This window comes from Pistacia vera, unplaced genomic scaffold, assembly GCF_008641045.1.
Source record: "Pistacia vera cultivar Batoury unplaced genomic scaffold, PisVer_v2 Contig653, whole genome shotgun sequence".
NCBI classification, from domain to species: Eukaryota; Viridiplantae; Streptophyta; class Magnoliopsida; order Sapindales; family Anacardiaceae; genus Pistacia; species Pistacia vera.
The window spans coordinates 345,438-417,172 of NW_022196505.1; the positions used below are offsets into that span (position 1 = coordinate 345,438).

A 71,735-nucleotide genomic window follows, 5' to 3' on the forward strand; every position below is an offset into this window, starting at 1 on the left:
CTTTATTCTTAGGAGGCGTTTGGATCATATAATGTTTTATTATAGGAGGATATTATATTAAAGGAAAGAAAGATCACCTTAAAGATTACTCGGAATGTTTAGAAAATGTGTTTGGTTGGTTCGAATAAATTGGTGAATAATATGTTTGGTTGGGAGGATAAATGAGTGGGTATGTTATATAAATTACTAAATTGCCCTCCTTTTTAAATATTAATATAATAATATTTTTTATTATTATTTTTTGAATCATTTCTTTTAACCCCCTACATTTGAAATTTTGCTAAAACACCTGAGCCATATAAAATTTTAATTTATAGCAAAATCTCCCCCACCCACTCCAAGCCACTGCCGGTTACTGCCGACAGTCGACGGAATAGTGCATGATTGGCCATATATGGCCGGTCATGCTCTGACAAAGCTGAAAATGGCCATGGATCACAAATCCATGGCCGAAAAACAGCTAGATCTATGGCCATTTCACGGCCAAAGATGTGGCCGTGAAGCGGCCATAAATCTGGCTGTAAAAAGGCCAGATCTGGTCGTGCCATTTCACGGCCACATCTTTGGCCGTGAAACGGCCATAGAAACGCCACATCATGGCCGGTGGTGGTCTTGGGTGACTGTGGATATTTTGTTAACTTTTAAACTTTTAAACTTTTTTGTGGGAAGGGTGTTTTAGCTAATTTCTCAAATGTAGAGGGGTTGGGTAATTGTTATTTGGTAGACATTTGAGAGCAATTGTGTCTGAAATAGTTTTTAATTAAGAGCAAAATGGGTAGAAAATTCAGATTACCTTAGTAATGTTTTAATAACACCCTCTAACAAGGTAATCGGATTACCTCCCACATTACTAACAGTAAACACTATTTGCAATAAAAGATTCTTGTAATATTTTATTACTTGCAAACCAAACACCAGAATCTTACAAAATAAATGAAGATTACCCCCATTATCTTATATACCCCCGATCCAAACGCCCCTTTATTGTTACTTTGTTATACATATTATTGATTTCTTTAATTGCTACTTAATAAAAGTCTAAAAGATGTTTTTGTGTTTGTAGAAGTTATGTGATTGAATTATTTTATTATTAGTGACAATTAATTCTTGCATGCATGTTTTTCTTAGATAATATTACATGAGATTAATCATTAAATTTTTTCAAATATTTAATTTGATTTATACTAAAATATTCTAAACATCTTGTTTGCCACATGGGACATGGAGTCAAGGACAATTGGACATGGACACTTGAAGAATGTTTAATTTTATAAAAATTAGATATTTATTTTTATAATACTTTCTAATATTTGTATTAAATATATAGAAAAAATAATTTTAAGGAAGGAGTCAAATAATAAAATCAATCTATTATTATTTTGTTAATTTCACAAAATTCTCTAGAAGATTGATGTCCCAACTTATTATTCAAGGACCACTTGCCCCCTAAAATAAATTTGATTAGATTATCAAAAAACCAATACAAGAATATACACAAATTACACAAATAAAAATATCAAATTATACAAATTCAATTATGAAAATTCAAATTAGTTGGAGTGGTGATAGTGATTTATGAATCAATTAATTAATTTACTAAATAAATTATGTTAAAATTGAATATAGTTTTATTAATTTTATGAAATATCAAATTTTTTTCTAAATACTCTATAATATTTAATTTTATATTAAATTTTTAATTTTTATTCAATGGTTTATAAAATTACAAATTACAAAGGCTTGATGTATGATGTATCTCTGATTATAGTTTTATTAATAGGCTTTGATTATGACAAAATAGTGTTATCAATCTTACATGTATTTTTAATTTTCATAGACAGTAATTCACATAATAAAGTTTTGTAACCATTAAAAAAAAAAAAAAAAAACAATTATCAAAATTTAGTCAGTTAATTTAATTTGTTTTAAGCATTTGCAAATTGCAGGGAAAAAACCAAACAATTTATGTTACTGTCTATAGATTATATACAAATAATTAATAAATAAGAAAAATCATACGGGGAATGACCCCCGGGGGGGAGGGTGAATTTGTGTGGGTAGGGAATTTTTCTCGCAAATTCCCCGCATATAGGGTGGGTGGGGACCGGGTTAGAGAATGGAGTCCCCAGCCTCGACCTACCTCACGCCCATCCCCCTAGTTTACATCTTAAGGGGTCGTTTGGATCATATAATATTTTATTATAAGGGGATATTATATTAACGAAATAAAAGATCACCTTAAGGGGCTATTTGGATCGGGGCTAAATAAGATAATGAGGGTAATATTTGTTTATTTTGCAAGATTCCTATGTTTGGGTTGCAAGTAATAAAATATTACGATAATATTTTATTGCAAATAGTGGTTATTGTTGGTAATATGGTGGGTAATCTTATTATCTTACTATGGGGTGTTATTAAAACATTACCAAGGTAATATGATTTTTCTTCCTATTTTGCCCTTAATTAAAAACCATTTCTGACACAATTGCCTTCAAATGTCTATCAAATAACAATTAGCCCAGCTCCGCTATATTTGAGAAATTAGCTAAAACACCACAGCGACAAAAAAGTTTAAAGGTTAACAAAATATCCCCAGCCACCCAAGACCACCGTCGGCTGTCGACGTAATGGTGCACGACCGGCAGGATCTGGCTGGTCATGATCTAGCGTTTCTATGGCCGTTTCATGGCCAAAGATATGGCCATGAAAAGGCTAGATCTTTGGCTGTGAAACGACCATAGATCTGACCGTGAAAAGGCCAGATCTTTGGCTGTGAAACAACCATAGATCTGGCCGTGAAAATGCCAGATCTTTGGTTGTGACATTTCATAACCAAAGATCTGGCCTTTTCACGACTAGATCTGTGGCCGTGAAATAACCATAGATTTCACTAGTTTTTGACATTTTCGGCTTTGTTGACGCATGACCGGCCATATACGGCCAGTCGTGCGCCATTTCATTGGTTGTCGGCGGTGGTGGCTGGCTGCCGGCAATGGCTTAGGGTGGGTAGGGGGTTATTTTGCTACAAATTAAAGTTTTATATGGCTAGGGTGTTTTAGCAAAATTTCAAATGCAGGGGGTTAAAAAAAATTCAAAAAATAAATAATAAAAAATACTAATATACTATTATATTAATATTTAAAAAGGAGGGCAATTTATTAATCTATATAACATACCCATCCATTTATCCTCCCAACCAAGCATATGATTCACCAATTTATTCAAACCAACCAAACACATTTTTTAAACATCCTAGTTATCTTCAAGGTGATGTTTCTTTCTGTTAATATAATATATCCCTATAATAAAACATTATATGATTCAAAAGCCCCTCGAAGATTATTGGAAATGTTTAGAAAATATGTTTGGTTGATTCGAATAAATTGGTAAATAATATGTTTGGTTGGGAGGATAAATGGGTGAATATGTTATATAGATTACTAAATTGCCCTCCTTTTTAAATATTAATATAATAGTATTTTTTATTATTATTTTTTTAATAGTTTCTTTTAATCCCCTACTTTTTAGATTTAGCAAAAACACCCTAGCAACCAAAAACATTTTAAACTTAACAAAAACACCCTTACCCACCCGAAGCCACTGCCGGCAGCCAGCAAGCCACCACAACTGGTGACAACTGGCGGTGCCACATCTTTGGCCGTGAAACGGCCATAGATCTTGCAGTGAAAAGCCTCACCGGCGCACGACTGATCATATGCCATTATGGCGACTTTTGGCAGCCTCTGGCGGCGGTCGACGGTGGCTGGCAGTGGTGGCTAGTTCTGGGTATAATGACATTTCTGTAAATAATGACAATAACAAGGGCAATGTCGTTCGAAAAATTTAAAAAGCGAGGACAAAAGTGTCTGCATCAATGAATTGAGTGTTTTGTAAATGTTAATAAATATAAGGTTAATCTGGACCAAAGGCTCAACTGTTTAGGGGCAGCATGGGAAACAAAACCAAACATCGTCATCTGCTCAATTTAAAAAATTTACCCCAGTTATCTAATATTAACCCCATCCAAACGGCCCCTAAAGGCCATAAAATTTTACTTTTGTAATCCTTTTATAAAATCATATCATATCATTCCATAATCTGTTTTATGGGTGCGTTTGGTTCGGGGTGAAATAAGATAAATCCTGTAATCTTTGTTTAATTTTCAAGATTCCCTCGTTTGGTTGTCCAGTAATATAATATTATAGTAATATTTTATTGCAAATAGTGGTTACTAATGGTAATATTGGGGGTAATCAGATTACCTTCCCAGGGGGTGTTAATGTTAGGTTACTGGGGTAATAATAATTTTTACCCTATTTTGCCCTTAATATTTTATCATTCCGAACACATTTGCCCTCATATGTCTACCAAATAACAATTACCCAGACCCCCTACATTTGAGAACTTAGCTAAAACACCCCCGCCACAAAAAAGTTTAAAAGTTAACAAAATACCCCCAATCATCCAAGACCACCGCCGGCCGCTAGCCGCCACCGCTGGCCACCGGCGAAAGTTGTCATATCGGCACAAGACAGGCAGGATCTTGCTGGTCGTGTGCCGATAAGGATATTTTCGACCATGGATTTGTGATCCATTGTCGGAAACAACCAGATCTGGCCGTTTCACGCCATAAGGCCAGATCTTTGGCCGTGAAACGGCGACCGTTTCACGGCCAAAGATCTAGCCTTTTCACAGCCAGATCTATGGCCGTTTCACGACCACATCTTTGGCCGTGAAATGGCCATATTAACTGCCAGATCTAGCTGCCAAACGACCATATTCACAGCCAGATCTGACCGGATTAGGCCTGATCGATGTACGACCAGCCAGATCCGGCTGGTCGTGCACCATTACAGCGGCTTCCGGTGATGGTAGTGGATGCCGGCAGTGGTTTGGCGTGAGTGGGGGTGACTTTGCTACAAATTAAAGTTGTATATGGTTGGGATGTTTTGGTAAAATTTCAAATATAGGGGGGGTTAAAAGAAATAATTTAAAAAATAATAGAATAAAAATATTATTATATTATTATTTTAAAATGAGGGCAATTTAGTAATCTATATAACATACCCACTCATTTATCCTCCCAACCAAACATATTGTTATAACATACCCATCAATTTATTCCAACCGACCAAACACATTTCTCTAAAGATTCCATAGTAATCTATCTTTCCAGTAATACAATATTCCTCAATAATATAACATTCCCTGAACCAAATGCTACCTATATATAATCACTTTTCAAATTAACTTATCGAAGTAAATTATTTTTACGAGTCAATGATAATCCCATTACCGCATCCATTATCATATGTCAACTTCGCAAAAGTATATAAAGATAAATTATATTATTACGTTAGAAAATAGACTTGCTTTTATAAGGATTAATTTCATTCACTCAAAAATATAATTAAGTCTTAAACGTTCAAATGATTTTAGAAAGTATGCAGTTTTGATATTTGTTATGTCTTAGAAGATTTAGAGATAAAAGAAGTATTTAATATTTTTCCAAATGAAATTAACTCATTTTAAAATAAAGAATCAAAATTTGTAATTTTACAAGTTTTTATTAATATGTAGCATATATTTAACAAATCTCTAGTTGATTGGTTTTTTTGACAATTATAATTATAATTATAATGTTTTTGAATCACAACTCTTATCCTAAAGGAGGTGCGTGGAAGCTGATTCAGATATTTGGTTAAAAAGGAAAAAAATTGTTAACTCTTGTCCCAAAGGAGGTGCGCGCAAATTGGTTTGACAAGGGTTAACAATTAACCTTGATTAAATAATAATATCACGGTAAAAAAAAAAAAAAAAGTGAAAGTGTGAAACGTTGAAATTAAATAACAAAATACACAAGCCGCTCAAGGGGCAAATGATTAAAAGGCCATGTAGTTTTTTAGTCTTTACTAAATGGCTTTATTTTTTATTAAGACAAACTAACAACAATCAAACACTAATCATGACTTAATTAGGATTAATGAAGTATTGTGTAATCTTTTAAAAATTATAATACGTCCCCAAAAACCTGAAATTCTTGCAAACAAACCCAAACATAACATCTTCTTCTCTTCCTCCCGCCATTAACGCATCCATCCCCTGGTTGCTGTTTATTCTAAGTTTTGTCTACATCTTCTTCTTCCTCCTTCTTGTACATCTTCTTCTTCCTCCTTCCTGCACATCTTATTCTTCCTGCCATTAACACTATCTTTTTCCTTTGCCATTAACATCTTCTCCACCACAGATCCTCCTCCTCTTCCTCCTGACATTTCATCCAGGTATGTTTATCTCCCTTTCTATTTTATATTTCGATTTACAAAGATTTAAAGATGGATTGGGTATGGGTTATGATTTTGATTTAATTGTTTAGGTTATTGGGTTGTGTTTGATGTAATGCAAGTTGAAATGAGTGAAATTTGTTGAATATTTTCTTACAGTGTGGGTAGCTAGGGGTGGTAGCACTGATTGTAGGTGGAGATGACTGAAAATATGTTCTGGATATGATGGATCGCTTAAGCGATCTAGTATGTCTGGTATAATGCAACAGATTGTAAATCGCTTAAGCAATCAAGTATATGGTAGAAGATCGCTTAAGCGATCTGCTATAAGTCTAGTATATGGCAGCATATCGCTTAAGCAATCAGGTAAATGGCAGAAGATGGCTTAAGTGATTTGCTATAAGTTTGGTATATGGCAGCAAATCGCTTAAGCGATCAAGTAAATGGCAGAAGATCACTTAAGCGATCTAGTAAGTGATATACTAGATTGCTTAAATGATACACCAAATCGCTCAAGCGACTTTGGAGATACTTTTTAAAATCTTTCAACCTTTAATACATCAGTTAATAATTTTTTTTTCTTGCATTATAGGTACTTGGCTATTATTAGACATAGGACAAGTTGTTTTGGGTGTTGAATATTTTGGTGAGTGGGTGGAGGAAGAAAGTTACTGGAAGTGGATTGGGAAGAGCAAAGAAGTTATACCAATTGCTGTGAACATAGAGGTTAGTTTTGATGAGTTGATTGATGAAATAATTAAAAGAGGTGATTTAAGTTGCTCACGTAGTGATATAGTTGTGAAGTATGTTTTAAGCAGAGTTCCTGAATATTATAAGATATCTCCTGCTATATTAAAGTCGGATGAAGGTGTGAAGTTATATATGATTGATGTGGGCGATAATGGTTCGAGGCCGATTTTAAGGGCTTCTTTTGTAGATAAACCATTGGAAGTTGGTTCAAAGGAAGGGGATAACAAGGAAGTTGGTGGAGAGAATGCTGGTTTTAATTTGAACTATGAGGGCATTGATTTCTTAGTTGAAAAATCAAGAGTAGGCAGTGATTTGGGTGGTGAGGAGGACACTATAGAAGAGGTTAGTCATTTGCGGCAGAATGAAAATGTTGACGAGGAGGACCCCGTACATGTTCCTGCAGATGTAGAGATTCCTTTAAATACAGATTATGTAGAAGGTGTAGTTTATGAGGAAGAGAATAATATGGTTCTTGATGCAAGTTTAGAGGTGGCAATTGCAGGTAGTATTGAATCAACTCATGTTTTTATTGATGGATCGGACTTGCTCGTAAGGTATTTATTTGACAACAAAGAGGAAGTGGTGAGGAAGTTAAAACTTGTTGCCGTGAGAGGTAATTTTGAGTTCATCACCAAAAAGTTTAATTCATCGGTAATGACGATTGCATGTCGTGACCGAAAGTGCAAGTGGCGGGTTTATTGTAGAAGGTTGGCGGAGTCCAAAAAATTTATTGTTAGCACACATACATGTGAGCACACATGTAAGTTGGGACATATTTCAAGTGAGCATCGACAAGCCTCCGCTGATGTTATTGGACAATTTGTCAAAAGTCAGTTTGTTGAAGGGAAATGTCCATCTCCTAAGGACATTCAGAGACTTGTGCGCTCAGAGTTGAGATGTGCTATTAGTTACTGGAAATGTTGGAAACAGAAACAAAATGCACAAGATTTTATGAGGGGCACGCTGGAGCACGGGTACGCAGTTTAGAAGCGTACCATTATATGCTTGAGTTGACAAACCAAGGTAGCAAGACGACTTTGAAGTGGGACAAGAATATGAGGTTTAAATATATTTTTTGTTGCTTACGGTGCTGCTATAAGGGGTTTTGTAAATATGAGAAAGGTATTGGCTGTTGATGGTTTCTTTTTGACGGGAAAGTATGGAGGTACATTGTTGGTGGCCACTATACAGGACAATGAGAATCACACATATCTCGTTGCATGGTGTGTGGTTAACTCTAAGGACGACAAGTTATGGACTTGGTTTTTTCAGCAATTACTTACAATAGTGCCTGACAGTGACGAGTTATGCATAATATCTGATAGCCACCACTCTATAAATAAGGGGATTGCCACTATTTACCCTCAAGCACATCACGGATTTTGTTGGCACCTTGGTGAGAACATAAAACAAAAGTTTAAGTGTGTTGGCCTCTTTCAGACATATTACATGGTAGCAAAAGCTTATCAAGTTGATGAGTTCGAGGAGCATTTCTGGCAAATCCGAATCAAGGATGATAGAATTGCTAAGTATCTTGAGTATGATGTTGGTTTCAAAGGATGGAGTAGAGCTTACTTTCTTGGAAGAATGTTTGATGCCATGACCACGAACATAGCCAAGTCAATAAATTCGAAGTTTTTAATAGAAAGAGAGTTTCCAATAGTTGCTCTTTTTTATGCAATTCAGAGGACATTGTCACGGTGGTTCCATGAGCGTCGTACGGAGTCAGATAATTTTACCGCAACCCTTGTTCCGTTAGCTGAAAAGTTATTGTGAGAACGTATGGAACTATCAAATGCACTATTTGCCAATCCTTTTAATGCTCAAGAGTTCACTGTGCGTGGCTATGGTTCGGATGCCTTAGTTAACCTTCTTAGTAAAACTTGCAGCTGTAAAGTGCTTGACATTCAACATTTACCTTGTCTTCATGCATTAGCAGCACTGAAACACCAACGAAAGCCAGATTTTGATTCAAGAATTTACATGGAACTTTGCTCCCCTTTTTTTATGGCAAATCACTACATGCTGGCTTATTTGGAAACGATATATCCAGTTCCTCCAGATGAGCAGTGGGTGGTGCTGCCAGAGTTGGTTGACATTATCATCCATCCGCCATTCAAGAAGACAGAAAAGGGGAGAGAAAAAGTTAAGGGTATTCCATCAGCCTGTGAGATTCCCCAGAGGATGAATAAGTGCTCAATTTGCAAGCAACCTGGCCACAAGAGAAGCAGTTGCCAGAATTGATCACATACAGATCCAGAAAATTAGGTTTGAACTGATCAGTAACAAGAGAGTAAGCAATCTGCAAATAAGATCGGATTGCTTAAGCGACATAAGATTGCTTAAGCGATCGGTTGTTATCTGCAGATCGTTTAAACGACCTAAGATCTACTCTTATCTGCATATTTGAACATTAGATCGTTTAAATGATTTGCTGCTCAGATCAGATCTGAACTCTAGATCGCTTAAGCGATTTGCTGCTCATATCAGATCTGGTGACCACCAGATCGCTTAAGCGATCTTTTTTTATATGTAGATCTGACAAGCAGATCGCTTAAGCGATCTGATGAAGTTATTATGTTTCTCTTTTGTGGTGAATTAAACTGATTTTATGTCCCTGTATTTCCAGTTATGTCATCAAGAAGAATGTTGAAATCGAGAGAGTTGCCAAGGCCAACCGTTGAAGAGTTGTTGTTTTCAATTTTTTATGTTTTAAATTTAATTATTACCTTGAATAAATCATCCTTTATAACGTATTAAATCAAATTAATTATTTTTCGTTTCTTCCATTTTAAAAAGGGTTTAAGTAAGTAAAATTTTGCATATTACCTCTGTACGACAATGATTGCTGCCCAAAGAAGTAAGATAGGCAAAATAAATATTATCAACATAATTGTCGTATCAAGTCAATCAATCAATCAATTTACTGAATTAGTCACGAGTCTAGCATATTAGTAGAAACGTATCTCATTTCACAAATATGGATGGTTATGATTGAATATAGAGCTCACCCACAATACGGAATATAATTTCTTACTCAAACGTGCACAATATCAAAAGATCGGTGAGATAAGAAGCAAAATGGCCTTGGTTGCTTAAGCGATCATGAATCGCTTAAGTGACCAAGGCCAAAAGTGAAGAATCGCTTAAGTGATCTTGATTCTACCTTGATCTACGATCGCTTAAGCGACCAAGGGTAAAAATGAAAAATAACTTAAGCGAGACCTTAAATCGCTTAAGCGATCATGCACCTAGGGTGACTTGATTCTGCCTTGGACATGATCGCTTAAGCAATCAAGGGTAAAAGTGAAGCATCGCTTAAGTGATCTTGATCTTGGCTTGTACGTAATTGCTTAAACGACTGGACATGATCGCTTAAGCGACTAAAGCTAAATATACTGGATCGCTTAAGAGAGACCTAAAATCGCTTAAGCCATCCAGTATAGTCGGATGACCTATATTCTGTCTTGACAAGATCGCGTAAGCGATTTATTATCGCATAAGCGACTAAGGCTAAATAGACAGGATCGCTTAAGCGAAATCATATATCGCTTAAGCGATTGAGGGTAATTTACTTTGGTACTTTATAAACATTAAAATTTGTATTATATAGAATCATTTTATACTTTAATATTTCTTTTCCATGTTGTATGTACAGATGTAAAAAAATTAGTTTAATTAAAATATAACTTTGAAAAAAAATCGATTAAGTGATATAAATAATCAAATCAATTGACACAAGACAGATCATGATCCACTGAACTAATCGTACAGTCAAAATTGAAGCTTATTTCAATCAATCATTCTCAAATACATTATCCATATTTATGAAATGAGGTACGTTTCTATTAACGTGTCACGCCAATGCGCTATGACATTCATTCATATATCATACGGTTGTAACCTTAATATGTGTTGATGGAATTAGGTTGCAAATAATCCTTCTTAATTGGCCTTAATAAGTGTTAATAACCGATGTCGCTAAACATTAACGTTAATAATCATGTGATGTTGTGAACGTCCGAAGTTCACATTAACGTCACTTTATATGGGATTGACAACCTACTCCAAAAAAAAAAAAAAAAAAGGAATCGAATCGCTTAAGCGATCTAGTGTTTATAAGCTTTCATCGCTTAAGCGATAATGTAAATCGCTTAAGCAATCTTGTGAAAGGCATAATAAAAATAATCTAAATACACTGGATTGCTTAAGAGATTTCATGTCTCGCTTAAGTGATCCTGTATATTTATCCTTAGTCGCTTAAGCGATCACGTACAAGCCAGAATCAAGATCATTTAAGCGATGCTTCACTTTTACCCTTGGTCGCTTAAGCAATCACGTGCAAGGTAGAATCAAGATCTACCCAGATGCACGATTGCTTAAGCAATTTACTGTCTTGCTTAAGCGATTCTTTGCTTTTACACTTGGTTGCTTGAGCGATTTGGGATCGCTTAAGCAATCATGTGCAAGGCAGAATCAATATCTGCCCAGATGCACGATCGCTTAAGTGATTTATGGTCTCGTTTAAGCGATTTTTCACTTTTACCCTTAGTCGCTTAAGCGATTTGGGATCTCTTAAGCGATCAAGTCCAAGGCAGAATCAAGATCTGCCTAGATGCAAGATTGCTTAAGCGATTTATGCTCTCGCTTAAGTGATTTTTCACTTTTACCACTGGTTGCTTAAGCGATCAAGTCTAAGGCAGAATCAAGATCTGTCCAGATGCATGATCACTTAAGCGATTTATGGTCTCGCTTAAGCGTTTCTTCACTTTTACCCTTGGTCGCTTAAGCGATCAAGTGCAAAGCAAAATCAAGATCTATCTAGATGCACGATCACTTAAGCAATTTATTGTCTTGCTTAAGTGATTCTTCACTTTTACCCTTGGTCGCTTAAGTGATTTAAGATCGGTTAAGCGATCAAGTCCAAGGTAGAATCAAGATATGTCCAGATGCACGATCGCTTAAGTGATTTATTGTCTCACTTAAGCAATTCTTCACCTTTACCCTTGGTCGCTTAAATGATCATGAATCGCTTAAGCGATCATGTCCATGGCAGAATCTAGATGTTCCTAGATGCACAATAGCTTAAGCGATTTATTTTCTCGCTTAAGCGATCCTGTATAGAAAGCCCTTGGTCGCTTAAGCGATTTATGTAGTTGTTTACATATCGCTTAAGCGATCATGGACAATACATATTTTTTCCAACTTTTCTCTTGAATTTTGACAAACTAAAATCACCAACACATATTAATTCCATATTTTCTCTTGAATTTGACAACCTAATTGCATCAACATATCAATGCCATGTAACAAGAATACTAAATAAATTCAAACTCAAAAGAGGGAAAGAAATACTGAATTGCTTTTGTACAAATAAGAAACATGTCAATTACATTAAAATACAACATTATATACAACAAATAAATGTCCTACATACACCCAAAACAAAAGCAGGGCTGGAAGCCTCCATCCCCCCTCTTCATCATTCTCTCCAGCCACTTCCCTATCCTCTAAAATTATCCAACTCACCTTCAGCATCAGTAGCAACAACAACAATCTCTCCGTCGTCTTCTACAACACCCTTTCCAACATTATCCAATCTTGGCCTTGGCCATAAAGCATACATAACACCATAACCCAAGTATCAACAACCTGACGCCTAACAACACTAGCTGATTCAATTCAAGACAATCTAATTATTCAAGATAACCCAATAAGACAACATCACATAAATTACAAAGTTCTAAGTCCAACTTTCATACTTTTTGATGACAACATCAACAATGACTTGGATTATGTTCTGGTCAGTCAAAAGGGATCCATATGCCCAATGTTGTGGCAGGTTCCATGAGGTTTAAGGGTTGAGGATGGCAGGAGTTGGCAGAATAAGGGGGTTGTGCATGGCCAGCCTTGCAATATGCAGGGCAGCCCTCCAGGCCCCCTATTTTGCCACCTCCTGCCATCCCCAGCCCTCCAACCTCCCACAAACAACCTCCATACGGCCTCTCTTGCCTTCCCCCATCCTTTGGAACCCAAACAAAGCCACTCTCTCGATGCCGGCCAACTGCTCGATAAAACGCCACAACCACTGTAACAATAAAACCAACTACATATCCTCCAAATTCGTACAAATCAATCAAATTTCTCATCAAATTCAAAATCACAAGTAAAAAAACGTACCCTTTCTTCACCAGTGTCCTCCTCCTCGCCTGAATTCTCGCCGACGTCCTCCTCTTCAGAACCATTTTTCGATTCTTCTCTCTATTCTTGTGCTGTCGTTGTCTCCTCTGCCTGTAGACCACCTTGACTTATCGAATGATCCACTGGAGCATCTTCTTTGATAACCTTTGAATAGCCGCCGCCGCCATCGGAGTCTAGGATTTGGATTGGGGTTGGGTTTTCCTCCTCTTTGTGAATACCAGCCATGATTTTGTGTAAGGAAGCTTTATGATCAAATATTGGCCAGAAATAGGACACTTTTATCGTCGGAAATCGTAGAGAAATCAAAGGTGTTCTCAATCATTCTTTAGGTATATGACTCGATTAAGCGATTTTGACAGGTGGGGGTCGTTTTTAATTTTTAAAATTTAAATAAATTTCCATTAATTATAATATTATCTACATATATTTAAATTTTTTCAGTTTAATCCGTTTTACATGTTTAATAAACATAGTAAATGCGCCAGGTCAGTTTTTTTAACTTAAAAAAAACCTGTAAAATATTTGCAAGGTTATTTTTTTAAATGCAAACGTAGGAGGTCTGCCAGTTAAATTTCCTCGCCGCTCAATCAAACCACTCTTCACTGTCGCCACCTTCCTCGCTCACCAAAATCGTTCGCCTCCGCCGCACGCCGCGTACGGGCCACCACGTGACCACGACGAACCGTTTAGAGTTTATAATCCAAATTTGATTCATTTAGGGTTCCCTATTCAATTCTTCACTTAAACTCTTTGTTAAACAATGAATTCACTAAAGAGGAAGTCAATTGAAGAGCCGTCGGGCTCAACACCGCCACAGAAGCACCAAAGTGAGAACTCAAACGGCGCCGTTTTGGTCGAAAAAACTGTTACTTGCTTACACGACGTGTCGTATCCGCCAGGTTATGAGCCGACTTCAACTACAACAACTGCCACCGGAGCTCAAGATGAGTCCAAACCAGCAAAGGAGTTCCCTTTCACTCTCGACCCCTTCCAATCCGAAGCTATTAAGTGTCTCGATAATGGCGAGTCGGTTATGGTTAGTTCGTTTTTAATTTGTTTATTTATTTGCTTTTATGGTTTTGATTGATTATTCGTTTGGTTATTGCTTGGTTTTGTATATATGTATGAGCTTTTGTGTTGAAAACTATAATTTTTTAAAGAGTGGGACTATTTACGATGAAGAAACCGACTCTCAATACTTATTTTTCTAAGGAAACTCTGTACTAAGAATTTAAATAGATTTTAGTTTGTATACTTTCGTAATTCTACCACTAAATTGACAGATTAGTGCTTAATTGGATATAATACTCAATGAAAACGAATTTTTTTGTTGGAAGTTGATTAAAGAAATCATATCTATAGTTGTAGTAATAGTGTTACCGTGTGTGGTTAGCAAAATGGGTGTGTAGGGTTTTTTTTTTGGATGCAAGTAGCCCCACCCTTATGAAATTTAATTTGGGTTTGGGAGTTCTTTTGTAGAATGGTGAAAACTGCTTTCTGTGAAATTACGTAGAGCGTTGTTTCGAAAGCAGTTATCAATTGCTTCTCCAAAGAAAAATTCAAGTGTTTTTACTAATTTAGGTATTGTTTTACTTGAAAATTACTAGTACTCAATTGAAGTGCACCTTCAAGTGCTTCTCCATGCTTTACTTTTTACTGCGGTTTTGACTTTTTGGAAGTGCTTTTGTTGATGTTAGAAGTGAGCTTGAATTTGAAATTAATGAGGTATTCTTTTTTCATAATATAAATTGCTTGGTATCCTTGTTTTGACAGGTATCAGCCCATACTTCAGCTGGGAAAACAGTAGTAGCATTGTATGCAATTGCTATGTCGTTGCGGAATAAGCAACGGGTCATATATACTTCACCAATTAAGGCACTTAGCAACCAAAAGTATAGGGAGTTTAAAGAAGAGTTTTCAGATGTTGGTTTGATGACTGGGGATGTAACAATTGATCCAAATGCTTCTTGTTTGGTAGGTCATATTGGTAATATCAGTTTTTGTCTTTTAAAGCAATTTAATCTATGGACTGCTTATATGTAGTTTACTTTCAGGTGATGACTACTGAAATCTGGCGTAGCATGCAATATAAAGGTTCGGAAGTTACGCGAGAGGTGGCTTGGGTCATATTTGATGAGGTACACTACATGCGTGATCGGGAGCGAGGTGTGGTATGGGAAGAGAGCATTGTTATGGCCCCTAAGAACTCTCAATTTGTATTCCTCTCGGCAACTGTGCCAAATGCAAAGGAATTTGCTGATTGGGTTGCAAAGGTGATTTACTCAAGCCATTCCTGAATTTGTTTACCATATTTCTTATTGAAACCTGTAAAAAGAAGTCTTTATCATCTGTTTTACTTAAAACTATCTACGATGCTTGTTAGTGCTCACATCGTCCTTGTCTTCAGAAGAGTAGAGTATATTGAGCAACATATGGGTTGTTTCCTGTTAACAGTGATGACTTTGCCTTTATCTAATCTAGAAGAGAAACTTGAAATATTTTCTCTAAAACCTGGAATGGGAAGACCATAGGAATTGTCAATTTATATCATCTCTGTGCAATTATTGATCCCTGTTCTCTTATTTCAGATCACTCATTTGATCAAATTAGTTTATTTGAGCTGTTAATGGAAATATTGCTTGCTTGTTGTGGTGTTTTTGATGCAGGTCCACCAACAACCATGTCACATTGTTTATACCGACTATCGACCAACACCCCTTCAGCACTACATTTTCCCTGCTGGAGGTCATGGTCTATACTTAGTGGTGGATGAAAAGGGGAAATTTCGCGAGGACAGCTTTCATAAAGCGTTAAATGCACTAGTCCCCACTGGTGAGGGTGACAAGAAAAGAGAGAATGGGAAGCGACATAAAGGTTCAGTATCAGGCAAAGTTGGTGATGAAAGTGACATCTTCAAGATGGTCAAAATGATTATTCAGCGTCAGTATGACCCTGTCATAATTTTCAGTTTTAGCAAAAGGGATTGTGAATTTCTCGCAATGCAGGTTAGTTGCTTCCTTTTCTAATATTTCCTTTTTTTCCCCTTCTCTCTCTTTTTGGTGGTGAAGATTGCATATGCATGCTCCTATCTATACATCATCTTCAGACCTAAACAGTTTATCTTGGTCAATGTTTTTAGCTATTGATGTCATTTCTGGTTGAGTCAGACTTTAAAGCATGCGACCTATATCCTCAAGCTCTGATTTATTTGTAAGTCAAGATGCTTATTTAGCGTAATCTACGATATAGTGTGTGAAATCTTTTTAAATTTGCCTCAACCTAACATTGGAGTCATTTACCTGCTCACTGTACCTTCTCCTCCTTTTGTCTCGTACTGAAATTTGATGCAGAATCCAATGCTTTTCCTTTTTCACGTATCTATTGGAAGATGAAGAAGGCCCTTAACCTTTAGCTAATACAGAAAAAGGGCTTAATTGATTGCTCAAAAGCCCTCTTTTCTCTAATAAAATACATTGTTGTCACTTTTATTTTGTTTGTATTTGCATTAAAGATCCATGACATGTCTGTACTTTTCTGGATATGAGAATTCTTGATTATCATTCTTTTTTTTGTTTCCTATCATAGATGGCAAAAATGGATCTAACTGAAGATGATGAGAAAGTGAACATAGAAACAATATATTGGAGTGCCATGGACATGCTTTCAGACGACGATAAGAAGCTACCTCAGGCAAGTCGTCATTCCTCTTATTCCAAATTGCATGCCTTCTTGTGTTTCTGTCTGCTGGCGTTGAATGTGAGTGTGTGTCAATAAAATATCTGGTTAAGGGTATTTATTCTGGGACATTTTTGGTGGTTGAATTGAGTGGTTAATGGTTATGTGATTGAAGGAGAGATTCTTGAGCAAATTATTATAGAAGGGAGTCCTGCATTATTTGGATTTGGATCCTCCTATTAGACATGAGAAAATTTTGATTATTAGTATAAGTTTATCAAGTGTCATACCATTTGTTGTTTAGTGAATGAGAATTTAATTCTATCTGATTTCTGAAGCCAAATTTAGGTATTCCTCTTTAATTCCACATCCCATCTTTGATGGATTTTAGTGTTCTATTTAACAGTATCATGTGTATAGAACAGGTGATCCTGTTATTCTTTTACAAGGGAGGATGATGTTTAATAGTTACCCTGTGTTTTCTCAATGTTTAAAGTTGTTATTGCTAAAAACAATTGCTTTTAGTGGCTGTACCAATACCACCTTATTGTATTTTAGTTTAGTGTGTAGACATGTCTACTTTGTTTTTAGCAAAGATTTTAATTATCATGTTGCTGTATATTGTTTGTACACAGGTTTCAAATATGTTACCCCTTTTGAAACGTGGAATTGGTGTGCATCATTCTGGCTTACTTCCCATACTGAAAGAAGTGATTGAGATATTATTTCAAGAAGGACTAATCAAGGTTAGGAGAAAATTATTTGTTTATTCATTCTTATAGTGAAAAGTACACATGCATTCATGCAGATGGTTATGCATGTCTCAAGAGTTAATGATTTGCTATAGTTTACTGAATCGTTCTCTTGGGTGGTTACATTCACAGATGCCCTCTGACCATAAATATAATTACCAATTTGGACAGGCCATTAGCCCGCTCCATATGAGTTTCTTAGTTGATGCATCAGTCTATTGTATGAAAGTTGGTCTTTCTGAATCTTGTGCCTGTTTACTTTCATCTTGTTTTCAGTGATATGTCTCTCCAAACATAAATAAGAAATTATCCCTATGTTTAACTAATGGGGATACATGTTATATCTCCGTCTCTTCCTTGATGAGGAAGGTTGTAGGTTCTTTCTGCATGGTCATTTCTGGACTTCTTTGAATACTGTAATTACTCATGTGAAGATCTATGATATTCATGTCATGTCATAGGAATACTATTTCTATTCAGATTAAATAGTTTGTCTCTTTTATCTCATTCTATTACAAAATTTCCCTTTTATTAGTAGTGCTGTAAAGACTGAAAATTTTATCTTTAGTGTTTGTTTGCCACAGAGACCTTCAGCATAGGTCTGAACATGCCTGCAAAAACTGTAGTGTTTACAAATGTGCGTAAATTTGATGGGGACAAGTTTAGATGGATATCCAGTGGAGAATACATACAGATGAGTGGCCGTGCTGGTCGTCGAGGCATTGATGAACGTGGGATTTGTATCCTTATGGTTGACGATAAGATGGAACCTTCTACTGCCAAAATGATGCTTAAAGGAAGTGCTGATAGTTTGAACAGGTACATGTTCTGCTACCTGTGTTTTCATGTTTTTTTCCTCCTATTGCTCTGAGTTTAGAAACTGGTCCATGATATAAGTAGCAAATCTTACATTTACTAGAATTCTGGCAACACCTTTCTTGGTGTCATCAAAGAGTTGAATCTTTTGTGATAGAGTTGCGATAAGTATAGCATATCCCATCTCAAAGACTACTAATTGGGGTAGCCATGTGAGTCCTTTTGTGCTATTTTGCAAGAATGTAAGGTGCAAAAAGAGATTCTTGTGTGGATTCTTCTCTAATTTTTACATAAGTCTATTTATTTCTCATAAAGAAAAGGAATTAAATATGTCTTTCAAATGTTCACCTTGTTAATATTAATGCTGATTGGGAGCTATAAATTTGAATTTTAAACTAGGGAGTTCTTTTCCTTTCCTTATTTTTGGTTGGATTTCAAAAACAATTATTCAACTCTTATCAGCAAGCTTTTGGGTCAAATAACTTAATCTGTATCAAAATCAATCAATCTTGTATTAAATTGTGTTTTCTGTTTGTGGTTCTGGTTGTATTTGTGTTGTATTTATTTTTTATCCATATGCCTTGCACTTGACGTTGTGTATGAAAGCTTAATGACAATTGTTCCAAATCTTACTACCAACTTAAATTTTTGAGTTATGTGTTGTAATTATTTTTGATATATGCCTTGCACTTGGCGGGGTGTGTGAAAGCTTAATGACACTTTTTCCAAATCTTACTACAAACTTATATTTTTGAGTTAAGTAGTAACTGATATAATAACCGACTTGACTGAGTGGACATGTTCAAATTCTCTTGATATATGAAACAAGCTTTAGTAAGTTGTAGTTTGTGTTTGTGGTTATGGTTATGGTTATGGTTATATTTGTGGTTGTATTTGTGTACATCCATGTGCCTTGCATTTGAGAGGGTGGGTGAGAACTTAGAGATAAATGTTTGATTCTTACCTATCAGCTTAAACTTTTGGCTTCAGTTGTAATTTACATTCTTATCAACTTCTGATTGTTGGTTTTTATCGTATAAATATTAATTTTTGAACCTAATAAGGCATATTCCTTTTGGAGGGTGGGTAAACATTGGTATCGAGCATTTTTTGTTTCATTTCAGTAGGTCAGTGTAGTAATTGAGTGATAGCCTCGAATATTTCTAATGATGTGGGCCGAATATATTATTGTGTATTCCGTTTGTGACTGCAAGTGAATGATATTTAGATATACTTTTGTCTTTCCATAAGTGCTTTCTATTGACTTACCTTCCCATTGCTTTCCAGTGCCTTCCATCTAAGCTACAACATGCTTTTGAATCAAATCCGCTGTGAAGAGGGCAATCCTGAAAATTTGCTCCGTAACTCATTCTATCAGTTTCAAGTTGACCATGCCATCCCTGATCTTGAGGTCAGTTTATATTGACAAAGGCCTGAAATTGTGTGATCTTCTTTATTTTTTTTTCATTTGCTTCTAGAAATGCTGACTACTTGTGGTTAACTTTCCTCAACTATCAATATTGGTTTATTTTCTTTTCTTTCTGGGGCAAATATTGATTGGGTTTCTGTAACTGATTATAAATTCCACAATTCTATATCTACTGGATGACCGACTGTTTTCCCCAAAGAAATCTACTTTCCGGTTGGTAGTTTTACTGAGTGCGGAGTCCAATTAGGGATTATATAAGAATGTGCACACTTAATTTTATGGTTTTCATATACATGAATATAACAGCCATAGGCAACCATGATGGTATTCCCAGCATTCCTTCTGTGGTTGTAAATGTGCGTGGACTGAGTCATATTGTGGATCTTGGAACAATAATCTTTTAGAATAGTGAAGTGAAGATTAATGAAAATCCTTTAACCTCGAACATGTTAAGAGGTAGCTAAAGAAGATGGGGGTGCAAGTGGAATTCTAATTCCAATTCATATCTGGACTTGATGGTGAGATACAAGGAGAGGATCGTACTGACCTTAGCAAGCATATATTATGTAAAGCATCAGAAGTTGATCTGCAACTGGAGCAAGAGAGCACATATTATGAGTAATACGAACTAGCCCTTTTTTCTTTTAACAGGAATACTTGAAAGAAAACCATTACATAAATCGTCTTCTGTTGCTGTTCCGGCTGAGAATAAAAAATAAGAGTTAATTCAGTTTAGGGATATGTGTTCCAATTTATATCCTTTGGCTGATTATGTTGCGTCTTATTTACTGTAATTTAGTGTGAATTTATCTTATATCTGGGTTAATTGATACGTACTTTTGGAGATAAACATTGCTGATTACATTATAAAATAAACTGTTACTATGTAGAAACAAGCAAAGGTTCTTGAAGAGGAGAGGAATTCAATGATTATTGAAGAGGAAGATAGTTTGAACAGTTATTACAATCTGCTACTGCAATACAAAAGTTTGAAGAAGGATATTCGTGAGATTGTGTTCTCTGCAAAGTACTGTTTACCCTTTCTGCAACCAGGCAGGTTTGTGTGTATTGAATGCACCAGGACTGATGAAAAATCTCCATCTTTCTCTACTGAGGACCAGGTTACATGGGGAGTAGTAATTGAATTTGAGAGGGTGAAAAGTGCTAATGAAGGTGAGAACTCATCTTCATTTTTTGTTTATTTATATGCTAATTTTTTTAAGCACTGCCATGGCAATTTAAGTTGGTTAACACTTGATGGTGACTGCATGGTTCAGATGATGAAAGTAGAAAACCAGAAGATGCAAACTACACGGTGAACATCCTTACAAGATGTTTGGTAGGCAAAGATGGAGTTGGGAAAAAGACTTTTAAGATTATCCCGTTGAAAGAACCTGGAGAACCCATTGTTGTATCAGTTCCCATCTCTCAGGCAATCTACCTTATATTTTTCTTCTGTTTATATGTATTTGCTGCCTTGTTTATTTTTGCTAAGTTCCCAATATCAGTATTTCTTTTATGACTCACAACTTTATATCTTATAGGGGAATTGCACAAGTCACCAGGAGGTTAGGTCAAATTTCAGGCAGGAATTGAAGTTTTATTTTTTATCACAAACACCTGATTTTTATTTATTTAAAAAAGCCTTTGAAAATAAAGCTCAAACGAGTGGTTTGTGACAAAAAATAAAAACCTGGAATTTAGGCAAATCTAGGGGGTTTTGTAAAATTCTCCCCATCTTATATTTGTATTTTATGTATCTGTATTAATGCTTCCTAAGTAGATTTTCTTGAGTTTTATACATTGTGTTATTATATAATAGGCAACCACAACTATCCAAAGTGCTTGATCTAATGGTATGAAATGATTTGATAAATGTGGTGTCATTGGTATTTGTATACATAAATGTGTGTGTGAGTGTTACTTGAATTTTTTGTGAAACGAAATGAAGGTTGGTGCTGACATTCTATGATTAGTACAAATAAATTTAAATCAAGCTCACCAATCATTAGTGTGGGAGAGATTCGACCAATACCATTTGTTCTCCTACCAGAGGTCTTACTAGTTAATCTAGCTACTATCCACTAAGATTATCTGATGGAAATGTTTTGCAGATAAATCAAAGAGTAGTTGATTTCAGTTTCACTTAATATCTACTTTCATAGTGAAATAAATAATTACACTTTCAGGTTTCAGATCTGTTTTGCCTTGATCTAGATTTTCAAGGACTCGAGCATCTAAACTGGTGATAATGTTTTTCAGGAATAAGCTTGTGCTGAGAAGTGTTTTTGTTTTTAGGAAGAAGAGATTTTATATTGTAATGCTTTTAACTTCTTTCATTGAGTTTTGATCTAGAGAAGGAGAATTTATCTTTTCCCTTGTTTTTTTACAGATTGTTAGTTTAAGCAGTGCTCGCTTGCCTATGCCAAAGGATCTTTTGCCATTGCAAACTCGAGAGAACATGCTGAAGTCAACATCCGAATTTCTTGCTAGAAATTCTAGTGGACTGCCCCTGGATCCTGAAGCAAACATGGGGGTACGTTGCTGTATTCTTTTTGCAGATTCTTCCTTCTCCTCTTCTTTAGAAATCATTATCACAAATATTCTGTCATTCTTCAGATTCGAAGCAGTTCATATCAGAAAGCAATCCGGAGGATAGAGGCTTTGGAAAGCCTGTTTGACAAGCATGATATTGCAAAGTCTCCACTTATTGAGCAAAAGCTCAAAGTATTACACATGAAGCATGAATTGACTGCTAAGATCAAGTCAATTAAGAAGCAAATGCGTTCTTCCACTGAATTGGCGTTTAAAGACGAACTTAAGGCCAGAAAACGGGTTCTCCGGAGGCTAGGGTAATTGAAATTCTTATATAGTTTCTCCTCATTTTGTTTCTTTTTTCCTCTGTTATTTTCCTTTGCTAGCTGCATGGTATGCGCTTTAACTTAATGGTGCGTTAGGCTAGGGAACAGTAATCTCGTTTTTAGTTGTTGCTTCACAAATCTAGACCATGAACTAGCAGAGGGAAAACTTTTTCCTTTGACTTGTGCTCATATTTTACTGCAGCACCGTGTTCAGTTCTCTTTTGACTTTTGATAGGGGTTCACTCTTGGAGTGCCATGAAAGCACTCCAAACTGTCTTAATTTGATTAGTTCTTCATATGCAATTATTAAATATGGTAAATTTTATTTACCTTTGCTGAGGTTTGACCTAATTACATGTGGGTCCATGTAGCTAAGAAAACAGTTGGAGATCTCTGAATTTTCAGAATTTCAAAGGATGCTTCTGGCAACTTTTGATACCAATGAATCTGTTTGTAGTTTAGCTAACCAGAGGGGAGGTCAATAAATTCTCCTATTAAATGTGAGGTGTAATTTGGCATTATGAAAAGTGATAGAATTTGAGGTGGGTTTGACACCTCACCTAATAAGGCCTTGTTGAATGGGAGGATTCTCCCCTCTTATAAACCAGTAGGCTTGAGCGTGTTTAGTCGGTGTGAGATTCTAACACTCCCTCTCACGATCAAGCTCCATATGTTGACTCATTCCTGTTGATGGAGGTAGTTGCTTGACTCACCTACTGGTTAAGCACCTAATCAATGTGGGACTCCAACAAAAAGAATGTTTTAGGTTTGCTTTGCTCTGATGGTTTTAGAAGGTCAAAACTGATGCTTCATCTGCAATTATGTATTATTTTTCTTATTTGTGTGTAATGCCATTTTCTTAGTTTCATCTGCAATTTTGTCTTAGCATCTTTTTTTTTTTTTTGTTTTTTTAATAAGGTTTTGAGGAGATTTTTTGATGTAAGATTACCAGGATTTTACATTTCTATCAAGATTTTTAGATAACCTGTTGATATTTTAAATTTTTATGAAATTGACCAAATAAAATGATCTTTTAAATCAAATGTGACTTATTGTAGATGTAGACTTAAAAGCTAATTATTTTAAAGGCAATTAGTAGCACAATCTTCTTACTCATGGAGTATTGTAGGAACCGTATTCCATTGTATCAGTTATCAACAAGTGGAAATTTACAATAAGTATAAAGATGTGTTGCACTAAGTACTGAAGACAATAAGCAGCGAGTAGTATCTATATAGCATCCAAATTTATGCACATCAACTTTCAATAATTGAAAATTTTGCTGTAAATTTAACATACTACATTTTGACCTGATTCTGATTTTTTCATCAAAATATCATTCATTTGCCATGAATGTAATAATAATGATATTATTATCTCGAATTGTTATGTGATGGTGTTGTGGATGTTGCAGATACGTCACAAGTGATGATGTTGTAGAATTGAAGGGAAAGGTTGCTTGTGAAATCAGTAGTGCTGATGAGCTTACCCTGACAGAGCTTATGTTCAATGGAGTGCTAAAAGACATAAAGGTGGAAGAAATGGTGTCTCTTCTCTCTTGTTTTGTATGGCAAGAGAAGCTCCCAGATGCTGCAAAACCCAGAGAAGAACTGGAGTTGCTGTTTACACAATTACAAGATACAGCTCGGAGAGTTGCTAAAGTTCAGTTGGAGTGCAAGGTACTTTTGAAACTTAATATTGGTACTTGTTTTCTTTCTTTCTTTTTTCTTTTTTCTTTTTTTTTTTAACCTAAACAGTTTCTTGTATTGGTATTAAGCATATTATTGTACTCATGATACTCACTTTAGGTTTGGATCTCTAATTCAATTTAGATGTGTAAATCTCAGTACGATGTGGAGCATGCTAGTGTATAAAACTCTGTTTAAAATACTGATGACTTATATGTAAATTCTAATCTTCTGTTTGAATTGCTTGTTTTAATTAAGTTTGTTTATTACTTTCTTTTATATTTCAGGTCCAAATCGATGTGGAGAGTTTTGTGAGTTCATTTCGGCCTGATATCATGGAGGCTGTTTATGCTTGGGCTAAAGGATCCAAATTCTACGAGATAATGGAAATTACACAGGTTTTTGAAGGTAGTTTGATCAGGGCAATTAGGAGACTGGAAGAAGTACTCCAGCAGCTTATACTAGCAGCAAAATCTATTGGGGAAGCAGAGCTTGAAGCGAAATTTGAAGATGCTGTTTCCAAGATTAAGAGAGACATTGTGTTTGCAGCATCGTTGTACTTGTAATTCACCTCAAGCCTTTCTCGTATCTCTGCAAAAGGTAAGTATTACCTGGAGTTGCTTTTCCATTGGATGATACAAATGGATTGAACAAAACATGAAGAGTGAATATACCCCGCTCTAATGATAGCAAGTCCTCCATATGGGGACTGGATATGGAAATGGAATCAGAAATGGGAAAGGAGAGGTAAAGTCTTGGTGAGAACCCGGAAAACAGCTCCTTGAGGATGAGCTTGACTTCATGGCACTCACTAATTTATCGGAAAGATGAAGAGTATTGTATTCTGTAATATAGCGAAGGCTTTTAGTGGCATTATTAAACATATGATTTATTTGGAAAGTAGAATGCTACAAAATAGAATTATTAAACAAGGCAAAGGAAGCAGTGTAACCTTTGCCTTACAATTTTGTTTTGATAATGTTGTAATTGAACAACTAATGGTTATGAATTATTGAAATTTTTGTTGAAATCATATCAAGATGTTGGGATTTATCAATATTCATGTTGAATTTAGATGTGCTGAAATGGTTTGCCTTGGTTAAACTTAAAAACTTAAAAGTGTACATGTAGAGAATTTGTGAGATCTCATTTATCAATTCCTTGGGGGATTTATTCATTTTGAATTAATTTTTAGATACCTCCATAAGATGGCATAGCACTAAATTAATGTTATTGAAAAGTATTTTATATCTCCCTAGAATTATTTTTTATTTTTTAATATTACGAAAATTCCTTTTACAAGTATCAAAATCTCTATACAAAGGTATTTAATCTTTGGTTTTGTTTAAAGGACAAAAATCAGGGACTTGCATATTATACCTTTGATGAAACATAAAATAATATGTTTTTTTTTTTAATTTTACAATGTTAGACTATGTTAAATTATACAAGACTTGATAGTCTTAACTTTTAATAATATGGTTTATCAATCTCATTACAAAATGTTACACCATACTAGATGGCGCTATTGCTAAACTTAGTTGTCACTTGTCAGTAGTCTAGGGTATTCCAATTACTTTTATCATTTTATTTTTCATTAAGGGCAATTAGATTAAATCATGTAATTTTATGGTTAAAGACTTAAAGTTACCCTTTAGGCCTTTAAAGAAAACCATAACATTCCGAAAATTAAAATTAGTGTTGATAGCTATACAGGGAATTTCTCTTAATCTAACAGCTATGGATTTATTTAATTTTAATTAATCTTTCTAACAACTATGGTGTCGTAACTTCAATTGAAAATTTTAATAGAAGTTGAAACATTTATTAAATGTTAAGATATCTCTTTGTTATTAATATTAATTGTTTTAAGGGTTTTCAATAGTAAAACCCAGTGGGTATGGCCTTTTTGTGCTAGTAGAAATACAACTCTAGCCCTATTTTGTACGGACGGTTTGATTATTCTATTTAAGTTTAAATGAAAGTAACCTTTTTACTATTTATCCAAATTCAATCAATCTAACATCTAAAGTCTATTAACAATGTTGAGAGATTACTTTATTTTTTGGTGGTTAAATTGTTGATAAATTTGAAAGTTAAGTCGATAATATTTTGAAAACCATTGGTGTTCACTACAAAAAAAGGCCAAACACATGAGTTAGGGTAGTATTTTTGAAACTAACGAATGCTCATCATAAAAAGGCTAACACACGGGGTTTATTATTAAAAATAAATAAATAAACTTGTTTTGATGATATCTACTATTAAAAAAAAATAATAATAACAAGACACATTCAAACTGCTTTCAAACTTCACACTCAAGTATTTTTTGTTACCCGTTTGTAATTGTTCCGATAAAATTATAGCATGATACCAAACAAACCATTAAAAAGAAAGATAATCTGCATCCGATTCTAAGATCATGAAATTCTAATCTATCAACTGAAATCATAATGATAAGAGGAGGAAGAAGACCTTCCATGAGTCCTTTTAGCTTGATTTCAAAAACAAAACCACCTTGGTAGGTCCACAACGAACAATATCCTATTATGTAAGCATGCATCGTTATATACACAATGAACGCAATGCCTTTAAGAGACTTTAGTCTATTGATTCTCTCGCTCTGTGAATCATTTTGCTTCATGTAGCTTTATTGTTCTATTGATACTGAATTCTGCACTATAAGGTCTTCCAAAATTAGTTCTATCTCTCTATTCCTAGCTTTTCTACAATATGCGCTTAAATGTTATGTAATACCACCGAGCTATGAACCCATTAATTCTGCAGTAATAATTTTTTCTCCCATTATCACAACACATATAGATCATCGAGATCTATCCAATTGAGATTGCATATGATGCTAATCTCATTTGGCCAAACCGCCAAAGAACAAATTCAAGCCGAAATTTCTATTATCCTTGTTCCGCATTGTGATATCCACGTATTAAGAATGATACTGAGTCAACCACTTGAACTACAGACTTAGTTCCAACTCTGCTATGAGTGGAATCACAAACCCTATATAATTTATAAACTATCTAAGATTTGCATGACCACAACTTAGTATCTAATCATTATCGTTCTCTAACTTCCACATATTTTTGTCTAGTTCTCTGACATTTTTACATACATAACGTTTCTACCATGCATCTTGTGATTGAGATTCAACTGCTTGTTATAATGACTTTTCATTTCTTGAAGCAAATTTGCATGGTGAGAATCACAAATGATCATAACATATACACATCAAAGAAACAGTAAACCCTCTGAGACGGTAATCTTATTTTAATACTTCAAGGAAAAATAGCCATGATCTGTTATATTACCTATAAAATCCTTTTATCATATAAATTCTAAAAATATACACATGAAATCTGCAGAAGAAAGAAATTTACCAGGTTCATGTATAAACTATCTTTGCACAATTCAGCAGGAGGTAGAATGCAATTCAGATTCTAGATAGTATAGTTACCATCATTCAAACATTTGTGTTGGCTGAAGAAGAACCCAACAACGCATGCTTCCTTAACCAGTACTGGTCTAATCTCTGCCTTGCATATCCGATATAGTCGAAGTCAATTTTGTTCACGTGTGCCTGGAAAGGTACAAATCACAACTTTAAAATAATAAGGGTATTGAAGTTAGATGTGTGAAAACTCTTTCCTATCTTTACGGCATAGCGTCCATACATGTAGCCACCAGAATGAGGCCATAAGCATCAAATAAGTTGTAGGGTACTGACAAGGTTAATTTGAAATTAAACAAATTAAAGTTGCGTGCAGAATAATTTCTTGTGCAGACTGCATCTGAGGATCATCAATAACGGAGAGGAAACTATTCAAATATTAATAATATGTTCAGGAGAAAAATCTCTGGTCCTTTTTTTCTTTTTAAAGAATCAAGGTGGTAGAACATCAACTATCTACCAAATGCCAAAGAGACTGCTTCTTGTCATACCACATCCTGGATTTTTTTTCAAAACAGTAAAATTCAAATGAAGAAAGTTAAACTGAGTTTGTATAGATTACCGATATAATTCCCCATAAGCCCCAAACCAAATGGCTTGCAAGAGTATACTTCTCAACATCTTGAAGTAGCTGCTCCACTTCCAAATTATTGGGTTGATTACCTGTGTCAACATAAAATAATTTGGATGATGGAAACAACCAAACCAGTTTATCCTTGCAGATTATTCCAATTTTATGCATTGACCCCAATAAACTGGTTGCAAACTGCCTTGATCCTTTGACCCCACCAAGAAAACAGCACACTAAAGTCCAACCTAGTTGCCTTCATGTATAACTTTGTATTGGTCAAAATTTATATTAATGCATACCAATAAAACTGCAGCTTAATTACACTTATTCATGAAGATTGAGTGGCAACTGTAGTACGTGACACAGAATTATGTTTGTCCTATTGAACATTTGAAGTCCCATCACAAGTAAATAGTTAACATCTCAGATTCTTCATATCATTCAGCAAAAAGAAATCTATATCTATCAACCTGCTTTCGCATGATATATTACTAAATGCTTCATGAATGGGAGTAAGAGATGGATACCTGTGGAACTCAGATAAGCACGCAGAAATCTTTGACGCTCCTCCAAACCTATTGTAAGATGCAGATCAAGAGGGTGTTTACTGTAGTCCAAAAAAAATGAAACAAATGAATGAAATAGGTCATTATGGTCACCCACCAGGGTATTTACTGTAGTCCATAAGATGAGGAGTTTCTGTATGATAATCAGCAGCCATCTCGCAGAAGTGGTTTGCTATGTCATATGCAATGGGATTGTAACTTGCATACTCATAGTCCTATTAGAGAATATAATATACACTACAATGATGGAATTGAACTTCATAAAAGCCAATCAAATGTAAAGCATTCTAAAGAAGGAAATTTGTGAAAATAATCATCACATTCATAATTGTAGGTTACAGATCATGAAAAATGATTATTTTTCTCCATACCATATAAGAATCTACTTGCTTTATAACCAAATGCAGGCATATGTTCAACATCAGACCAATTAAACACAAAATCAACTCAAATCTGAGTTTGTGCGATCTTAATGTGAGAAATTAAAAGTAATCCTACCTTCACAAGTACATCATTCCTTAGAAAATTAATGTGCTTTGGCACTATTTTTCCAAGTATTTAGGAGGTAATATAAATTAAGGCGAATTCTCCAGCAATATTAAGGAGAAAATGTGTAGCTGTGCTTCAGGGGTCAATCTGCAACATCATCGTTTGAAATCAATGCAGTTATAACAAGGTTAGACAGAAATCATGTAAAATGATTCTGCATTAAGATGGTTGTTCTTGACCCAAAACCATGAATTTTTCTTCCATAAAACTGACCTAAAGAGGAGATATTGGCATGCATCTGGCTCATGTTATTTTTTATTTTTTTTACATGCTTCATCTATCCATTCCTTTTTTGAAAATTAATTTGTTTTCTCTTACAATTAATCAATTTTTTTTTTTGTTTGAATATTTTCTTGGTCACTAATAGAGGGTTAGTTTTTCACAATATCCTGTAAAAAGCACTCAATCAGTAAGTAGTAGATATTATTGTTTGCATTTCTTGTTTCTATAATATATGCATAAATTAAAATTAGGAATAGTTGAATTCCCCATTTATTTATTTTATATTTGGTATTAACTCACGATCTGAATCATGCAATTTGTGTCCTTTTGGTCTAATTGCTATTTTCTTACAACTAATTTACTGTAGTTTCCTATCATGTATAAACAAATCAGGATTTAATTAACATATGATATAAGAATATTCCCATTATGTAAAATGCAAAACAGGATGCAATTTTAGTAAATGAAACTACACAATAAAAATGATAGGAACAATAAAGATGGAAAAAGTGTATGAATGGAAGTCATAATTTAGTGCATATACTATATATTGAGAGCAAAAAAAAAAAAAAGAGAGAGATTAAAACAAAAAGAAAAAATCAATAGTTTAAATATCTGACTATAGATGGTTAAGAAAATCCAACACATGGCTTCACCTTTAAATTATGATAAGAAAATCATGCATTATATTCACGAACACCAAGAAAAACTTACGATTATGGTTATTGTCTTAGTCTCTTCGTCAAACATTATGTTACCATATTGTAAATCATTGTGGCAAAAACCTAAACGTTGATGGTTCTGATAGAGTGCCTTTTCTAATTTAGAGATTTCCTCATCAATGGCATCCAAGTGAAATGCCTTAGCTTCTTCTGGAGAGGACAAACTCTTAGCCGCTTGGAGCCAATTTCTGAAAATTTGAGAAAAAATTATTTCAGATGTTTTGGAAAAGAGGATTTTAATCTCTTCTAGATTAAAATGCATATAACTTTTTTTGACCTTTTTAAACAAGTTAAGGGAGCAGAGAGAAAGGAAACATACCGTGACCTATCCCAAAGCCTGACATTCTTTGGACCAGGCATGTCAAGCTCATTAAACTCTTTCAATTTTGCTGCTACAAGGGCAGATATTTCTAGGTCACGCAGATCAGACGCAGAGAGTGTCTGAAATCCAGACAAGGAGAAAAGAAAAAATTAACATGATGTTTACTATCATTTTTTTAAATAAATAAATGCTTCAGTGCTAAGAAATAAAGAAAAAAAACTTGATTTTTCCTCTCTTCTCTTCTAACAATAGGTAATCTTTATCATAGTTCTTTACATCTCCTAAAAACTAAGTCAAATTTTTCATTACACAAACTATGAACAACCATTATTTTCTTTTTTTGAAAATGATGGTAGTAGTGTAGCATATAGTAAAGAATGAACATTCTTTTAACAAAAACTGGACTTTAAACTTTACTAGATGCCCAAATTTTACCATTCCCCTTTTAACAATAGGTAACATTTGATTTCTGTTACCCACCCTTGATGTATTTGGACTTGGAAAAACGTAAAACTTTAGACCAATAATTTCTTTAACCAAAGCTTTTGTAAATCTAGTTTAACAACTTAAGTAAAAAACATATTAAGTGCAGTTTCAGGAAATAAGAATTATCCAAGAGGACTGCAGAAGTAAAAATCAAAATACCAGAGAAAAGCATCGCATCGTTCTACACTCATGTAAGCAAAGGTGAGTAAATGAAAAGAACATCAAGTCCATTTGGTTTTGTGAAAAAGTATTTGACCCAGCTTGTGTCCCAAACAGAAAGAAGGACTCTAAGCAGAAAGAAGAATTTATCAACATTTGCATCAAACTTGACTCCACTGATCTCATTTAATCTAGTCCAAAGGAATTCATGAACTTGAAAATAATCTACAATGATGAACTTATCACTGTCAATCCTGTTATAGGACAAGCATCTTTTGAACCAAATATACATATCACAATCAAAAATTAACATAACAATACCCGTGCATTGATAAAATCTTCAACTCGGCCATATGGGAACCAAGCCAACAACCGAGGTCCCTGCCCATGCTTTGACATAAACTCAAATGTCCTAATCTCATCATTCCTGTCAAAGAAAACCTCCACACCCTCACCATAGAGCCTAAGTAGAACCTTGCGAGAGACTTTCTCTGTTTTCGTTGGCCACTTTATTTGAAAGACCTCATTGGTCATTGCACCCTTAAGAGGGATAACTTGCAAGGCATTTGCATCAAGTACATCTTCCCACTTAGATGCCAGTGATTTTAGAGTCTCCTTTACTTCTACTGGTAGACGACCTTCTTTGTTCTCTACAGCATTTTCTACAACACCCATAATAGAAAATTCCCCACCAATGTTCCACAAAACTGAGAATAAAATAAGACTGAAATCACTAGAATCATTCAGTTTTTCCCAAGGTTCATTCAATAACACTTAAAAGACTAAGAAATTACCAGCAAACTTAATCAAGACCATTATGTCTTAACCAAGTTTGACAGAGACCAAAGAAACAAATTAAAGATTGAGTTGACATCTCACAAACACATTTTAATTTTCTCGGAATTTTCATCTAATTTTTCTATCAAAATGAAAAATTTTACACAAGTTTCCTATCAATTAAACAAAAGCAAGTTATTTAAAGAGAATAACTGGCATATAAAGTTAGACTAAATTAACACTTTTAAGATTAAATTTGCATCAAAACTTACAAGCCCATCTTCATTTTCTTGGCACTTTCCTCTAATTTTTCTATCAAAATGAAATTTTTTACAAAAGTTTCCAATCAATCAAACAAAAGCAAATTCTTATAGGTAGACCAAACTAACGCCCTGAAGACTAAATTTGCCTCAAAATTCACACACATCGGCATTTTCATCAGAATTTTCTATCACAATATAAAATTCCATACAATTTTGAATTTTCTCATCAACCAAACAAAAGCAAGTTCTTTGAATTCATTAACAATGCATATAAAATTGACGATGATTATATTTTACCTTTTTAAACAAGTTTTAAATGTTAAATCGACATCAAAGGCCATAAATAAATTTTCATTTTCTAGGCATTTTTATTGCTTCATAATAACTAAATTTGCATTAAAACTCACACATACATTGGCATTTTCATCAAAATTTTCTATCAAAATATAAAATTCCACAATTTTGAATTTTCCCATCTACCAAAGAAAAACAAGTTCTTTAAATTCACTAACTATGCATATAAAATTAACAATGATGTATTTTACCTTTTTAACAAGTTTTAAAAATTAAATCGACGTCAAAATTCACGAATAAATTCTCATTTTCTAGGCATTTTAATTACTTATTTCATCCAAAAAAAATATTCCACATATTTTTCTCATCAATAAAACAGAAGCAAATCCTTCAACCATAACAAAAACATAACGCACCGTATCGGCGGTTGCCTCAATGAATTAAAACGAGTGGTTTCAGATTGTCCACAAATAACACGAAGAAGAAGAGAGTATTTAGCATCAGGTTGGCGCGGGCTTTTGTACAATACATGATGGCGTAGTTTTTAGAATTGGAGAAATTTTGATTCTCCCAAGATTGGATTTGAACCGTTGGATTCTGAACTTGGTTAATCAAGGAATTTAACCACTTAAAAACATATTTAATTAAATAATTAATTATAGAAATATTTAAACATATGAGTATTCTTAAAATTGAGAGGCTGAAGCTAAACCGCTGAATTTTTAATAATAATAATTATTTAAGCTTTAAAATATTTCACATTTTTTGTTACTTAAACTTAAAAGTAATTGTCGGATAAAACAATTTTTTATCTTATGGAAAAAAATAAGGCGGCATTTAATTTTTTTTTACAATGTCAATAATAGTGTTTGAATTACAAATGATTGTAAATAAATTTAATATTAAACAAACTGAAGAGAAAATACTATTGAAATTATAACTAGGGGGAAATTACACAAACCTACCTTAAGTTTGACCAAAAAAAAAAAAAAAAAACAATAATGCTATGGACACAGACTTTTTTACACCGAAATCTTGTATCAGTCTATGTGTTCCATGATTCACACTAGCAAATCAGATATGTTTCACGTTATTAATTTTTTTTTCTAGTGAACGACCGTTCATCAACTATGGACGGTCGTTTACTTACTATGGACTCCCGTCCATATATTATGGACGGGGTCCATTTATTACGAACGGGCGTCCCCATTAAATGACGCATGTCCATCAGTAAAATGGATAATTTTTTTTTATAAAAATTAGGAACGGCCGTCCACAATTTATGGATGGTTGTTCCTAAATATTGGACGGAGTTCATCTTTAATGGACGCCCCTTCATTAACAATTCTTTTTAAAAAATTAAAAACATTTAGGGACGACCGTTCATCAGTTATGGCAAGCCGTCCCTTAGTTTTTGGACGCTTGTCCATGAATTGTGGACGGGCGGACCTTAAGTTTGGATGGGCATCCATAAGGAATGGACGCCCGTCCCTTATTGTGGTTTAAAAGGGTTCATGTTTAATAGAGTTACCAGGGCTACCATCAATCAGTCGGTATGGACGCCCGTCCCTTATTGTGGTTTAAAAGGGTTCATGTTTAATAGAGTTACCAGGGCTACCATCACTCAGTAGTATGGACGCCCGTCCCTTATTGTGGTTTAAAAGGGTTCATGTTTAATAGAGTTACCAGGGCTACCATCACTCAGTAGTTGTGATCTTCCTTCTTTTTTACTCCCTTCAAATAAGTACCCTCATGCATTAGAGTTATTTCAGGAGCAAATGGAGGCTCTTCATGAAGAAAGCAACCCGAAAATACTTTTTAACACATTCGATGCATTAGAATCTGAGGCGTTAATAGCTATTGATAAATTCAACATGATAGCAGTCGGACCTTTGATTCCATCTGCATTTTTGGATGGAAAAGACCCATCTGATACTGCATTTGGAGCGAATCTATTCCGTGTTTCAAATGATTATATTGAATGGCTAAACTCAAAGCCCAAGTTATCAGTAGTTTATGTGTTGTTTGGAAGTTTGATCGTGTTGGAAAAGCAACAGATGGAGGATATTGCACGTGGGTTGCTTGGTAGTGCCCACCCGTTCTTGTGTGTCATAAGAGAAAATCAAAATGAAGAGGAAGATGGAAAAGACCCATATGATATCTTGATTGCTTCTTTCTTTCATCTTGTGGGTCATAAGAGAAAATCAAAATGAAGAGGAAGATGGAAAAGACCCATCTAATATCTTGATTGCTTCTTTCTTTCATCTTGCACCCCTTGTAAGTAGTCAAAAAAGGCATCTAGCTCAGGTCTAAGCAAATAAAAATAAAGAAGGGAAGACAGGATGGCTAAGAAATAATTCCCTAACTGCATTCATAGAAGTAGAAGTCCCTCTTCCTGATTCCCTTGACCCCGTTCTCACCAAAGGTGTTCTGCATCAGTCCATCCATCAGACCTAGTAGCTTGTGTCTCACTCATATTGACCTAGGCAGGAGAAGAATTTTGGAGTCTATCAGATACTAGCCATGAGTAAGAGTGAGATGAGAGAATGTGCTAAACTGATTGATGATATTTGGAAGACGGGAGTGAGACTGAGTAAGAACGAAAGGGACGGGCGTCCATTCAAACTTAAGGGACACCCGTCCATAATTTATGGACGGGTTTCCAAAAATAAGGGACCGTCGTTCATAACTGATGAACGACTGTCTCTAATTTTTATAAAAAAAAATTATTCTATTTTATTGATGGACGGATGTAATAAATGGACCCCCATCCATATTATATGGACGGGAGTCTATAGTAAGTGAACGACCGTCCATAATTGATGAACGGCTGTTCACTAAAACAAAAAATTAATAACGTGAAACGTATCTGGTTTGCTGGTGTGAATCATAGAACACGTTGGTCGGTAAAAGATTTCGGTGTAAAAAGGTAGGTGTCCGTATCATTATTGAAAAAAAACTACTACTACAAAGGTGAACTTTAAATTTAACAATTAAAAGGATAAAATTGTCTTTTGATGTCTACTTTTTGGAAGAAAAAAAATTGTCCCTTGATACTATCTCTATTTTAAAACCCAAACTCATCCTTTCCGAAATCAAATTTGAAAAAAAAAAATAAAATAAAATTCTAAAACAGCCTTATTTAAAAAAAAAAAAAAAAAAAATCCACGAACTGACTTGAAGAAGGTATCAGGAATTGTCATTTCCAAAGACCCCTATAGAAGTGGAGGGGGTTGATATATACTACAATACTTTAAGCCCTTGCGTTAGATTGTACCCTAAAGTTTGTCCAAAAATAAAACGCCTTACATTTTAAACCAGAACAAAATACGAATCAAATACAACACGCCGTCGTTCTAAAGTGTCAGTAAAACAAACTAAGCAGAATACAAAGCCCAAATTGCATATCTGGAAATTTCTTGCATTTCCGTGGTTCATCTCAGCCTCTGACAGTCCGTTGCTGATTCCGTCATCTACCTACCGGAATTTTCTAGTTGTCACCACCGGAATTATCTTGCCGTCTTTGTCGCACCTCTATTCAACACTAAAGCCGTCGAGCCATTCACGTCATCCGCCGTTGTCCGAGGCGCCACCGTCCTGAGGTTTGTCTTTTTCAATCATCTAAGCTTTAAATTTCAATAATCTATCCAATTTTGTAAATTAATTGTCGTGGTTAGGGTTATATGAAGTTAGAAGCTGTGTTTTACTTAAGTGTGATATTGAGCCGATTGAATGGGAATTTGAGGGATTTTTATTTTTTCAGAATGATTATCTTTCAATAATTAAGAGAATAACCCGTAGCGAGGTTGTAGGTGGTAGGGTTTAAGAATTAAAAAGCAGTTTGAGTGAACAAAATGGTATTGAAAGGCGGTTTGCGAGGAATTCTGCTTCGGTTCTTCAGTATCACATTGGATTGTTGTTTTTACTGGAGCAACGCTGAGTGTTAATTTTTGGTCACCATTAATGGTTTCCCAGCATGACTGACTGCTCTTGTTTTATGTTTTAATTGTCTTAATGTATTAGCTTGAGCCTGGTTTGGTCCTTCTTGTTGCATTTGTTTGATTAGTGAGCAAATTAATTGTCTCAATGTACTAGTCCTGATTTTGTAAAGTTGATATGAACGTTTTTCCCAGGCCTCTAGTGGGCTAAGTAAAATGTCTTTAATTCTGAATGGTACAATACTAGCCTGAATTAAAGTGAGGGCATTCTCTTGCACTCTTGCAGAAGCTCTCTTGTGACTCACTGAAATTCTTGTTCGGAGTTGCCCAAGCTGAGGTAATTTAAGATTCTTGCTTCTGACACACATCTTAGAAAATCCTAGATGGTAGAGTTGAGCTATTGAGTCTCCTGTTTGTTTAACTTTTACATGCTTTTTGTTTTTGCTAGGAGTTGTTTTATCTTTGTATCATTCAGATTAGACTGAAAGTTCACTACACTTAATTCTTTGTTTTCTCAGCTACCAATCATAGCTTCATCTGACTTTTGAAAATCTGAATCTGGTGGTTCTTTGTTAAATTTATTATTATTCAGTTATTACTGCTGCTATTATTGATTGAACACTTTAAAATAAATCATCCATTATTCTTTTTTATTGTGTTTATTTGGACGAATTAGGGATCTAAATATATGCTTGTTTATATTCATTCATACATTATGTCTATATATTTATTATCCGCTTCATGTAACTCAATGGTTTGCATAAACAGTGAAATTGGAAGATGCCGAGGAAGAGGGAAAATGAAAGTAGTGGGAATGAAGATGGGTACTCAAAGAGGCAAAAAGTGGCAGGAGAGCAGTCATTGCCATCCCCTCCTCGTCTTGGTTTTGAGAACCCGCTATTACCCTTAGCTAACACGTATGATGATGACGATGAGGATGAGGAAGAAAATGGGAGGAGGGTACATAATGCTGGTGGTGGAGGATATAGTAGAGCCAGGGATGAACAAAATGGTAATGGAGTTCAAGAAGATGAGGATGATGAGGATGAGGATGACCATGATGATCAAGGGGTTGGTCAAGGGAAACGAAGCAGAGTTGTTGAATTGCGGAGGGACTGCCCTTATCTTGATACTGTTAATCGTCAGGTACCCAATCCATGTTAAGTACTGTAGGTAATATGTTATGTGGAAAGGAATTTGAGTATTTTTTTTTTAATGCTTGTGCTGCTGATTCATTAGAGACAAAATGTCTGCTTTTGTCAAGTATATATGTGGATAATTATATGTAACATTTTGTCATCCTTTATTGGCAGGTTTTGGATTTTGATTTTGAGAAGTTTTGCTCTGTTTCTCTGTCGAACTTGAATGTGTATGCATGTTTGGTTTGTGGGAAGTATTTCCAAGGAAGAGGACAGAAGTCCCATGCATATACTCATAGTTTGGAAGCAGGACACCATGTCTATATCAACCTTCGAACGGAGAAAGTTTATTGCCTACCCGACGGATATGAAATTAATGACCCATCATTGGACGATATCCGGCATGTGCTAAACCCTAGGTATTCCCTATATTAGACTATTTGCACCTCCTCTTTCTCATTTTATCCACCCTATACTTGTCCCACTTTTCTTTTTATTTCTATTTGTTTAGGGTTTGCACATTTTTATAAATGTGTATGTGCTTATGCATAATTGAGCTACACCCTCCAGATCAATCTATTTTTCCTGAGGTTCTGCATAATCAGTTGGCATAGTTTTTTGTTTCTTCACATTATTCGTTGTTACTCTTTGTTGCTCTAATATTATTTTCTCATTATAATTCGATACATTTAAGTACTTGCATGTTATTTTTGTGGTAATGTACATTCAGGTTTACCAAGGAACAAGTAGAACAGCTTGACAAAAATAAGCAGTGGTCTAGGGCTTTGGATGGTTCAGACTACCTGCCAGGAATGGTACTTATCGTTGTTCTCACTTATAGTTTTATTACTTTTTGTTAATAATTCTAGATCATTGTTATAATACCACTTCGATATGAAATGAGATATTAGATTTGGAGCTGTAACTGATCCTGGTCTTGTTCTTCTTATTTTCAAATCTTTAGGTGGGTTTGAATAACATTAAGGAGACTGATTTTGTGAATGTCACAATTCAATCCCTAATGAGAGTTACTCCATTAAGAAATTTCTTTCTTATCCCGGACAACTATCAACACTGCAAATCTCCACTTGTTCATCGATTTGGAGAGCTCACAAGAAAGATTTGGCATGCTCGAAACTTTAAAGGACAGGTATAGTCCTTTATGTTTACTTTGATGAAGTTATGGTTGTTGAAACTATAAATCTCAAAAATTCAATTCATGTGTTCTGAAACTTTTTGCATCTACAGGTGAGTCCACATGAGTTTCTGCAAGCAGTTATGAAAGCCAGTAAAAAACGTTTTCGTATAGGTGCACAGTCTAATCCTGTTGAGTTCATGTCATGGCTTCTTAACACACTGCATGCAGATCTTAGAACAACAAAGAAAAATACTAGTATCATCTATGACTGCTTCCAGGTTTTCTTTCTACCAACCTGATGTTCATTGTTCATAAGAATGTAGCTTGTTTCTATCGTTTCCCAATTTGTTTTTATCTTAATATAATGCTTGATAGGGGGAATTGGAGGTTATCAAGCAGATTCCTGGTAATTCAATCTCTGAGAAGAAAGAAAATGGTGATAACCCAAATGCTTTTCAAATAACTGATGTTGGAAGTGAACATAATACTATTATGACGGAAACTTCTAGAATGCCATTCCTGATGCTTGGCCTTGATTTGCCACCACCACCTCTTTTCAAAGATGTGATGGAAAAAAATATCATACCTCAGGTATTCAATACACTTACTTTAGGTTTTTAAAACTAATAAAATTTGATGTGAAGTGGCTTTTCTAATGTGTGGATTGTGCCTTATATGATAGGGTTTTAATTTCAATATCTGGTATGTAATTTAAGCGAAGCTGAAATTCTGCTAACAAGTATTTTTATCTTCAACCTGAACATGATAGAACTGAATTGTGGTGAAGCATGACAAATGTGAGAGTGTAACCAGATATGGTGTGCTTTTGTCTGAAGATAATTTAGTGTGTTGATGGTATTTAACTTCTAAACTCTTGCACTTTATAGATGGAAGGAGAAACAAAACTAAATAATATGATTTGAACACGAATTTTAGAAGCTGTAATTGCTAGCGCAATGGGTGTAAGAGATTTTGATTGATTGTGTTTGCTTTAGGCATGAAGCTGCCAATAGTCTGTCATATTCCAAACCCATTTAGTTTTAATGTGACAATTCTTTTTAATTATCTTCTATGTTGTTTGGTTGCAATTCAAGAAGAGCATACGAATGATAAAATAACTGTTTTATGTCTACTAAGAGAAGCTCAAATTTTGGGTTTACCGGAAAAGTTTTTTCTTTTTCCCTTTTGAAGTTCCAAAACATAAAAATATCCTCATCTTATTTCTAAACATTACCATAGAAGCTCAAACCCTTGTTTATTTATTTTTTTTTTTTGGTAATTTACTCCTTGAAAACTCTTTTACATTTATACAACCAAGCAAGCGTGGAATCACCAACTTATTCTTAAAAACTTTATTCATTATGAGATCGATTTAGTAAGCTCTATTTTATTTGTAGAAGTTTTAGTTGAAGCAGCTGTACCTAATAAACTCTTTTTCTGCAACACCTTGTCAGTATTTAATATAACATGTTAGTTTTGGTTTCAGTATCTCCCTAGTGTTTTTGGACAAATCTTATGTGATAAGAGTGTCAAGGATATCTGCATAGAATGTTCATGTTATTTTATATTTGGCATGTTGTCTTGATGATTGATACTGCTTTTGGGCAATTCCTTTCATTTTTTCTGATTTTCCGTATCGAGCAGAATAATGATACTCTAGCCAAATTTTGGGAATTTTTGTATTTTGTAGATGCTTTATTGATCCTTTTTTTTTTTTGGGGGGGGGGTGGTTCTTGGTGGTTGCAAATTTAAAAATTGATACTTAAGCCTGAATAAAATAGATTGGGTACTTTCATGGTAAGATAAATTCCATAGAGTGGAGAAATAAGAAAGATTTGGAAAGATAGAATCAAAGCAAACAAAATGAATGGTTTCTAAAGTGTTACTATGCATTCTATACCATTGTTTCTGGAGGCTAATCCATGGTTTTGTTTTAGGTTCCATTATTTAATATATTGAAGAAGTTTGATGGGGAATTGGTGACTGAGGTTGTTCGTCCTCGTGTGGCTAGAATGAGATATCGCGTCACAAGATTACCGCGATACTTGATACTTCACATGCGGCGCTTCACAAAGAACAACTTTTTTGTGGAAAAGAATCCGACATTGGGTAAGTTTTTATGATTGTTTGGGTTTCTTTTGTATAATGGATCCACAAGGACTATCGCATCAATTGTGATCATAGCCTGGTTTTGCAGTGCCTTATGCTAACTGATATTACTGTTCCAGTCAATTTTCCTGTGAAAAATTTGGAACTAAAGGACTACATACCTTTGCCAACACCGAAAGAGAATGAGAAATTGCGTTCCAAGTATGATTTGATTGCCAATATTGTTCATGATGGTAAACCTGAGGAGGGTTTCTACAGAGTTTTTGTGCAGCGGAAGTCAGAAGAACTATGGTAGTATTCTTTTTATACACAATTTGTATAAATGTGAATGAAAATGCAGCAATCATTTGAACTGAGACATTGGATATCCACGTTTTCAGGTATGAGATGCAGGATCTGCATGTTTCAGAAACACTTCCTCAAATGGTTGCACTCTCTGAGGCTTATATGCAGATATATGAGCAGCAGCAATAGCCTGGAAGAATTGAAGCTTCAATGGTGAATGTTGTATTGGCTGCTTCAATTGCTGTTAGATGAGTTCAATTTTGTGTATCTGAGGAAGTATAAAGAGATTGGAAAATGGTTTTCACTCTTCTGGGCCAGCAGCTATACCATTGTAGAAGCAGTTGCCTTAGTAAGGTTTAGAAAAATGTCGAGGTTTTGTAGAAATTATTAAACACTATTAAGTTTTTATGCACTGGAAATCATCAGAAACATCAATTTCCAGTATCCCCATAACAATTTTGGTAGTGCTTTATTTTTTAACATGTAAAGTATTTCAAGTGCAAGACGATAAATCAGAAATGATTAGGAACCAAATCAGATCTTTATGCATTTATACTTTATAATTTCTTACTGCATTTTATCTTTACCATTAATGTTTAAACCTTTTAAAGTCGCATGGGCTGTACGTGTTTATTTATATATATTGTGTTGGATTGAAATTCAAATCACTTTTTGCAGCATTTAGGAGCCCTTAAACCATCCTGGGATCTGCTTATGTGTTCACTTTTTTCTGCATTTGACTTTGTTGGACTGAATGTTGTACCTTAACCCATACAGAGTAATGCCTGTAATTATGGAATGGTGTTTGTTCATTTAAGACGTAATTGCATTCTTGAAATTGATTTGTCATTGAGGGGAGGATTTGAGATGCTCTACTTGGAGACGATAAGTGAACTGTGATTGACCATACATTAGTTAGAAATTAGAATGGAGGTGTTATAAAAACTTTGCAGGCTTGTGATTACTAGTTGTAGAAAATGAATATCAATAGGGAATAGATCTTAATCATTCATATATATAATATAAGTGTTAGAAGATCTTTCAGGTAAAGTTCAGATGACGAAAGATCCAAAGTTTTACTTCCTTTTAACACAGGCTGTTACTAATTACTTCTATTCCTGCCTGTGGTCTTGAAATGAGGACTTGAAGATTTGGGATTTTTTTTTCGGGGGTTGAAAATGAGGACGTTCATGGGGTAGTAGATTCCGGCGATGTCAATCGGGCTAGGCAGAGATAAAATTTTATTATATCATCTTCAACCACATTTCTTATACGGATCCCCAATTCGTCAGAATTAGGGTGTGGCGGTGCAGGGCGGGGAAGCCGCCCGGCCCTGCTTTTGCCTCATTTTGTTTTAGTTTGTTAATCCCTTCACATCCTGTCCATACAAATTTTGATATTGTATTTAGTAAAATAAAGCAAGTGCGCAAGCTTTTTCTTGTTTATGAATAAATTACACTAATTCTAGACAAGATCTATAACGTGGACGCAGTAAGAATTAGAAAGCTACTTTGCATACTAGGTTAAGATATAAATTTTATTTTAAAATTTTATTACCATATTACACTAACATTACTCTTCTCCCATTATTCAAATTCACCAAGAGAGTAAGTTATAATAGAATAGAGGAGTACGGTTGTGCAAAATCATACTAATATATTAACGTAAAACTAACAAAATCATATATAATGTTGAAACTTATAAAATGCATTTATACAAAATAGTCTTAACACCCCTCCCTTTGAGCTAGCCTTTGAANTACACTAATTCTAGACAAGATCTATAACGTGGACGCAGTAAGAATTAGAAAGCTACTTTGCATATTAGGTTAAGATATAAATTTTATTTTAAAATTTTATTACCATATTACACTAACATTACTCTTCTCCCATTATTCAAATTCACCAAGAGAGTAAGTTATAATAGAATAGAGGAGTACGGTTGTGCAAAATCATACTAATATATTAACGTAAAACTAACAAAATCATATATAATGTTGAAACTTATAAAATGCATTTATACAAAATAGTCTTAGCACCAATCCCCCCCCTTCCCCCCTCCTCCCTCTCTCCAACCCCCCCGCGGGCAATTCCTTGAGCTAGCCTTTGAATTATCAAGGTCAAAGTTTAGCAACCATTTTAAAGATAACTTATTCTGTGGGAAAACATTTAATTTCATCTAACAGTCAAATTGTAGAATTTCCATGCCAACATTTTTTAAATTAATCAAAATACTTCTGCTCCGAACTCCAAAGCCTATTAAATGTTAATCCTTTTAACCCCGGCCGGCCTCAGTCCTCTTGACCCCTTCAAATTTCAAAATTCACTATAACTCTTCATACATTTCTCACTTCCGTATTCACATTCCCTCCCTCATGTCCACTGCATTTTCGCTGGCCCCTACGCCCACTGGCGTTGGCCTCGGCTACGGAATCGCCATTGCCGTGAGTATTCTGGTCCTAATCTCTACCATTATGCTTACTTCTTACATATGTATTCGGGTTAAAGCTAATGCTAGTAGCCGTGCCAGCGTCACCGAGGATGATACAATTAGTGGATCTAGCTCTCGCATCCACAACTCTGTCGAGCCAGTTGTTCTGGTTTTGGGCCTCGACGGGTTTGTTGTCGAGTCGTATCCTAAGATTGTTCTGGGGGAGAGTTTGAGACTGCCTAGGCCCAACAACGGCCCATGTTCTATCTGTTTGTCTGAGTATCTTCCTAAAGATTTGGTACGGTGCATTCCAGATTGTCATCACTATTTCCATGCTGATTGTGTTGATGAATGGCTGAAGATGAATGCCACTTGTCCTCTGTGTAGAAGTTCACCGGCCCTTTCTAAGGGTCCCACACCTCTGGCTACTCCTTTGTCTGAGTTGGTGCCCCTGGCGTTCCATGCCAGGTGATTTTTGTATCAATTCTTTTATTTTAACAATAATGCTATGCTTACTCAGGAGTTTATTAACCGTCTTACTACCTTTGTTAAAATTACATATAGTACCCATACTATGCGTTATATTTATAAAGGATAATAAGATGGTTAGTAAGATCGTGAGTAAGCATAACGTTACCCTTATTTTAATATACTTTTTTTTTTCTTTTTTTAATTCAAACGTAGTCAAACATAGAGTAGAGGTTAGAGATTACAAAATTGCTTAATAAAAGCCTTTACACGACAAGAACAAAAAGATATGTTATCACATTTTTCTAATAAAAATTGCGAATTAGTTGTAGCCGTTGAATTCAATAGATTATGGTCAACCTTTAAAATTCAATTGGATTGAGCTTATTTAGTTTGGTAACAATTAAGAGAATTATTGACAATAATATTAAATGCGGTTTGTTTAAATTTTAAATAACGCAAATTCATACATTATTAGGTTAAAATAAATCAACAATTAGAATTTTATAATTTGACATATGCTCTCATTTGTTAGTTTTGTGGGATATAACAAACTTCTCACTTATATCATCACTAACAAATGAGAGCATAATACTAATAAGAGTGATTACTGAAGCTTTTACTTAGTCAACAATTTTATGGTTTCAAAAGATTAATTAAGATATATATATAAGTTGATCCGAACATTTCGATGGAGGGAAAAAAATCCACTTAGGGGTCTTGGACCCTGGTGAGATTGTGTCACTCGACACTATCAAGTCATAATATGCTCTGATAGTAATTGTATCCATCTTGAGCCCATTGAGCCATAACCGAACTTGTACGAATTTGTTCTTGATCTTGTACAAAGGTCTTAATTAAAAATTGAAATGGTTAAGCAATTAAAGCTTAATTGAAACATGCTAAGTTGATGGGCCAAGTCAGCAGGCTAGGCATTGACCATCAGATGGGCCTGGTAAACAAAGTAAGTTTTCAAGAAAAACAAGGCCTAACTGTCACCCTTCTTGGTTTATTATAGGATTGTTTTTAAGTGAAGAATAAAATTATTATGCCGATGAAGAATATGTATATATATTTTAATACTGTTTTAACTTACATTAAAAGTTGGTAGAAGATGATTTAATTTGGAAGGGAATTAATATTCATGATTGGTCATGAAAACAATAATCAATTTATATGTGTGAAATAAAAAGTAGATTAATTGTGCTTATGAAAAGAAGTTCATATAGAAGAAAATTAAATGGAAAAAGAAGTTTAAAGAAGAATTTTCAATTCCAAACACGTAGAAAATTCTACCAAATCAAATCACACAAGAAGATGAAAAAATGAAAAGAGCTTGGTCAAGATTTGAAAGGTAATAGCAAAGCTTATAAATCAATTTAGGGTGGGGTTATCAACATCAACACAATTTCAGGGAAACTTGGTAGTAGTGGAGTGGAAATTGAATGACAAGACCCACTTCTCACATTGATTTTGATTTTTGACTCAATACGAAGCCACCCAGAAATTAACTTTTTTTGTTTTTACGATTGAGATGCTTCAACTTATCCTTTTACTCTTTTATTAATTTTTGGCTAAATTAATAGAATATTTTTAACCTAATTTCTATTAACTAAGGATCCGTTTGAGAGTATCGTAGCTTTCGTTTATGAAGTTAATCAGTTATAAAATAAAGCTAATGTGTTGGGTTAAAACATATTTTGATTTTCAAAATCTTTAAATATGTGTTTGTCAAAGTTTAGTTGCAAAATGATGTATGTATCATGCATTCAAAAACACAATTTATATATATATATATATATATAGGTCAACCAATATTTATAATTATTAAACTTCTTAACAAATACATTATTTATAGAGAAAAATCTGATAAAAAATGTAACTAAGATACGTCTTCATTAATGTCTCTAGAAGACCATTATTTTAAGCATCCAAATAGAAAAAATATTCTTCCAATTAATCAATTGATTTAGATGTGAAAAGCTTACTAAGTTAATTTTAAAATAATTTAATGTGAAAGGCTTATTTAGTTGCTTTTAATTAAACAATTAAATAATACATCAGTCTTTTCATTCCTGTATTGGGACAAAAATTAAAGTGTAAACTGCAAATAAATATCATATTAAAATCCTATAAATTGGATATGTTCATACTGCGAAATTTGAAAATTGAAAGGACTAAAACTTACCAAATTGTTAAAGGATAATAAAAGAAACATGTAGGGCTCCACATTTGATCAATAATGAATTAAGCAGCCAACAACTTTCAACTCTTCATAGAGTCTTTGTTCAAAATTTTCCATGCATATTGAAATATCTTTTCCACACAATGACTTCCTTTTTTATGGGTGGCTACTCTGCATCTTCCTTTATAAATTTTGACCTTCACAGTTCACATAATGAGCTACAAAGAAGACAGACACCATTACTATTTTACCTAACGTATTTCCATGCTTTTTCTAGAAACTCGATGGTGATTGCCAACTATTTTTATTTATTTATTATTTTCAAGAAATAATCTATATTGAACAAGTACCGAAATATGTACGTAACATGATTAATATTTTATGGAGAATGTTTCATATAATTAACTTACCCTTTTGAAAATTAGTCAGAGAATTCTTAGCCATGCAATTCTTCAAATGGCTTCCTACTTTCAATTAAGGGGTCCTAAATAAATTAGACTACACAATACATTGAGATTTACATTTGTTATGCCTAAGAAAGTAGGGTTGACGTCGAGCCTTGTCAGCATGGGTGGTTGGAGCTTAAGAAGGATAAACAACTACTCAGATGTAGCCACGTCACATGATGACGTGAGCAGCATGCTCCTGCCAGTGTAGTGGGTATGCGCCAGATTGACGAAAGGCTAGAAAGAGTCCACGTGTCCAATCCCTGCACAAGTCAAGGAAATCACTCGGACATGTGAGTAATAGAGAAGGATTTGCACGGCATCTGCCTCACTCACAGATTTAGTGATCATTACCTTAATTTATCCCACTATAAATAGAGGGCTCCTCTCCTGTTCGTGGGATTAGCTAATTTTTCTCTGAAATAGAATACACACACACACACACAGTCTCTCTCTCTATTGTATTTCTCAAGCTATAGATTAACTCGCTGAACGCGACTTGACTTCATTTATTAATACTATATCAGTGGACGTAGGATTCACTTGTTTGAGCATCCGAACCACTTTAAACATTGTTTTTTATCCTTTATTTAATCAAATCCCCGATAACCACATGTGACTTCTGAGTCCGCTCAGCATTTCTCACGTGCGAATAGTCGGTGTCAAAATCACGCATCAACAGTTTGGTGCTAAAAGGAGGGCTGATTTAGTACTTGTTCTTCATCAGGAGAATCTCTGACTAATCGGTCCCACTACAGCAAATGGCTCGCGGATTTGAATTTGAGCGAACCAATTATGGTGACAAAGAGATCCCCCAGGTGCAAGAGGACACTTCTCCCGAGGTGCCCTCAACCCTGCAAAATATCGTAGGGGATATCCCTTCAAGCTCACGGCTTGATCCAGCCGTCATGATTTAGTATCAACAGTTTGGTGCTAAAAGGAGGGTTGATTTAGTACTTGTTCTTCATCAGGAGAATCTTTGACTAATCGGTCCCACTACAGCAAATGGCTCGCGGATTTGAATTTGAGCGAACCAATTATGGTGACAAAGAGATCCCCCAGGTGCAAGAGGACACTTCTCCCGAGGTGCCCTCAACCCTGCAAAATATCATGGGGGATATCCCTTCGAGCTCACGGCTTGATCCAGCCGTCATGAGCTTCCTGGAGAGGTTCAACAATACTCTCCAAATGGTCAGCAGAAGGCTGGACCAAGTCATACCACCTGAATAAAATGAGGCGGTGCCACCACCAAAAGCGCAGAAAAGTGCAAAAACCCATAACGCGCGCACTGCAGCGACACAAAGAAAGGGAAAGCAAGTGGCACACAGTGGACCTAGAGGCTCCGAGGGACCAGCGAACACCGATCGTGCCCCAAGTAGAATACCCGTGGCATTGAGACTTAGTGACATGTCGTAGCCCGAGCCGTCCCATGCCACATCGCACGAGCACTCCCACAAAAGTGCAAGGTGGGGAGATTCCCATTATTGCCAAAATGACGACTTCAATCGTCATTGCACTGGAAGTTCCCACCGTCTGTGAGTCGCTTCGCACCACCGTAGAGGTCAGGAAGGTTCCCTGGATCGTTCAACGCCATCACACGACTCTAGCTAGCGTGTGTCGAGATTGGCCGGACTGCCGACCGAGGCGAGGAGGAATCTGACCTATGGTCTTTCCTTAACTACAACCGTGAGGGTCGAACCAACATTGCGGAAAGCGATCCCCAGATGGCTCCGCTGCCTCAAATTGAGGAACTACAACGAGTCCTGGATCAGTTAAAGGCTCAACGAAATGAGAAAGGGCAGGTCGCAAAGGTGTCTCCCTTTTCTCTGGCAGTGTTAGCCACCCCTCTCCCATCAAGATTCAGAATGCCTGACATGAGAGCATTCGATGGGAATTCCTATCCGCAAGATCATCTGTACGAGTTCAACGACCTCATGGAACTTCGCCAAGTCTCTAACTTGGCAAAATGCCGTTGCTTGGCAGTAACTCTTACTTCTCATGCTAAGCGATGGTTCAGGTCGCTCCCAATTGGATCAATCAGCTCGTGGCCTCAGATGAGCTCGACATTTTTAAGACACTTCCAGGCGAACATGAAGTTCTCGATGCCTCTAAGCTATCTCAGCAACATAAGGCAAGAGACGGATGAGCCCCTCCAATCTTATATTGGCAGATTCCATAGGGAGCTTCATAAGGTAGCTCACACTCCTGAAGAGTCCATTTGGACTCTCATCATTGCGGGGGTTCATCCACAGACAGATATGTGGAAAGAGCTGCAATCCGAGGACGATGTTTCGCTCACCTGCTTCTACAGCCTTACGGAGAAGTACCTTCGCATTGAAAACTCCGTGATGGCGCTCAATCGCCACAACCCCGGTCCTTCGGGCAGTGCGCCTGGTCGGGGGGAGAGTAGGAGGGCTGATCGCAGATGGGCTAATGACGATCAGCGAAAAGGAAAGAAGCAGCGGTGTGAGCTCAAGAAATTTTGCGCCCCAGTTCTTCGTCGCGATTGCGACAAGAGTTAGTACACTCCTCTGAATGCATCAGTCTCTGCTATTCTTGATAAGTCAGAAGAGGAAGGCCCGCTCGAGGAGCCTGAGCCCATGAAAAATCTCCCTTCAGCCAAAAACAGTAAGAAGTACTGTCGCTATCATAGATATAATGTGCATCACACACATGAGTGTCGAGCTCTTAAGTAAGCAATTGAAGACCTCATCAAGCAGGGGCACTTCAAAGAGTACGTTAATGACTCTACCCCTGTACGGTAGAAAAACTAGGAGGAACCAGGCAAGAAATGTCATGGTCGTAAGGGTATCTATATCGTAGGAATCATCTTTGGGGGACCACACCTTGCAAGGAATTCGTGAGATGCCCAAGAAAGGTATGCTCGCGCAGCCCATCACGACCTCATCAGTGTAATGAACACGATGTCGTAACCATTTAAGGTTCGTAGAGAGGAGGAAATCACCTTCTCTGAAAAAGACGCAATTCAATTGCATCATCCTCATGACGATGCTCTCGCATCATGCCCCAAATAGGGCATTGCGACATCCACCGAATGCTGGTGGACAACGGAAGCGCTGTGAACATCTTGTTCCTGGGAGCTTTCAAAAGAATGAATTTGGATAAGGCCGACCTGAAGCCTGCCTCTATCCCGCTATATGGTTTCACCGGGGATCATCTGATCCCCAAATGGACGATCTCGCTCTCGGTTACGTTGGGTGACTCCAACGAGGTGACCAAAATTACTAAGTTCCTAGTAATGGACTGTTCGTGCGCTTTTAATGGCATCCTGGGATGACCTCTACTAAGAAACTTTAAAGCAGTCACCTCGATCTACCATCTGAAGATGAAGTTCCCCACCCCGATGGGGATAGAGGAAGTTAGTGAATCTCAACGCGCATCTCGCGATTGCTATGTAAGGGCAGTGCAGATGGCATGCAAGGGAAGAGGCAATCCACTGTGCATCCCTGAACAGGCAATGGCGATCAATAGGATCGAACCGCAGCCCGGTCCAGCTGAGGATAACATGGATCCTCGTATTTAGGAATGCCCTTCTAGTGGGTCGGTTGAGGACCTGTCTGAAGCGTCAATCGATCAAAGCGAGTCGAGCTAGGTGCTAAGAATTGGAAGTAATTTCAACCCCCAGCTCGCCCACGACCTGACCAACCTCCTCAGGGAAAATATCAATATGTTCGCATGGACTCATGGCGACATGGTCGGGATCAGCCCGAATATCATTTACATGTCTTGAACATCGATAGTGAGGCCAGGTTGGTCTGCTAGAAGAGACGAACAATGGATCCGGGGTGATATGCTGCCTTGAAAGTTGAGGTAGATAATCTCCTTCTGAATGGATTCATCTAGGAGGCGCTCTACCTAAGCTGGGTTGCCAACCCGATTTTGGTAAAGAAGCCCAACGGCAAGTGGCGGACCTGCATTGACTTCACTGATCTCAACAAAGCCTATTCGAAAGATAGTTTTCCTTTGCAAAGAATTGAACAGCTCGTTGATGCCACCTCCGGGCACGAGCTATTGAGTTTTATGGACGCCTACTCGAGATACAATCAAATTTCGATGTACACATCAGACGAAAAGCATACCTCATTTTTTACAGATCGGGGACTGTATTGTTATAGGGTTATGCCTTTCAGCCTGAAAAATGCTGAAGCAACTTACCAGCGGCTGCTTAACCGAATGTTTTACGAGTAGATCGGGAAATCGATGGAAGTCTATGTTGATGATATGTTGGTCAAATCGCATGTCACTTTAGATCACATAGCACATCTCGCTGAGATGTTCGGTATACTCCGGAAGTACAAAATGAAACTTAATCTTCTCAAATGTTCGTTCAGAGTTTCCTCAGGAAAATTCATGGGGTACATGGTTAACCAGAGGGGAATAGAGATCAACCCCAAAAAAATCCAAGCTCTCCTCGATATGAAAAGCCCGACCAACCGAAAACATGTTCAGAGTCTCAATGGGCGAATAGCGGCATTTAGTCGCTTCATATCGAAGGCAACAGATCGCTGCTTGCCATTCTTTAATATACTCAAGGCCAACAAGAAATTTGAATGGACTCTCGAGTGTGAACAGGCATTCCAGAGCATTAAAGAGCATCTCGAAAAGCCACATCTCCTGTCCAAGCCTCTCCCGCAAGAAATTCTTCTTTTGTATCTATCCGTCTCTTAGTTCACAGTTAGTACAGCTTTAGTCTGGGAGGAGAACAGGGTCCAATGGCCAGTATATTACGCGAGCAAACGTCTGCTGGATGTCGAGATGTGGTATCCCGAAATGGAGCGATTGGCTTATGCATTGCTGATCGCTTCCAGAAAGTTGTGACCTTACTTCCACGCCCACACAATCTATGTATTGACCAATTACCTGCTTAAGCAAGTCCTTTAAAAACCAGAGGCTTTGGGTAAGTTGCTCAAATGGACCATAGAACTAAGTCAATTCGATTTGCAGTACAAACCAAAAGCAACCATCAAAGGGCAAGCTATTGTCGATTTCATTTCGGAGTTCTCATATCAATCGGTTAGGGAATCCGAGCAACAGGCCAACAAAGTTACCTAGGAAACCGTCCAAAATCTATCGACCTGGAGCTTCTACATCGATGGATCATCGAATAGGAAAATGGCCAGAGCAGGCCTCCTTCTCCTCAGTCTTAAAGGGACTCGTATTCACGGCATTTTTCGGTTTGGGTTTAAAGCAACCAATAACGAAGTTGAGTATGAAGCTTTGCTCGTTGGGCTGCGGTTGACAAAAGAAATAGGATCAATCACGATCAGTATCCATAGCGACTCCATGCTAGTTGTCAACCAGATTTTGGGAGAGTATCAGGCCAAGGAAGAAAACATGATCGGCTATCTGAAGAAAACTAAGGCCGCACTCGAGCCATTTAAGCATTTCACGATCACACAGATTCCTAGAGATAGTAATTCTGTCGCGGATGCTTGGCAAAGATAGCCTCATCGCTGGATTCAGATACGTAAAAAGTATTCTTGTTCGGTTCATAGAGGCCCCCAGTATCAGCTCGCCCGAACAGGCCGTGAATGTGACCGAGTCAGTTTCTTGGATGACCCCAATCATCTAGTATCTCCGAGATGGGACCTTGCCCAACGACAAGATTGAGGCAAGAACCCTCTGAACCAGAGCTGCTTATTACACACTTATAGGAGATCAATTATACAAGCGAGGGTTTAGCACCCCTCTCCTTCAATGTGTAACCGATGAGGAAGCAGACTATATCATGAGGGAGATACATAAAGGGATCTACAGTAACCACACGACCGCACGAGCTCTTGCCAACAAAGTTGTTCGTCAAGGGTACTACTGGCCCCTGTTCCAAGAAGACACCTACAACTTTGTTAAAAAGTGTGACAAGTGCCAGCAGTTCGCGAACATACCGCGAGCTCCTTCCCACCAGTTGATAACCATGTCTAGTCCTTGGCCATTCTCTATGTGGAGAATCGATCTCATCGGACCTATGCCAGTTGGTAAAGAAGGAGTCAAGTATGCGGTGGTCGCGATAAACTACTTCACCAAGTGGGTCGAAGCCGAACCTTTGGCCGCGATCACCACCAAAAAACTTAAGGACTTCGTCTTCAAGAACATTGTGTGCCGCTATGGAATTCCTCATACCCTTATCTCTGATAATGGAAAGCAGTTCGATAACGAGGAAATCAAGCAGTTCTGCGATGAGCTGGGTATCCACAAAAAGTTTGCCTCAGTTGCGAGATCACAAGCAAATGGTCAGGTTGAAGCTGTCAACAAGACCATCAAGCACACTCTGAAAACCAAACTTGGCACTGCCAAGGGTAATTGGACTGACGACCTCCCTGAAGTTCTGTGGGCATACAGGTCAACTCTGAGAACCTCTACCTCAGAAACACTCTTCTCGCTAGCCTATGGCTACAAGGCAATGATCCTTGTGGAGGTAGGAATTTGTTCACTTCAGAGAGACTTGTTCAACGAAGCAGACAATGAGATGCTTATGCACGCAAGTCTGGATTTAGTTGAAGAACATCGCAGCAAGGCTCAGCTAAGGATAGTAGCCTATTACCAGCGTGCGAAAGGTTCTTCGACTCTAAGGTTATTTGACTCTAAGGTTAGAAGAAGAGACTTCCAGGTCGGCAACGTTGTTCTAAAGGAAGTCCTTCTCGTTACGCGAAAACTGAGTGCGGGAGTATTGGGGCAGAATTGGGAAGGCCCGTACTGCATCGCCAAAGTAATAAGACTGGGGACTTATCACCTCAAAATGCTAAACAGTTCCGAAGTATCGCGAGCTTGGAATGCTGAACATCTCTGCCCATATTGCCAGTAATTCCGAACTCACCTTTATTCTCTTGTAAAGACTTTACTTTTCTCGAGACTTGTAAATAACACAAGTTCTTTTGTAATATCTTTTCCCACATGTATATAGTTCTATTCGCAAAAATGTTACCTGTATAAATACTATTGTAAATAGTTAGAAAGCGACCTCGTGTCCACATGTGTAACGTTTGTGGGGTATGAAAAGTGATAAGTACTCGCAAATAATTAAGAAACGATCTCTTTATTTATTAAAATAAAAATAAATAAGTACATATTAAGCGAGCATAAGAAAAGCAGTACAAAAGCAGAGGCAATCACTGGCCGTCATCCCCAAGACCGAAAGGTGCAACCTCAGCATCCTTAGGCTGGTTGCCAACCACCTGGCTTGCCGCAGGTTCCTCTGGGACGTACTCCTCTGGATGCTCCTCTTCCGGATTAGGTCCTCGAGCTGCTTCCTCATCCTTGGCTCGCGCCATGGAGGTGAGAATATCCTAGTAATCTTCCGAGAGGTCGGTCAGGTCGATGGTGGGATTCTTCGACTGAAGGGCATAGATGGACTGGATCGTCCAGTTGGCAGCCCTACTCTCAATCTCCAATTCTTGTCGCTGCATCTCTTCGGTCAACGAATCGACACAGCCCTGTGCGAATTGGAGTTCGGCCTCAAGTGCCCATCTTTGCTTCTTGGTGGTCTCTCACAACTGTGCCTTTTCCTACTCTGCTCGCAAGGCTTGCTTGGAGGTCGTCCGTAGCTTCAGCTCTTTCTTGCCAGCCTCATTGGTAAGCCTGACCACTGTCTTTTGGAGATCTTTAACTTCCTCTCCTCGCTTCTCCAACTCGGCCTTCTGGAAATCCGCCGTGCGAAGTGCGGCATTCCTCTTAGATAGGTATTGATTCGCCTAAACGATGGATAGGTCATTCTCTGCTTGTGTGGCTTCTAACTCCAGTTTAAGCTGCACGTTCTCTTCTCTCAACTCGACCAGCCCCTCGGCAGCCCCCAACTGAACCTTTTGCAGGGACAAATGCATGGCGAGCAAGGCCTGCGTAACAAAGAGAGTAAAGAGTTAATTTCCTTTCTATTGAAAAAAGCAAGGAAACATAAAAAGTCCTCGCTGAGGACGGTTCATTTTACCTGGCTCAGGTGCTAAAAAGATATGGACATCAGATCCATAGGGTTGGAGGCCACGAACTGCTTGAACACTTCCGCGAGTTGGCACTCCAACAAGGTAAACACCACGGACTGTAAATGTTCCAGAAGTTGCCCAATAGAGTCCAGCACGGGCGTGCTCATGCCCGCGATAGGTAGCATCTCGCTCGCTGGTTCCTTGCCCGGCCTTCTCCCAGGATCTGCAACCTCCCTTTGCCTCGTTCGCGGATCCTCCGAGGCAATGGTAATACCGGTCGCGCCCTTGGGAGGCCCTCACGAGCGGAATGCCTGATAAGGCTGTGACCTCTCGGGCTGAACACTAAGACCTTTCGACTCGGATTTAGACTCCTCGGCCCGAAATTGCTTCCTCTTCTTAATCTTTTGGGCCATTGTCTTCTACTTAGGGCGAGCAGCCTAGGTTAAGAAGCATCTGTAGGTTGAACCGGTGCACTCGTCGGAGTCCCTTTGACGAGGGGACCGATGGAAGCTGCCCTGGCTGATCCAATGATGCAAACTCGAGGGAAGGTGAACTACTATGGTCACGGCGACTTTGGCACTTTTGGAGGCATGGTTGTTGCATGCAAACATCGTTAGCTAAACAATTTGCTGCATGCAAATAACGAAATTGGCTCAGGTTATGACATTTACTCGGTAAGGTTTATAAGGTCGCTTCGGGATTGAAGAAACTGTATTTTTGCAAGTTTGCGGTTGTCACAAGTAGCCTCACGTCACGACTTTGTTTGGGCAAAAGGCCATAAGTAGTGATTCTGTCGAGATCAGCGAGAGCCAATAACCTGGTCGTCTTGTTGACTGTGAAGAAACAAAAAATTCATTAGCGAAGATTAAGCGGAAATTTGCCAAGCCAAAGAAAGGAAAACCTACTTGGCTCCCTAAATTGGCAAATGCCATCATAGTGAAAAAAGAAAAACTTTGTCTCATATGCCCCGATGTTGTTGGGGTATCTGTGTATTCCTCCCTCGATTGTAGATCGCTTCGAGAGGTAGAAAAAGTCCTTGTCTTTACTCTTCTTCAGATAATACGAGCAACCAAACTCTAACGCGGTTAGCTCGCCTAAACCGTTCTCGCCGCATGCGATATAAATAGCCATGACTATCATATACGCATTTAGCGTAAGCTGCAACGGTGCGACCCCGAAATGATCGAGGACCGACCTAATAAAAGGGTGGAAAGGGATCAACACTCCACTCTTAAAAATGTTCTCGGAGATCGCAGCCATTCCTTTTGGCAGATTCCGAGCTGTGTAAGTCCTATGTTGGTAGACCTCTAAGCTGAGAGTGTATTGGTCTACCGCTTTCTGAATATCTTCTACGGTGGCTACTAACCAAATCTCCTAAAAGGGACCTGCTGGGGCATCCTGCATCGACGAGCGCGCTCCCTCATCTGTCCTAGTCGCTGAGGGGTTCATTTCTCCTACAGTCTGAAAAAAGTGACATCCAGGAATTACTCAGTCGTCATACACTATTTCGTACGATGATGTGAAGGAAAAAGTGAACACTATCTTCCTCAAACCCTAGAAAAACCCTAAAAAATCCTTGGGGGCCACCCCCAAAGACTCAAACCTTAGGAGAAAGCTTATTCTCCAATCAACCACCAGCAAACGATCACCATTATCGCATAACCATCTGCAAAAAAGCAGAAAAAGGAAAGTGATAAGAGAATCATCCTTACCTCTTGAGTATGAAGATTGATTCTCCTGCTCTGAACGTCAAGTGTGCACCAGTCTAAAAGACAGAAAATCGAGGCTCACGAAAGCTTCTTGTTCTCTCTGAAGAGGTGAGTATTATGACATTACTTGAGGTGAGCTAGGGGTTTTATAGTGAAGGAAGTGGCGCTTGACTTTCCCGAAGTCAAACGACATTTGAGCGAAAATCGTCTCTCACCATTGATCGCGACCACACGTCGTCAATCAACGTGAAAGAGTAACTATCACGCTTCGAGAAATCAAATCGTTGTTTCTCTCCGTTGAAATACTCAAGTGACGGCTCACTTCTCTCCTCCACATTAAATGTGTTCCCATCCGCATTTAATATTTTGATAGGGAATGTCGTTTTAGCATGGCTCGCATTTAATGCCCATGGTTGGCACTTATTGCGCATAAGACACGTCTGTCAGAGCAAAAGGTGTTTCATTAATGTATCTGTTGCCAAAGCACAACAGATAACATCTGAAGAGGTCGTTAGATAAAACACTCTTCATTGCATGTCAGTTGCGAAGCGACGTGACTCTGCCTTCAACAAAAAATACACTAAGTGTAATCAGGTCGTGAACCTCGGTCAAAACTGGAATCATCGCCATGGCACTGAATAAGGTCTAGTATAGGTCGCAGGCCTTACGGAAAAAGACCATTTCAGGTCGCCTATATGGAAATATTTCGCGACCTCCTCGCAACCAGGTCGGATCGACCAACGGTCACTCAGCACATCAAATCAAGGCATGATTGCGTAGTTTTCAAGGTTTGATCCTCGAACCTTAAAAACTAGGGGACTTCTGTTATGCCTGAGAAAGTAGGGCTGACATCAAGCCTTGTCAGCATGGGTGGTTGGAGCTTAAGAAGGATAAACAACCACTCAGATGTAGCCACGTCGCATGATGACGTGAGCAGCATGCTCTTGCCAGTGCAGTGGATATACGTCAAGTTGGAGAAAGGCTAGAAAGGGTCCACGTGTCCAATCCCTGCACAAGTCGAGGAAATCACTCGGCCATGCAAGTAATGGGATGCAGAGAAGGATTTGCATGGCATCTGCCCCACTCATAGATTTAGTGATCATTACCTTAATTCATCCCACTATAAATAGAGGGCTCCTCTCCCGTTTGTGGGATTAGCTAATTTTTCTCTAAAATAGAATACACACACACACACACACTCTCTCTCTCTCTCAATTGTATTTCTTAAGCTATAAATCAGCTCGCTGAACGCGACCTAACTTCACTTATTAATACAATATCAGTGGACGTAGGATTCGCTTGTTTGAGCATCTGAACCACTTTAAACATTGATCTTCATCCCTTATTTAATCAAACCCCCCATAACTACGTGTGACTTTTGAGTCCGCTCAGCATTTCCCACGTGCGAATAGTTGGTGTCAAAATCACGCATCAACAACATTATTAACCAGAAATAGTTCATCTTAGAAAATGTACCAAAAAATTCTACCACACGGACTCGAGAAGATAGTGTAAAAGACAATTTTACATACAATAGTTTCAATATATATTTTCTTTTGATATAAATCTAAAGGGAAAGAGCTTTTCACACGGGAATATTCTCCTTTGATTTGTTCATAGGGGCGGAGCAAGATTGTTTTATTTTTTTATTTTTTTATTTTTTTTTTGGGAGGGCTGAAATGTAGAATTCAATGAACAAAGGGGTTTAGAGTGTAAATATGGATTTAGAAAGTTGCACTAATAGGGTTTAAGTGTCAGGTTAAGCGAATGAGGTGGTCAAAAAGTGAAAAAGTGAATATTTAAGGGTAAAAAAAAATGTCTTTACATAAATGTAAAAATTTTGTGAGATTCGGGGTGGTCACACATAGCTCTACTGCTGGTGTTCATCTAATCATGGTATGTTACATTAGTACACAATAGGGGTGAGCATGGATAAATGGTAGAATCAGAACTGGCCTCATTAAAGTCTAGTTTCGGTTCTAGAAAATTGGAATTGAGAATTCTCGGTTCCGGTTCCTATAGTGTTGGAACTGGGAACCGAAACTAGAATCGAGGTCCGTGTACTTAGATAGGAACATGACTAAATTGTAATTTGTAATTTTTCAAAGGAGGTAATTGAAATTTACCTGGATACCCAAAAACATAATTGAAATTTATGTTTCAGGTTATGGTTTTGATTCCAAATCTTAGGAATCGGCAGATTCCAGTTTTAATTCTGGTGTTGGTTCCTTAAAAAAATATAGGGTACTTAGAACCGATCAATCCTAGTATACATATGAAAAATGATATCCTTATAAAGACCCATATAAAGAGGGTTACAAAGTGACATCAGCAAGAAAAAAAACAAAGAAAAAACGGAAAAAAAGAGAGAGAGAGAGAGAGAAATCATGAAAATCAAGGGTGAGGATTGTCTTTGTATATCCCCTTTGTATTTATCTTTATAAAACTTGTATTGCTTGTACACATACATACACCGTGTTTATTGAATATATAGAGACGACGTAAAGAGAGGTGAATATCAATTTGAGCTCTTAAAAATCATTTAAAAAAAAAAAAGATCCCACACCTTAATGTTGTCTATATGGATAATATATGATAAAAATGTACCATAGAAGTGAAGCACTGACATTTAGCTAAATATCTCTCTAATTGAAAAGGCTTTTTTAATTTCTCGTCTTCCGAAAAGCAAATAAAAACATAAACAGTTGAAACCTTGGACAGACTGATTGAATAATTGAGATGTGAAAGCTTACCAGATTAAAAACCCAATGAGTACTACATTTCTTTTTTCTGATGTGTGGGGACGTGGCCAGTAGATCCATTAGAACCACAAAGTGAGCAAACAAAAACCAACATCAAAGCCAATAAATTGGATATTTTATTGGATAACATTACAATTATCGAAGAATACGTATCAAATTTATACATTGAATAATATAGTATTATCCTATTTTTAAAAAAAAAATTTATAATTAATCAACGATCAGATGACGTTACATTATTCGATGCGTATTCTTCAATAACTGTATTATTTTTCTATTTTATTATATAAAATCTCCATATCAAAGTTTATGTAATTTAAATTTTAAACCAATCACAAACTATAACACATCCTCTCTCTCTCTCTCTCTCTCTCTCTCTCTCTCTCTCTCTCTCTCTCTCTATATACCTATAGATTGGATTATACTACTATATATATATATATATATTAGAGCCCAAAAATAAAAGAAGGAAATCGTCTTTTTACTGATATTGATATATCAATCGATTATAAGACAAATATATGACATATAGAAACTTTTATGTTAGTTGATTATATTTCAAAAAACTCGGCTTCTAAATGGGTTAGGTGGTGCAAGTCTTTATGTAGACTTGTATTTCGTTGAAGACACATACGACAAAATATAATGGGTCAAAAGAAATCCCACACTTAAATTTCCAACGGATCACCACTATTGTAATAATTTCTTGGGACAGTGATTGATGGGTCATTTTCAATTTTTCACCACAAAGTGTTAGTACATTTTAAATTAAATTTGATTTATTTATTTATTTATTTTTATTTCAACGCTTTGTCTGTGTGGGATAATATTACACTTACAAGCTTTGGTATTGGTGTAAACTTAGTAATGGAATCTAGCGCTTTTTTTTTTTTCCTATTCCAACGCTTTGTATGTGTGGAATAATATTACACTTACAAGCTTTGTGTATTGGTTTAAGCCTAGTAATGGAATCTAGCGCAAAGCTTGTATAGACAGATGAATAACTCGTACTTAATGAAAAACATCATATTTATAACATATTAATCATATTATTTTATTATAATTACTTCATGAAGTTCCACTACTAACCCATAACCCAAAACCCATTATATATATATATATATTAAAAAAAAAAAAAAAATCCTTCTACTAACATTAATTATTAGAATTTAACCCTTGCTAATGGTTCCTGATGAACTCTGAAATTCCTTGAAGAAGACGATAAGTTTGGGCACCCGTTTTCGGGTCCATATCCACCGCGATTTTATTCAAATAAAAACTATGGCCCATCCCATAATTCATGAACAATTCCACTTCTTTACCTGCCTTTTTCATCGCCTCATAATACTCCATTTCCGTGTCTTTTATCAAGTCATTCTCCGCTACACACAGCAGAAACGGCGGCAGTTTCAGCCCGTCAAACGGCGGTGCAGCCGCCCCCATTGGACACGTCAAAGGATGATCCTTAGTGCACTTTAACGGCAACGCCAGCTTCAAGAACTTGTCCACCATGTCAAGCGTTAAAAAAGGTGACTCCGGCTGCTCCAACTCGGACTTGCTCCGTTCGGCCCGAACAAAGCCCGGGTGGATCGGAATCGCGCCCGCTAATTTTAACGGACCCATGTCGGGCAGCACGTGTCCTGCACGTGCTGCCACTTCATGAACCACGTTCCCTCCCGAGCTGTCTCCAATGAGAAACACTCGGTTGAAGTCTCCATCTTCGCTGAGCCACGGCTCGTGTGAGCGGCCCTCGGCCTGTGACCGGAGCCAGAGGAGGGCTTCGAAGCCGTCGTCGCAGGCGGCCGGGAGGCGGTGCTCCGGGGCCAGCCGGAGATAGATGGAGACGACGATGGCCGGGACTGATTTCGCAAGTTTAGTATAAATGCTATAGTACATAAACCAACTGGCTTCACTGATGCAAAATCCTCCGCCATGAAAATGAATCAGAATTGGGAGCTTGGTTTGGTTTTCAGAGTCTTGTTTCGGTTTATATATTCTGACGCGGAGGCCGGAGGTGGGGTTGATGGTGAAATCACGGGTAGCAACGCCGTCAATGAAGTGGATGTGGGGCGGCACCGGTTCGGCCATGAACTTGACCTCCGGGGGACCGGACCAGGTGCGGTCGACGGAGCCGTCTTCTAATATTCGGAGCCAGCCGGAGACTTCTTCGACGATTTTGAGCCCGCGAACCATGGCTGAAAAAGGGAAGTGTTCTAAATTGAGGGAAAAGAATGGAGAAGTGGGATTTGAGTGTGGAGTGTGGAGATTGAGAGGGTATTTATAGAGGAGTTTGAAGGGAGAAATTTCAAGGCACTTTACGAAGAAATTCTAAGGTGAGGTTCAGCGTCGTGCAGACGGAAAATTTATCGAATTTTTAATTAATGAGTGGGGCTACTTGCCGGTTTACATTATTAGAGAATTACTTAAATTATCTATTTTGGATATGAAAAAAAAATAAAAAATAAATAGATAAAGAAATCTACTTTGAAAGGGCATAAAAGAAAATGAAAAGAAAAGAAAAGTTATTGAATCCAATTAGATTTAACATTTAAAGTCTAATCTCTTTTTTTTTTTCAACTATAAATAATATATGAAAATTATTATTTATAGTTGAAAAAAGAAAAGATTAAACTTTAAATATTATGTTGGTAATTTGATGAAATATTAAATTAAAATATAATATGAGTCTTCACCATTTGTCGTTTAGTTATGACTGGTGTTAGGAGTTTCTTGAGTTTGAAAGCAGAAATTTCCAGGAACTGCACATTCAAATTCAATCGTGTTTCACTCTTTCAAAGGATTCAATTAGATGGAGTGGGGCTCCCTGCTTTTCTCAATTTTTTTTATGTTTATATTTTGAAAATCTAACTTCAGAAATTTTCTTTCTATTTCTCATCCAGATAAGTACTATTTTAATTGAGTAACACTAAAAAATTATATTCATAAAACCATTGAAGGAAGGCTTACAAAATTGAAGCAATATTAGACTTATAGTATTAGAATTAATGTCAGGGTCACTTGTTAGAATTCAATGAAAGTCAAAAGGAGCTTAAAAAGGTGGAAAAAGAAGACAAAGTGGACTATGATTCTATTTTTTAAATCCAAAAGATCAAAATTAAATGTTTAGTTAATGGTGGTTATTGGTTAACACCAGCCACCGTCTGCTCAAAGTTAATAAGGTGGTTAATATCAATCAACATTGGTTAACTATTGGTCAAAATTTACAGATACTTATTTTAATAATCATTAAAATATAAAATAAATAACATTAAAATATTTGTTTTAAATATAAAATTTAAATTCAAAATAGGGTCAAAACAAAATTATTTTGTCTAGATTCCCTACCCATAGAATATTTAAGAAATCCTCTACCAATGATGAAACCTACCCATATAGTTTTCATAATTGATTAATCAAAACACAACTGTTCACATTTTTCATCAAAAACTACTCCTATAGTTTCATAATTAATTACTTATTATATAACTATTGACATCTGAGTAATGTTATGTGCACTAACTAATGTGTATTAATGTAAGTACTAACATCGAAAATTTGAATTTTTTTTGGGGAAATTTCAAATTTTCAATGTTAGTACTTGGATTAGTACACATTGGTCAGTGCATATAGTATTATTCTTCGCATTTTCATTGAAAATTACTCTTGTGCATATGAATTCAGTCATTTTTTTATTAAAATTTTAACAAAACAACTTTAATATGTATTGATATTAATTTTATTCAATATAAATACAATTGTTCTTTGACTTATTTTCATGGTTGTGAAAATTATATAATAATACTATAATGGTCAATACCATTTAATATATTAATTACAAATAACAAAGTAAAACAAACAAAACACAACTGAAGGAAAACAAAAGAAAAAGTTAAAATAATTAAACCTCCATCCTTCCTAACCTCGGTTACTTGCCAAAAACCGGTAATCAAAGCCTCCTCTCCCTAGGGTTTTTTCGTTTTGATTGATGATTTGGGTTTGATTTGTTGGAAGATGATTGAGGAAGGTTTTTTGTAGTGTTGTTGCTTGTGTTATTGATTTTTTGATCGTCGACACTCCCAAATGCTCTCACCTTCCACCTCTTCCAGTGTGCACGCCATCGTTCGACAAAAGGCCACACCTAGCGCCTACCCCCAAGCGCGCACACTTGCACACCAGTCATTGTTTGTTTGGGATTTTTGGAGTTGATTGTTTGATTTTCGAAATGTTTGGGTTTGTCGTTCGACGACAGTGGCTAGGTGGTGGTGGCAATGGCAATGGTTGGGTGGTTGGAGATGAGGATGATCTGAAGGTTGAAAAAGAGAATGTTATTGAAATAAATTTAAAAGTAAGATGTTTATTTTTCTAATTCTACTAATTTGGGGGTTAAAAGTAATTTATTGATTTATTTGTCAAGGGCGATATGGTAATAGCACCTATGTCAAAACCTAAAAATCACTAATGGTGCTGGTTTAAGGTGGGAATCTGGAATTTATAAAACCAAGGACGAAAACTTACGATTTCGTCGAACCTTGAGTGTGAACATGTCGTTTACTTGTAATTATATTATAAACGATGAACTATGTGTGTACATGTAGTGTCAATTCTTATATAACAGATAAGATAATTAAATAAAACATGTGTTTTGTTTTTTTCCACTTAAATGTGACTGTTTTTTGATAGTAATCGAATTATAGAATAGAAAAAATTACTAAAAGGTTAATATAATTGATTATGAAAAGTAAAAAAAAAAAAAAAAATAGAGTGTTTCTTTAATTTAGTGTTCTGAAACCCGGACTGGATCAGCCGGTCGGATCGGTCTGACTAGGTATCGATAGCCTCTTTAGTCTGGTTCAGGTTTCAGGGGGTTTTTACAAGATTTCAAAACTTTAGGGACTAATTGTAATTTTCTATGGGTTTTTCAATAACTCAAAGCTTTAGGGACTAATTATAATGTTTTGGGGCATTTTTACAATATCTTAAAATTTTAGAGACCAATTGAAACTTAAAAGATATTTTGTAATATATTAAAACTTTAGGGACTAATAAATTTTTAAAAATGTTTTTATCGATGATGTCACTCATCGGCCGGTCAACCAAAGAAATGAGCTCTTAACTAGGTTAAGGCTCGATCTAGTTTTCAAAACCTTGCTTTAATTTAATTTATAATTAGATAATGACCATCGAACAACCTACATACTACAGTACCTTTCGAATTTATTTTCTACTTTATCATTACTACAGGTGTTCATTATTGTATTAAATGTTTTTATTTTTAAATTAAAAAATAAGAATAAAAACACACTTAATATCATTTTTTATTAGACGATAAATAAGAGAATAAAAAGATAGAAAACAACTTTTTTGTTTTGTGTTGAGATCTTTATAACTTTGATAAGTTACGTAAGATCTTTATAACTTTGATAATAAAGATAGGATACGTGTTACAAGTTGAGTGGCGTTGTCTCTTTCAAGAGTTGAAAATTAAAGCACGTTTTTAAACAAATGTCAAATGTATTAAAGCAGCCGCGGGAACCACCTTCCACTTTGATGAAATTGTGTGGAAGCTTAGAGCTAAATTTTGATGAAATTAAAATAGCTAGGTTTGTATTAATTTGTATATACCCAGTTTTATTATTCAAAATCCCAAACTAATCTAGGTCTAAAATAAAATATCTCGTGGCTCATGTACTTTTATTCATTTATATAACAAAAATGACGTAATTATTTTTAATTCTCAAAACCATCACAAACTATTAACCACCCGATAGATTAAATGTGTAAGTCAAAACTAAGGATCGCATAATCAGAATTGCTTTGTCAACCTTATAGGATTTCTTTGAAGGAATCCAAGACGAACTTAGAAAACACGATATTTTCTTCTTATATTAATTGATTCACTTTTTTCTTTTCCCAAATCACATGCCTTTATGTAAACAAGAAGCAAGACCGACCCTATAAGCTTCCTAATATATATTTAATTTATATAAAAAAAGATAAATATAAAAATAAAATCTTAAGGCTTCTAAAAGTAAAATATATTAGGATCATCCATTATCACTCTTATAATTTTGATCTGAAGTTAAATTGTTTGTAAAGTAAATATATATGTGATTAAGCAAGAATCTACATAAATCCCAAAATGTGGCTTATTAAACTAATGTAAACCCTAAAATGATGTTTGTAAAATAATTATTTAATATAATAATTTATTAATAAAAAAAAAAATAAACAACGTTTTTCATTATAATTATCATGTTATCAATATCGAATAATTGATGAAAGATGTTGGTAGATAGGCATTTATATCGAAAAAAAAATGCTATATGTACAAAGAGTCTTTGTACAAAGTGATGTGACACTAGTTTCACATCAATCTTCTCTTTCTTTTCACAAACTGGTGGTGTGACAAATGTTACGTTACTTTGTACAAAGACTTTTTATAAGAGTCTTTGTACATCTAACATTTCTTTTATGTCGAAATCCCAAACATTTATTTATAAAAAAATTTGATGTATTTTGTAACCACCAAAAACATCACAAGATATAATAAACTCGTTGGTTTCGAAAATGCAACCTTAACTCGATTTTATTAGTTAAATATTCAATAATATTGTAATAAAAAAAAAAAAAATTACCTAGTATAAAAATAAATGTAATGAAATATTTTAGATAAGAAAATTTTAAAAACTAGAAAAATTAATAAGTTTTGTATAGTAAGGACTAAGGAGGGGCACAAGGAAAAAGTTTAAAACACTAGGGACTATAAAGTTAAAATTCCTGGGGACCACGTGCCGTATATTTATAGTGTTGGGCTACTAATGTTTGTAAACATGCCCAAATTTATGTAGAAAGCCCAACTTTGAAATAAATAAAGGCCATTTTTATAAATCCTTTTCAGAAAACCGAAATCATAATAAACATGTTGTGATTTGTGTTCATTTAATGTTTCTGGCATAATCTACAGACTACAAATAGACCTCGTTTTCACAACGAACCTAATTTAAACAAACAGACACATCAACCAAGGAATCCAATGTGCATCCTAATTAGTGAAGAATATAACTAATATTTTTGGTTAAATAAAGCACCAAAATCAATCAATAATTTACATACATACACACCATCAATACAAAAACGAAAAGTATTTTCCGATAATTTCATTTCACATATATATAGCATGACTATTTTATTGGTGTGATGGGCTCGTAGCTCCATTTCTGTTGGAAGATCTTATGGATTTAACCTCTAATTCTTTCGGGCTTTTTGAAAGTGAATCGGAAATGTATTATCTTTTTCCTCAATTTAAATAAGGATATAATTATAATAAAACATTTAATTCTTCTTCTTCGTCCGTATTTTACATGAAAGCTTTATATTTGCATATACAAAAAATTTAAAAGTGAATTTAAATAGACTATACAGTAATTATTATCACAATTAGATTAAAATGTTTCTCTTGCTATATTCAAATTTCATATCCTTGTAAATCCAAAGTATTGTTTGATTTTCCAAGTTTTATAATTTGTTATGAATCACAAAACTATTCATTATGATAATTATATTGCAAAAAACTAAAACTTAAATCAAGCTACATCTTTATGTTAGTTTTTGTAGTGTTTTATAGAAACAAAGGATGATAAAAGATTTCAAATCTGGAGCAAAATAACGAACATATCTAGAAATCCTTCTTATAATTATTCACAATCTTTTTAAATACTATTATAGCCCTATCTAAAGTAGAAGACGGGGGCTAAAAATCACTAATGTATATCTTTTGCATTGTCCTTTGATACAATATCTAAAATCAGGAGAGATGATCCTTTTAAACAAACTTATAGGGTTGTGTTGAGAGAAAAAAATTTGAAAAGCTCCTTCGAATGAATATGGTAAATCTTCAAGTTGAGCCCAGAGGGAGTAGAATTTAAAGAACAAGTTGGTGTTCTCTCCAGCTGTTTTCATTTTATCCATAGTAATAAAAAAACTTTATCATAGTAATGAACGGTGATGCTTACTTTTTTTTTTTTATAATTCATAAATCCCCGTTCTTGTTTTACAAGCCTGAGTTTGAAATGAAACTCAAACTCAATGAAAAAAGGTTAAATATGATTGTATTGGCTATAAATGTGTCCGTGAGAACTAAGAACATCGAATGTGCAAACAAACCAAATGTATTGTTTATCGTTCCTTTCTGTGTTGTTCTTATCCTTACAAATATGCACAACACAATTTAATATGAATCTAAAAACACCGTAGAAATCTCATCAGACGACCGAAACCAAATCTTTAACGTCCATTTATTAGAACATAAACCATAAAACTTCTGTAACATATTACAAATGGAGCTTACAATGTCAATGCTTTTTTATGAACTCTGAGATACTTTGAATAAGATTGCTAGTTTCTCCACCAGTTTTTGGATCCATGTCTATTGCAATTTTATTCAAATAAAAACAATGCCCCATCCCATTACTCATCACCAATCCCACATCTTTCTCCGCCTTCTTCATCGCCTCATAGTACTCCAACTCAGTGTCATACATCAAGTCATTCTCCGCCACACATACCAGAAACGGCGGCAGTTTTAGCTCATTCAACGGCGGCGCAGCCGCCCCCATTGGACACGTTAAATGATGATCCTTATTACACCCCTCCGGTAACGCTAACTTAATTAACTTATCCACCATCTCTAGGGTTAAAAACGGTGACTCGGGTTTTTCCAACTCCGACTTGCTCCGTTCTGCCCGCATGAAACCCGGATGGATCGGAATCGCTCCGACTAGTTTTAACGGAGTTATGTCGTGCACATTTCCTGCACGTGCTGCTACTTCGTGCACCACGTTCCCTCCTGAGCTATCTCCAATGAGAAAAACTCGGTTGAAGTTTCCGTTTTTGTTGATCCAAGGCTCATGTGACTGGCCCTGAGCCAGTGAACGGAGCCACATCAGGGCTTCGAAGCCATCGTCGCATGCAGCCGGAAGGCGGTGCTCGGGAGCTAGCCGGAGATAAACGGAGACAATAACGGCGGGGACAGACTTCGCAAGCCTAGAGTAAATGTTATAGTACATAAAACAATTAGGTTGGCTAACGCAAAAACCGCCGCCGTGAAAATGAAGAAGAATCGGTAGCTTGTGTTGATCATCGTGTTGTTTCTCTGGTTGATAAATTCGGACTCGGAGATTAGTAGTGCCGTTGATGGTGACATCCTTGGTGGCGATGCCGTGTGAAAATTCCTGGTGGGGTGGGACGGGGTCGATCATGAACTTGACCTCGGGTGGTCCGGTCCATGTGCGGTCCACGGAGCCATCATTGTAGATTCGTAGCCAACCGGAGACTTCTTCAACTATTGTTTTCTCAGTAACCATGGCTGAATTAGGGTAATGTATTGTTGGAGGGAAGAGATAAGCTATTTAAAAGAAGGCATAAGTGGTGGCGGGTCATCAGGACGTGATCTCATGTGCATGGCTCTAGTCTTGGTGATGTGCGGGTCATCGGGGCCGTATTTGTAGTTTTGCCTTCAGAATTGTTCAATGATGATTTTGAGTTTTTTCTGTAAGTAGTTATTAAGGTTACTTTCCAAAATGATTGATTTTTTTATAATGTGATTTGTGTGGCTAAGTACCTAACACACTTTCGCAAACTATTGTATAACCCAACACCGATTTTTGTGTTATAATTTAGTATTACAATTTCATTAAAAAAATGTTCATTGTGAGTCAACTTTCAAATAACCATGCACGATTCTTTTTAAAAATATTTTAAATGATCATATAATCATTTAATATAATTTTTTCATATATATTTGATGCAACAGTAATAAATATAAAATTAAAGGTAATTACAATTAATGCCAATTCAACATCTTTTATTACTGTTAGATTGATGTAGATGAATTGTTCACAAAGACGGTCAAAAAATTAAGTTAAGAATTGAAGTTATAATCTCCCGAACCATATTTATATATAGTAAACTACAACTATATGAAAATAAACAATCTTAAATTAGCTAGCTCGAGTATAATATTTTCTCATAATCTAAACTTATTCGAGTTTTAAACAAGTGTGTAACATTGTGAATTTTAATTCAAATTTACTTCATAATCAACAATAATTTATATATAGCTCTGGAATCTGCTTGAACTCTATCCGCTGGTTACTTTAAAATGGAATAAGAGAAGAAGGAAATATTGTATAAATAAAACATGTTGTAAACTATTTTCACATATAAAAAATAAGTGTAAAATATGTTCAAACTTTGACAATAGCGTTGTGATGTGGGTGTTTCTAGAATTATCTCATTTTCACAACAAAACTAATTTATGACAATCAGATTCAGACTTTGGGCCTATGGTATAATACTTACATTGCATGACTTCAATTTGTGGTGTGAATGTGAATGGGACTGGTATAATACTTGGTGCTAGATTATACCCTTATCCGCTTCTTATGATTTTATCTTTATTCTTTCTTAAATGACTATTTCTATTTGAATCGGCCTCATCTTACTACATTAAGAAAAAAATTTAATATTATGAAATTTCTGGTATTATTCTTACAATAAGCTAATTTCTTTAGGATATGTATAAATTTTTTAACCTTAATTATCTTTATAATTAATATGAGTGAAGGTTATTAAATTGAATATTTTTGAGGCATGTTTGCATTGGCTCATGGTACCGCTATTGTAGTAACTTATTTTATTTTTTGGTGATAGTGGGTGTTCGAGTCAGCTTGTGTGTACCTCAACTAATCTCTCGGGGTCTTGAAGTTGATAGTCGAGTAAATCCCCTTAATGACCACCCTTATTAGCAACCCAGTAGATCAAACTCAAAACCTTTTGAGTAATACACATAAGAGTTCTAATTGATTGCTGGGCCATCAAGTGATAGTTTATTGTAGTAACTTATTGTAAGAGTTTAAGATACTTTCTCCCCCAAGGTTTGGCATAAGTAACATACTCACCCAGAGGAATTTGTAACAAACACTTATTTCCATGGATGTAATAGCCGTTAGTTAGCTTTAACAAATGTAAGGGTAGCTTGGTAATATAATTTTTTTTTAAATTATTAAAGAAAATCTCTCTCTCATCTGTCGTCTCCTTAAGAAAACCCAAATTCCCAACCTAATTTATCTCGCTTCTCTCTTTTCGTCTCGTCTCCTTCCTCATATATATTTTTCAATGTTTGATTTTTTAGCGATATGGTTATTTTATGTAATTAATATTATTGATTTATTTGTATAATTAATTAGTTTTAAGTATTGTTTTAAAATCCACCCGTTGTGCGACCCAGCAAGGTGACTGAGTCACGGGTTGATCGATCCAATCGATTGGATTGGTGATGTCAGCAATAAAAATAGTTTTAAAAAACTATATTAGTCCCTTAAATTTTAGCATATTACAAAAATACCCCTAAAAATTTATTTAGGCTCTAAAATTTTAATTTATTTAAAAAATGCCCCAAAAATTACAAAGTAATCCCTATAAGTTTGAAAAATAGCAAAAACCCCCTAAAACCTGAACGAGACTAGAGAGGTTGACAGGTCTTGGTCCTACCTGTTCGATTTGTTGATCCGATCCAGGTTTTAAAATAGAGGTTTTAAGTGGTGTTTGTTTTTTGATTTGAAAACCAAATGTGAATTTGTATACTATTGGCTCTAATATTTTATCTCCTTAGAACCCAGTTATTATTATTTTTTAATCACATTTTTATTGTTTTATTATAGAATTACTAAATAAGACATAAAATAGTTATACTTACACTCCACCCATGATAAATCCTTGTGTTATTAAACTAAAAATTTTATAATCTCTTTTGATCATAATCCTTAATTCTTTTATCAAACAATGGTAGATATATTTTGTGAATGAAAAGAATTTGTTCAAGATCATGTAAATACTAAATTTTTAGCTTTGTAATATTCTTTTTCAATTATTCTTTACTTTTTTTCTTCATCCGCTCCTCCAAAATCAAGATAGGATGCATTCATGCAAAAATATTTTTTAGTACATAAAATGTTAAAAGATTCATTTGATGATATTGATACAAAATAAAGAATCAAGAATATAGATTGGAAATGTATAATATGTGGAGTGAAAATATAAATAAAATGGCACTTTTGGACATAGGTGTGGTTTATATAAACATTTACAAATTTTTACAAATTTTAGTGGAGTAAATTTAGAATTGACGTTTAGAAAGATAAAATATGGGGGCCAATAGCATTGCTCATTTTTATAAAATCTGAATTTAATAAATACATATAAAAAATACATATATAGTGTTTGAATGACAAACTCTGCAGCAAGTGTGTGTCAAGGAATTTAAATAGAGTTAGTTTTGATCGT

The 71,735-nt window shown here is 35.9% G+C and overlaps 6 protein-coding genes across 8 annotated transcripts; 3 read left to right on the plus strand and 3 right to left on the minus strand.

Annotated features, from left to right (window-relative positions):
* Window positions 1-13,796: 13,796 nt before the first annotated feature.
* Window positions 13,797-25,486, plus strand: LOC116111900 (DExH-box ATP-dependent RNA helicase DExH9). Its single transcript, XM_031398064.1, has 14 exons — window positions 13,797-14,268; window positions 15,006-15,206; window positions 15,287-15,505; window positions 15,899-16,237; window positions 16,818-16,922; window positions 17,543-17,653; window positions 18,228-18,478; window positions 19,763-19,886; window positions 20,795-21,077; window positions 21,182-21,336; window positions 22,297-22,440; window positions 22,524-22,756; window positions 24,180-24,444; window positions 24,741-25,486. The coding sequence occupies exons 1-14, from the start codon at window positions 13,993-13,995 to the stop codon at window positions 25,017-25,019; spliced, it is 2,985 nt and encodes a 994-aa protein (XP_031253924.1). The 5' UTR covers window positions 13,797-13,992; the 3' UTR covers window positions 25,020-25,486.
* A 2,213-nt stretch (window positions 25,487-27,699) lies between these two features.
* Window positions 27,700-33,420, minus strand: LOC116111898 (probable choline kinase 2). Its single transcript, XM_031398063.1, has 8 exons — window positions 33,267-33,420; window positions 31,838-32,223; window positions 30,869-30,990; window positions 30,542-30,737; window positions 29,154-29,271; window positions 29,018-29,065; window positions 28,482-28,582; window positions 27,700-28,048 (listed from the first exon to the last, which is right to left on the minus strand). The coding sequence occupies exons 2-8, from the start codon at window positions 32,189-32,191 to the stop codon at window positions 27,932-27,934; spliced, it is 1,056 nt and encodes a 351-aa protein (XP_031253923.1). The 5' UTR covers window positions 32,192-32,223; window positions 33,267-33,420; the 3' UTR covers window positions 27,700-27,931.
* Window positions 33,421-36,127: 2,707 nt separating this feature from the next.
* LOC116111904 (U4/U6.U5 tri-snRNP-associated protein 2-like) lies at window positions 36,128-41,930 on the plus strand. Of its 3 annotated transcripts, XM_031398068.1 has the most exons (10): window positions 36,128-36,452; window positions 37,557-37,934; window positions 38,102-38,346; window positions 38,658-38,742; window positions 38,892-39,077; window positions 39,176-39,343; window positions 39,441-39,656; window positions 41,003-41,174; window positions 41,294-41,465; window positions 41,555-41,930. In XM_031398068.1, the coding sequence occupies exons 2-10, from the start codon at window positions 37,569-37,571 to the stop codon at window positions 41,646-41,648; spliced, it is 1,704 nt and encodes a 567-aa protein (XP_031253928.1). In that variant the 5' UTR covers window positions 36,128-36,452; window positions 37,557-37,568; the 3' UTR covers window positions 41,649-41,930. The 3 variants fall into 3 exon arrangements, with proteins under 3 accessions (XP_031253928.1, XP_031253930.1, XP_031253929.1); XM_031398070.1 differs by lacking the exon at window positions 41,555-41,930 and having other exon boundaries at window positions 41,263-41,394; XM_031398069.1 differs by lacking the exon at window positions 41,555-41,930 and having other exon boundaries at window positions 41,250-41,389.
* A 1,903-nt stretch (window positions 41,931-43,833) lies between these two features.
* On the plus strand, window positions 43,834-44,361 carry LOC116111878 (putative RING-H2 finger protein ATL69). The gene has a single exon (XM_031398040.1). The coding sequence runs from the start codon at window positions 43,834-43,836 to the stop codon at window positions 44,359-44,361; it is 528 nt and encodes a 175-aa protein (XP_031253900.1).
* Window positions 44,362-60,287: 15,926 nt separating this feature from the next.
* LOC116111903 (probable carboxylesterase 15) lies at window positions 60,288-61,652 on the minus strand. Its single transcript, XM_031398067.1, has one exon. It carries the CDS (start codon window positions 61,584-61,586, stop codon window positions 60,573-60,575), a length of 1,014 nt encoding a protein of 337 aa, XP_031253927.1. The 5' UTR covers window positions 61,587-61,652; the 3' UTR covers window positions 60,288-60,572.
* Window positions 61,653-67,744: 6,092 nt separating this feature from the next.
* LOC116111879 (probable carboxylesterase 15) lies at window positions 67,745-68,755 on the minus strand. The gene has a single exon (XM_031398041.1). It carries the CDS (start codon window positions 68,753-68,755, stop codon window positions 67,745-67,747), a length of 1,011 nt encoding a protein of 336 aa, XP_031253901.1.
* Between the last annotated feature and the right edge of the window lie 2,980 nt (window positions 68,756-71,735).

Excerpts from the sequence above, each read along its gene's own strand:
- LOC116111898 (XM_031398063.1), bottom strand. The coding sequence starts at position 32,191 with ATGGGTGTTGTAGAAAATGCTGTAGAGAACAAAGAAGGTCGTCTACCA. Across the intron at positions 29,272-30,541 it reads CTAAGACAATAACCATAATC|GACTATGAGTATGCAAGTTA; the intron begins GTAAGTTTTTCT and ends ATTCTCTAATAG. Across the intron at positions 29,066-29,153 it reads GGACTACAGTAAATACCCTG|GTTTGGAGGAGCGTCAAAGA; the intron begins GTGGGTGACCAT and ends ATCTTACAATAG.
- LOC116111904 (XM_031398068.1), top strand. The coding sequence starts at position 37,569 with ATGCCGAGGAAGAGGGAAAATGAAAGTAGTGGGAATGAAGATGGGTAC. Across the intron at positions 39,344-39,440 it reads TCATCTATGACTGCTTCCAG|GGGGAATTGGAGGTTATCAA; the intron begins GTTTTCTTTCTA and ends AATGCTTGATAG. Across the intron at positions 39,657-41,002 it reads AAAAAAATATCATACCTCAG|GTTCCATTATTTAATATATT; the intron begins GTATTCAATACA and ends GTTTTGTTTTAG.
- LOC116111879 (XM_031398041.1), bottom strand. The coding sequence starts at position 68,755 with ATGGTTACTGAGAAAACAATAGTTGAAGAAGTCTCCGGTTGGCTACGA.
- LOC116111900 (XM_031398064.1), top strand. The coding sequence starts at position 13,993 with ATGAATTCACTAAAGAGGAAGTCAATTGAAGAGCCGTCGGGCTCAACA. Across the intron at positions 16,923-17,542 it reads ACGATAAGAAGCTACCTCAG|GTTTCAAATATGTTACCCCT; the intron begins GCAAGTCGTCAT and ends GTTTGTACACAG. Across the intron at positions 24,445-24,740 it reads AAGTTCAGTTGGAGTGCAAG|GTCCAAATCGATGTGGAGAG; the intron begins GTACTTTTGAAA and ends TTTATATTTCAG.
- LOC116111903 (XM_031398067.1), bottom strand. The coding sequence starts at position 61,586 with ATGGTTCGCGGGCTCAAAATCGTCGAAGAAGTCTCCGGCTGGCTCCGA.
- LOC116111878 (XM_031398040.1), top strand. The coding sequence starts at position 43,834 with ATGTCCACTGCATTTTCGCTGGCCCCTACGCCCACTGGCGTTGGCCTC.